Here is a 72,089-nt window from a genome sequence, read left to right as displayed (position 1 = left end):
TACGTTTGAAAGTTACAGAGCGTACCGACGCGCGCGTTGCCTCAAAAGAAAGCTTACGATTCCGGACCGGTCATAGGCGTATTTACGTTTCGGCCGCACAAAAATCCCGCCCGCGGTATCCCAAAAACGTTCAGCGTTCCGCTCATTAGCATCTCATTAGCGACCGTGTGACGTCGAGGTCCACCAATCGGACGGCGGGTTCCTTCCTACAGTTGAGTGTCGAGTGACTCGACGATTGACCAATCCTACGCTTCGGTGACCTGACCGGTCAACCAATCGGTGCGTGTGTGGGCGGGCCTTATCCTTCTGAACCGAGGTGAGTGGCCGCCATCTTGATTTTTCACAATTTTTTCCCCCACACTTTCTGTGTGTTAGGGAACTAAGGTAAATATTTTAATGATGTGTTAGGGAATTAAATAACAATTTAATAGGGGGGGGAGAGCCTCGGGAAATCGCGGGGGGGGGAGAGCCTCGGGAAATCACGGGGGGGGGAGCCTCGGCAAATCACGGGGGGGGAGAGCCTTGGGAAATCGCGGGGGGGAGAGCCTCGGTAAATCGCGGGGGGTGGCGAGCCTCGGGAAATCGCGGGGGGCTCGCGCCGCCCGCTCTGACCGCGCATGCGCCGCCCGCACTGACCGCGCATGCGCCGCCCGCACTGACCGCGCATGCGCCGCCCGCACTGACCGCGCATGCGCCGCCCGCACTGACCGCGCATGCGCCGCCCGCACTGACCGCGCATGCGCCGCCTGCCCGCCCACAGCGGCCGTCCATCAGCCGCGCGATACGCGGCGGACCTCAGCTCCGGACCTCAAGCGCTAGGCAGGGGGAGGGGCCGGAGAGAGGGACAGAGGGGAGTGGGGGAGCGGGGGAGTGGGTGGGCGAGGGGAGGGAGGGAGAGGAGGGGAGGGGAGGGGAGGGAGAGAGGGGAGAGGAGGGGAGGGAGAGAGAGGAGGGGAGGGAGAGAGGGGAGGGGAGGGAGAGGAGGGGAGGGAGAGAGGGGAGGGGAGGGAGGGATAGGACAGGGAGAGGACATGACAGGGAGAGGGGGGACACACAGGGGCAGGGAGACCAAGCGCCCCAAAATTGCCCTCGCAACGCGGGGCTCCCCAGCTAGTCTATATATATAAAGCGGCTCTTCTGTCTGTCCGGATGTCTGTCTGTCCGTCTGTTCTCTATACGTTTGAAAGTTAGAGAGCGTACCGACGTGCGCGTCGCCTCAAAAGAAAGCTTGCGATTCCGGACCAGTCATAGGCGTATTTACGTTTCGGCCGGACAAAAATCCCGCCCGCGGTATCCCAAAAACGTTCAGCGTTCCGCTCATTAGCATCTCATTAGCGACCGTGTGACGTCGAGGTCGACCAATCGGACGGGCGCGTGCCATCCTACAGTTGAGTGTCGAGTGACTCGACGATTGACCAATCCTACGCTTCGGTGACCCGACCGGTCGACCAATCGGTGCGTGTGTGGGCGGGCCTTATCCTTCTGAACCGAGGTGAGTGGCCGCCATCTTGATTTTTCACAATTTTTCCCCCCACACTTTCTGTGTGTTAGGGAACTAAGGTAAATATTTTAATGATGTGTTAGGGAATTAAATAACAATTTAATAGGGGGGGGGGAGAGCCTCGGGAAATCGCGGGGGAGGGAGAGCCTCGGGAAATCGCGGGGGGGGGAGAGCCTCGGGAAATCGCGGGGGGGGAGAGCCTCGGGAAATCGCGGGGGGGGAGAGCCTCGGGAAATCGCGGGGTGGGGAGAGCCTCGGGAAATCGCGGGGGGGGGAGAGCCTCGGGAAATTGCGGGGGGGGCGAGCCTCGGGAAATCGCGGTGGGCTCGCGCCGCCCGCACTGACCGCGCATGCGCCGCCCGCACTGACCGCGCATGTGCCGCCCGCACTGACCGCGCATGCGCCGCCCGCCTGCCCACAGCGGCCGTCCATCAGCCACGCGATACGCGGGGGACCTCAGCTCCGGACCTCAGGCGCTAGGCAGGGGGAGGGGCCGGAGAGAGGGACAGAGGGGAGTGGGGGAGGGGAGGGGTGGGGGTGGGCGAGGGGAGGAGGGGAGGGAGGGAGAGGAGGGGAGGGGAGGGAGAGGAGGGGAGGGGAGGGAGAGGAGGGGAGGGGAGGGAGAGGAGGGGAGGGGAGGGAGGGATAGGACAGGGAGAGGACATGACAGGGAGAGGGGGGACACACAGGGGCAGGGAGACCAAGCGCCCCAAAATTGCCCTCGCAACGCGGGGCTCCCCAGCTAGTTATGGTATAAAAGGCCCCTGAAGTAGTCAGCAGTATCAATTTTTAAAAGATCAGGTTTGAAAATGAGACCATTCAAAGAAAGGACTTCTTGTAGTGTATATTTTGGTAGCATAGGGATAAAAAATATTACCCCCTAATTCTGAACCAGATGATGTGGCACCCTGAGCACAGACAGTGCATCTTCTGCTGTTGCAATTTTTTTAACATTGCAAGATTTTGCCCGTTTTCGGGTCCATAATCGACAGCAAGCACAGTACATGCACCGCAACCAGGAAGGCTAAAACCAGCCCCAAATTGGGCCTTGAGCCTCATTTCAGTAATTTAGGTGAGCCACCGACACCTGTCGCGCCTCCAGAGGCAGCTCACTTATTTCGGGCCATGTGTCTAGCCAGCAGCAGCCCTCAGGCAATCCCCAGAGGAAAGGGGGAAAGGTCAATGCGAGGTGAGCTGGTCACAGATCAGCAGCTGCCCTTGCGACTCCTGCTACTCCAGGCTCCACATCAACCTTAACCTTTAAAAAAGTTACCTCCCTTTTTGCTGATGGGCCATAACCAATTTTCACCCCCAGCTTGCGAGGTCACAGCCACACCCGGGAAACCTGAGCTGAGCAGGCCCTTCACCTGCTCTGCTCACGGCAGCCCAATTTATCAGAGGGGACCTAAAATAGTCATTACTCCCTCATTAGCACATGCAAGGGGCTTAACGCATGTTTTAGGTGTCCTCCTCGGAATTCTGAAAACTGTCCGAGTCCAATATGTGTGAATGTTGATAGTATCAGCAAGTTTCTCCATCACAGAGAACACCACAACCAAGCTTGTTCCTGTCCTCAACACACATCTACACTTCCATCAAGGTCTCTGGATAAAAATCAGGAGAAGGAACATCGGTTGACTTTTTAATTCCCTAACCGAGGGATGGCAATTGTAGCATCCCTAAAACTGCCCCTATTGAGCTCAGCCGAGCACAGACTGGGGATCAAACCTGGGATCTCGCTTGTCTGTGTGGCTGAGCTACTGACTGGCTAAAACCAAAGGTGTTCCTTATGTTACCCTGTAAATACAGGGCAGAAGGCAGAAACTAAAGTATCATGAGCATGCCAGATGAATTTTCTGTGTGGTTCTGGTTGGATGGGGCACAGAGTTAGAACATTATCCTTTCACTTTGGGATCTACCATCAAGTGCAACCCAAGCTGATAACATGAAATTCTACTCTATCTCTGTAAGGTTCTGTGTGAAATATCTTTGGACAGTCTCAACCCAATTCCTAGTAGGTGTGGACCCATAGCGCAAAGCTGTCCATGCTTTCAGACATAAGTGCCAATGTTGACAATCATACTGAGAGGTGCTACAATTGCTGACATAGGAAATCATGCCAAGATGTGCCACGTTAAGATATCAATAAAGAGATCTTGCACTGACATTAATCATCCAAAGGCAGGTATGGATAAAGAAGCTTCACCCATTAGATGTGATTTTAAGCTGGCCTGGTGCAAGCACTAACTCACACACACAATCTGGCAGAGTTGAGATCGATAATGCATTGTGTAGGATGTCACAGTTGGGAACCTGAATCTTCCCACTCTGTAGCAACAGATAGCTATTTCAAAACTGATGGCAAGTGAGTGGCCTAGAAATTGGATAAGGCCCGAAAATAGGTGTGGGCAGCGCAAAGGACGATGTGCCCGCGCCTGTTCAAATTGGTGCAGGCAGCACAGAAAATTCGTGCTGGCTGCTCATTATAATAATTGCAGCGCTGAGCTCAACGCTAAATGCTCTGCTGATTGACTTAGTGCTGAACAGGGTGCAGTCTACTGACCAATAAAGTTTGGCCTCGGCTCTCTGCATTACTTAAAGGGGAGGTGATTTGTTGCAGAACCACCTCATTGTCATTGTGGAGAAAGCCAAGGCCCATCAGCCAAGACAGAGAGAGAGGAGATTTTCTGATGTGGCACTGGAGGCCTTGGTCCTGGGGGTTCAAAGATGCTATCAGGTCCTCCACCCACAGGGGGGCAGGAGGCCTTCAATGCAGAACAGCAGAAGGCTGCGGGAGGAGATTGCTGAAGCCATCAGTGTGACGAGTGTTGTTCCCAGGACCTAGATCCAGTGCTGCAAAAAGTTTAATGATCTCACACGAATGGTCAAGGTGAGTGAATGCATCTTCAAATGCCATATCCCACCATCTGCACCACTAGCCTGACACAATGCTCAATGCACCACACCCCCATCACTCACCTACCAACAATCTATAGCAATCACCACTCATAGCTCACAATCATAGCTTTACTTCACCCTCACAGAATTACCACTGCTGAAAGACTCACACCCACATCTCACACATTGTACACACTGCCAGCTATTCAACCATGGCAGGCAGATCACCAAACACATTGCACCACACTCACTAACACACTTCACCCAAACACATTGCACCACACTCACTGACACACTTCACCCAAACACATTGCACCACACTCACTGACACACTTCACCCAAACACAATGCACCACACTCACTGACACACTTCACCCAAACTCTTCTCTCTTAGGCAGTCCCTCAGAACCGAGGATGACTTGCTTCCACATTAAAAATGAGTTCGCAGGTGACTGATGAGTCCAATGCGGGATCTACAGTCTCTGTCACAGATGGGGCAGACGGTGGTTGAAGGGGCGTGTGGGTGGGGTGCTTGGGTTGACGTGCACTCCTTGCGCTGCCTGCGCTTGGCTTCCGCTTGCTCCTGGCGAAGAGACTCAAGGTGTTCGGCGCCTTCCCGGATGCTTCTCCTCCACTTTGTGTGGTCTTGGGCCAGAGATTCCCAGGTGTCGGTGAGGATGTTACACTTTTGCAAGGAGGCTTTGAGGGTGTCCTTGAAGCGTTTCCTCTGCCCACCTGGGGCTCGCTTGCCATGCCGGAGCTCCGAGTAGAGCACTTGTTTTGGGAGGCTCGTATCGGGCATGCGGACAATGTGACCTGTCCATCGGAGATGATTGAGCATGGTCAAAGCTTCGATGCTGGGGATGTTGGCCTGAGCAAGAACACTGACGTTGGTGCGCCTATCCTGCCAATGGATTTGCAAGATCTTGTGGAGGCAGCGTTGGTGGTACCTCTCCAGTGCTTTGAGGTGCCTGCTGTACATCGTCCATGTCTCTGAGGCATACAGCAGGGCGGGTATCACTGCTGCTCTGTAGACCATGAGCTTAGTGCTGGGTTTGAGGTCCTGGTCTTCAAACACTCTCTTCCTCAGGCGACCGAAGGCTGCACTGGCAAACTGAAGGCGATGTTAGACTTCATCGTCGATGTCTGCCCTTGTTGACAGTATACTCCCGAGGTACATTGCACCACACTCATTGACACACTTCACCCAAACACATTACACAACACTCACTGACACACATCACCCAAACACATTGCACCACACTCACTGACACACTTCACCCAAACACATTGCACCACACTCACTGACACACACATCACCCAAACACATTGCACCACACTCACTGACACAAATCACCCAAACACATTGCATCACACTCACTGACACACTTCCCTTTCTCTTGCAGACAAAGGTGGCTCATAACAGCAGGAAGCAGCAGCAGATGGGTGGAGGGGAAGCCCGTCTGCCGAACCTGACAGAGCTGGTGGAAGCAGTGCTGGAGATCATTGGAGAAGCCATCACAGAGTCCGTGGCGAGCGGTGAAGTTGAAAGCATTTCTGATGATGACAATATGCGTATACCTAATCCTTCTTCTCACATCCCCCTCATCCCATAATCTCTTCTCACTTACAATCTGCTGATGGTGTATGCATGGATATCTTGCTTTTCCGCCCTCCCTCACCACAACCCGACCCTTGTGCCTTTCTTCTTTCAGATGCCCAAGAAGTTCCACCAGTACAGTCAGTCCCCGAAGTACTGGAAGATGAGAGTGAAGGAAAAGGAGACACACCATCTCACTGCATCTGACACTCACAGGCACTAGCTCAGAAAATGGCATTGCGCAGACTTTAGAGGGCAGTATAGAGGCGGGATTTCCACATGGTGAGTCACCAGGCACAAGCGGGCTGCAGCCAAGCCGGGGGAACGTATAGCTCGGGTCCTAGCTCCCCAGAGGGCGAGTTCGCACACAAGTTCTGCTGCACTGGACTCAGATGATGACCTCGATGGGGCGATGTTCAGAAGAAGGGTGATGGGCACACAGAAATGCTTGGTGCAATAGCAAGCCTGTCAGAGAGGCTCTGGTCACTCTGCCTGGTGGTCACCCATTCTCTTCCTGCCTGTGCAGCCTTTACCTGCGGTGTGACCAACTCCCTAAACGTGCTATCCATGGTGTCCTCAGCATCGCGAATGCTCCAGTATGTATCCACTCGCAGCTCCAGCGCCGCAATATGGTCTGTCAGTAGCTGCAGCTGGATACACTTCCCGCACACATGATCGTCAGGGACACAGGAAGTGTCCCTGATTTCCCACATAGTGCAGGAGGAGCATACCACGGCACAGAGCTCTCCTGCCAGGACTTACCCTTTAATTAATTCAAATTAAATTAAATCAAATCAATCCCACCAATTACACAACAATTAAATGATATACTGAAGGGCCCTTGTTTACCAGCAGTCCCCGCTACACCACAGACACCCTATAAACTATAAACCACAAAATGTAAGTTTGGAAAAAAGCAGAAAAAGAGAAATACTCACCAACCAATCACTTACCTGCTTTCTGGTGACGTCACACTTTGATTACTTTTTACTTCTCTCTCCCTCTCTCGGAGCTCTGAGATTGGTAAGCTTACCTGCTCCGCCGCCTCGCTTTAAATCACCGCCGCCGCCTCGCTGCTCCTCACAGATCCGCCACCGCCGCTCTCAAACAGATATACCCCTTTGGATATTGTTGGGGAGGATGGCTTATCAGGGGAAGGCAGCAGCAGCCAACTTCCTGGCACCGTGGGTGGTTCTGCTGCACAGGACGCGAGGAAAAAGAGTGGGAGAGCTATAGTGATAGGGGATTCTATTGTAAGGGGAATAGATAGGCGTTTCTGCGGCCGCAAACGTGACTCCAGGATGGTATGTTGCCTCCCTGGTGCAAGGGTCAAGGATGTCTCAGAGCGGCTGCAGAACATTTTGGAAGGGGAGGGTGAACAGCCAGTTGTCGTGGTGCATATAGATACCAACGATATAGGTAAAAAACAGGATGAGGTCCTAAAAGCTGAATATAGGGAGTTAGGAGGTAAATTAAAAAATAGGACCTCAAAGGTTGTAATCTCAGGATTGCTATCAGTGCCACGTGCTAGTCAGAGTAGAAATAGAAGGATATTTCAGATGAATACGTGGCTAGAGGAATGGTGCAAGGGGGAGGGATTCAAATTCCTGGGACATTGGAACCGGTTCTGGGGGAGGTGGGACCAGTACAAACTGGACGGTTTGCACCTGGGGCCAATGTCCTAGGGGGAGCGTTTGCTAGTGCTCTGGGGGAGGGTTTAAACTAAAGTGGCAGGGGGTTGGGAACCTGAGCAGGGAGTCAGAGGAAAGGGAAACAAGAATAGAAGCAAAAGACAGGAAGGAGAAAAACAAAGGTGGCAATCAGAGAAATCAAGGGTTTAAATCAAACATGGCCACAGTAAATAATAATTCTAAAAGGTGTAAGAGTGTTAAAAAAACAAGCCTGAAGGCCTTGTGTCTTAATGCGAGGAGCATTCGTCATAAGGTGGATGAATTAGCAGCGCAAACAGAGTTAAACGGATATGATATGATTAGAATTATGGAAACATGGCTCCAGGGTGACCAAGGCTGGGAACTCAACATCCAGGGGTATTCAATATTCAGGAAAGATAGGAAGAGGAGGTCGGGTAGCATTGCTGGTTAAAGAGGGGATTAACACAATAGTAAGGAAGGATATTCGCTCTGATGATGTGGAATCTGTATGGGTAGAACTGAGAAATACCAAGGGGCAGAAAACATTAGTGGGAGTGGTATACAGACCTCCAAACAGTAATGCGGAGGTTGGGGATGGCATTAAATGGGAAATTAGAGATGCGTGCAATAAGGGCACAGCAGTTATCATGGGTGACTTTAATCTACATATAGATTGGGCCAACCAAATTAGTAACAATACTATGGAGGAGGAATTCCTGGAGTGGATACAGGATGGTTTCCTGGACCAATATGTCGAGGAACCAACTAGAGATCAGGCCATCTTAGACTGGGTATTATGTAATGAGAAAGGATTAATTAGCAATCTTGTTGTGCGAGGCCCCTTGGGTCGGAGCGATCATAATATGATAGAATTCTTCATTAAGATGGAGAGTGAAGTAGTTGACTCAGAGACTAGGGTCCTGAATTTAAATAAAGGAAACTACAATGGTATGAGGCGCGAATTGGGTAGGATTGATTGGGGAATGTTACTCAAAAGGTTGATGGTGGATAGGCAATGGCAAACATTCAAAGATCACATGGATGAACTACAGAATTTGTTCATCCCAGTTTGGCATAAAAATAAAACAAAAAAGGTGACTCAACCATGGCTAACAAGGGAAATTAGGGATAGCATAAGATCCAAGGAGAGGACATATAAATTGGCCAGAAAAAGCAGTAAACCTGAGTATTGGGAGCAGTTTAGGATTCAGCAAAGGAGGACAAAGGGATTAATTAAGAAGGGGAAAATAGAGTATGAGAGTAAGCTTTCAGGGAACATAAATACTGACTGTAAAAGCTTTTATAGATATGTGAAGAGAAAAAGATTGGTGAAGTCAAGCGTAGGTCCCTTGCAGTCAGAATCAGGGGAATTTATAATGGGGACCAAAGAAATGGCAGAACAATTAAATACATACTTTGGTTCTGTCTTCAAAAAGGAGGACACAAATAACCTCCCAGAGATGTCGGGGAACATAGGGTCTAATGAGAGGGAGGAACTGAAAGAAATCAGTATTTGTAGGGAAATGGTGTTAGGGAAATTGACGGGATTGAAGGCCAATAAATCCCCAGGGCCTGATAATCTACATCCTAGGGTACTTAAGGAAGTGGCCCTAGAAATAGTAGATGCATTGCTGGTCATCTTCCAAAATTCGATAGACTCTGGAACAGTTCCCATGGATTGGCGGGTAGCTAATGTTACCCCACTATTCAAAAAAGGTGGTAGTGTGGCAGAACTACTGAATGACTCTGGATAACTGTATATAATTCCCTTTAACGATGTTCTAACACCAGCCTAAACCTGTACCATTGTGTTAGGCATTACTGTGTTTTGTATATAGAGTTTGCATGTACGGGGTGTGGCCCTTTTAAGAGCACGGGAAAACGCGGGCAAACGCGATGACGTCACGTCGCAAACCACGGGGCTGCCCAGGCAGTCCCTGTGGCATCTCCTTTGAGTGAAGACCTGTTTAATTGCTCTCCTGTGTTGATCTCAGTTATTCGTAGGAATTCATTAATTCCTACATTGGTGACCCTGTTTTTGTGAACGTTTTCACAGAAGAAGAGCACAGCATGGAAGCAAACACTGTTTCACTAAAACTACCGCAGTTCTGGGAGCAGCAAGCGCCCTCGTGGTTTATTCAGGTTGAGGCCCAATTCGCCCTGAGGAACATCGATGCGGATCAGACCAAATATCTTTATGTGGTCTCCGCACTCGACAGCTCTGCCGCCTCTCGGATCGTCAGCCTCCTCGACAAACCCCCAACGGAGCGCAAGTATGAAACCCTCAAAGCGCAGTTACTGCAGGTTTTCGGGCTCACAAAATCGGAGGACACCCGTCGATTACTCACTATGCCCGGGCTCGGGGACTCCAAGCCTTCAGAATTGATGAGCCAAATGCTCACACTCCTGGGCTCAGAATGGGAATGTTTCCTCTTCTGCGAGATTTTCCTCAGCCAACTGCCTGAACAGGTACAAGCTGCCCTGGCCAGATCTGAAATAGAAGACTGCGCAACACTCGCTGCGGATGCTGACAAAATTTTTGCTGTAACTCGGCAGTACTACGCCGCCACAAGGCACCCATTCCCCGCAGATGCCACCCCAGCTCGTCAGCCTGCTGGGCTGTGTTTCTACCATGCGCAGTTCAGTGTGAAGGCGAAGCATTGCCGCCCTCCCTGCAGTTTTCCCCCAAAAAACCAACAACTTACACAGCGACCACCGAGGAACGGGTCTAACGGGCACACCGCGGCCGCGATGGCAGTCGGCAACGCGGGAAAATTGCTGTTCATCACTGATACTCTCTCCGGTCGTCGTTTTCTGTGCGACACTGGAGCGCAGTGCAGCAGTTTACCCGCGTCCGCCCTCGATGTGCAGACGGGGTATCACGGCCCCGCTCTTGAAGCAGCCAATGGCGGAACTATTTGGACCTTCGGCAGACGGCGAGTGGAGTTGTGCCTCGGGGGGCAACGTTTTCACTGGGAGTTTGTTACGGCCAAAGTTTCCCAGCCCCTCCTCGGCACGGATTTCCTGTGCGCCAACAGCCTCCTGGTCGACATTAGGAACCGACGGCTGATCAACGCAGCAACTTTTAATTCTCTTCCGTGTTGCCGCAGTAACACTACGTCACGCACCATCTCCTGTGCGTTCCCGACTCCTGATGAGTTCACTCGCCTGCTCAGCGAATTCCCCGACCTGACAAGATCCACGTTCTCCTCCACAGCCACGAAACATGGTGTGGAGCACCACATCACCACCAACGGCCCCCCGGTCTACGCGCGGGCCCGGCGCCTGGAACTTGGCAATCTGGCGGTCGCAAAGGTGGAGTTCGCAACCATGGAAAGGTTAGGGATTATTTGCCGGTCGAATAGTCCCTGGTCTTCGCCCCTCCATATCGTCCCGAAGCCTGGCGGCGGATGGCGGCCATGCGGCGACTATCGACGGCTAAACGACGCCACCACTCCTGATCGGTACCCGATCCCCCATATCCAGGATTTGTCTGCCCATTTGGCAGGGAACACCATGTTCTCAAAAGTCGACCTCGTCCGGGGCTACCACCAGGTCCCAGTTCATCCACAAGACGTCCAGAAGACCGCAGTCATCACCCCATTCGGCCTCTTCGAGTTTTTACGGATGCCGTTTGGGTTAAAGAACGCAGCCCAGGCTTTCCAACGCCTGATGGACTCCGTGCTGCGGGACCTCAAGTTCCTCTTCGTCTACCTGGACGATATTCTAATTGCCAGTCCTACCAAGGAAGAACATACCTGTCACCTACGCACCCTTTTTCGACGCCTCAGCCAACACGGCCTGATTATCAACCCGGCCAAGTGTCAGTTTGGCCTGCACCAAATTGATTTCCTGGGGCATCGCATTACCTCAGAGGGAGCGGTTCCTTTACCTTCGAAGGTAGAGGCGGTGACATCTTTTCCACGCCCGCAGAACATAAAGGCCCTGCAGGAATTCCTAGGCATGGGAAACTTTTACCACCGTTTCGTGCCTAAGGCGGCACTACTCATGCAGCCCCTGTACGAGGCCCTCAAGGGCAAGACTGGCAAGAACCCGGTAGACTGGACGGAGGACATGGCCCGAGCGTTTGCCGACACCAAAAGCGCCTTAGCCAACGCGACAATGCTGGCGCACCCGCTGCCAGGAGCCACCATCGCCCTCACCACCGACGCGTCGGACTACGCAGTCGGTGCCGTGCAACAGCAGTGGGTGAACGGGACGTGGCAGCCGTTGGCATTCTTCAGCCGTCAACTACGGCAGAACGAGAGAGCATACAGCACGTTCGACCGGGAGTTGCTCGCCCTTTTTCTGGCCATCCGCCATTTTCAGTTCCTTCTGGAAGGACGTCCTTTCACCGCCTTTGTGGACCATAAGCCGCTGACCTTTGCCACGTCCAAGACCGCCGAACCGTGGTCAGCCCGACAGCAGCGTCAACTGACCTACATATCCGAATTCACCACGGATATATGGCACGTGGCCGGTAAGGACAACCTGGTGGCAGACTGCCTCTCCCACGCGATCGTCAATACGGTTCATTTGGGCATCGACTACGCCCTCATGGCAATGGATCAAGCCTCAGACCCGGAAGTCCAGGCTTACAAAACGGCCATCACTGGCTTCCAGTTGGCCGACGTCAAGTTCCATTCGGCAGGTACCATGCTGTTGTGTGACGTCTCCGTACAGGATCCTCGCCCTGTCGTGCCGGTCGTCTGGCGCCGCAAAGTGTTCGATGCCATACATGGTTGTCACACCCTGGAATGAAGGCCTCTCAGAAACTGATGTCAGCGAAATTCGTATGGCATGGCATGCACAAAGATGTCCATGACTGGGCCAACACCTGCGTGGTCTGCCAGAAGGCTAAGGTACAGCGCCATGTCAAAGCTCCGTTGGCCGCCTTCACAGTTCCGGAGCGACGTTTTGACCATGTCAACGTGGACCTGGTAGGACCACTCCCACCCTCCCATGGTTTTTCACACATCCTGACCATGGTTCACCGCACCACCAGATGGTCAGATGCGGTCCCCCTGTCATCCACTACTTCGGCGGACGTGGCCAGGGCGTTCATTTCCTCCTGGATCGCCCGTTTCGGAGTGCCCGCAGATATTTCGTCGGACAGGGGACCGCAGTTCTCCTCCGAACTCTGGAATGCAGTGGCCCAAGGACTCGGTGTCAAATTGCGCCGCACCACAGCCTACCACCCACAGGCGAATGGCCTCTGCAAATGCTTCCACCGTTCAATGAAAGCCGCCCTGAAGGCCAGCCTCCAGGACGCTGGATGGGCAGACAAGCTACCGTGAGTCCTGTTGGGCCTTCGCACGGCCCCCAAAGAAGACCTTCACTCTTCATCAGCGGAGCTTGTCTATGGTCAGCCGCTACGAGTCCCAGGGGACTTCCTACCAACATCGACAGAGCCATGGTCCGCCCCTGCCCAGCTTGCTAGTCACCAAGAGGCGGCCAGATGTTTCCCACCGGTGCCCACTTCGCAGCACGGGCCGCAGAGGTCACACGTTCCCACGGAGCTTCACAAGGCGGAATACGTTTTTATTCACCATGATGCACATAGAGATCCGCTCAAGGCCTCATATACCGGTCCCTTCCTCGTGTTGGAAGCAGGGGACAAAACCTTCACGGTAGATGTCAGTGGTAAACCAGACCACATTTCGGTCGACCGCTTAAAGCCAGCGCATTTAGACCTCGACCGCCCCGTCGAGACAGCACAACCGCCGAGACAGGATCGACCACCCATCATCGCTACGGCAGATCAAGTGCGACCACCCGCCAAACTGCCAGCCGCCCAGCAGCCTCTGCCTTGAGAGTACAGGAGTCGTTCTGACAGGCTTGTCAGACCTCCTCACTGTTTGACTTTGTCCGTTAAAGCGAATTCTGGGGGGGCGCATGTGGCAGAACCACTGAATGACTCTGGATAACTGTATATAATTCTCTTTAATGATGTTCTAACACCAGCCTAAACCTGTACCATTGTGTTAGGCATTACTGTGTTTTGTATATAGAGTTTGCATGTATGGGGCGTGGCCCCTTTAAGAGCGCGGGAAAACGCGGGCAAACGCGATGATGTCAGGCAGTCCCTGTGGCATCTCCTTTGAGTAAAGACCTGTTTAATTGCTCTCCTGTGTCGATCTCAGTTATTCGTAGGAATTCGTTAATTCCTACAGTAGAGAGAAAACGGGGAATTATAGACCGGTAAGCCTGACATCGGTAGTGGGGAAAATGCTAGAGTCCATTATAAAAGATGTAATAGCAGAGCACTTGGAAAACAGTGACAGGATTGGACAAAGTCAACATGGATTTACAAAAGGTAAATCGTGCTTGACTAATCTACTGGAATTTTTTGAGGATGTAACTAGTAGAATAGATAAGGGAGAACCAGTGGATGTAGTGTATTTGGACTTTCAGAAGGCTTTCGATAAGGTCCCGCATAAGAGATTAGCGTGTAAAGTTAAGGCACATGGGATTGGGGGCAAGGTACTGACTTGGATAGAGAACTGGTTGGCAGACAGGAAGCAAAGAGTTGGAATAAACGGCTCTTTTTCCGAGTGACAGGCAGTGACTAGTGGGGTACCACAGGGATCGGTCCTAGGACCCCAGCTATTCACAATATATATAAATGATCTAGACGAGGGAACTAGGTGTAATATCTCCAAGTTTGCAGACGACACAAAGCTGGGTGGGCATGTGTGCTGTGAGGAGGATGCTGAGAAACTCCAGTATGATTTGGACAGGTTGGGTGATTGGGCAGAAGCATGGCAGATGCAGTATAATGTGGATAAATATGAGGTTATCCACTTTGGTGGCAAAAGAGCCCCCATGACTGGGAGCAAGTGATGTGAGCAGAAGCCTTTAAATGAGAAGCAAGACGACTCCACTTGCAGCCACGTTCCCTGTCACCTCAGCAACTTTAAATAATGGTAGAAAGCTCCAAACTGTTGCACAAACTTACACAGAGCCAGTAGAAATTAAAAATCAAGTCAGCTGCAAATTGTTGATGATCCCTTTAAATAGCGCTGGTGGCAGGGGGTCCTTCCTGCTGCTGATGGGCTCGTCGTGATTTGGAGAGGCCGTTAAAAGGAGCGTCGATGTCCAAAATGACAGATTGTACATCAAATCAGTGTTGCACACTCATTGATGTCACGATCTGCCTAGTGGCATAGTGGTTAGCACTGTTGCCTCACAGCGCCAGGGACCCGGGTTCAAATCTGGCCTCGGGCGACTGTCTGTGTGGAGTTTGCACATTCTCCCTGTGTCTGTGTGGGTTTCCTCCGGGTGCTCCGGTTTCCTCCCACAGTCCAAAGATGTGCAGGTTAGGTTGATTTGCTGTGATAAATTGACCCTTAGTGTTAGGGGATTAAATACGTGGGGTTATGGGAATAGGGTGGGATATGTGTCGGTGCAGGCTCGATGGACTGAAATGGCCTCTATCTGCACTGTGGGGATTCTGTGTGTGTGTGTGATTTCCATATCTGCAATGAGCACAGGCAATGGCAGCTCTGCCGACTCACCCAAAATGACAGTCCGAAAAACAACCGTTCACCAATGCTGTTTCCTGTCACTTAGCCAATTTCATATCCATGCTGCCACTGTCTCCTTTATTCCATGGGCTTCAACTTTGTTGGCAAGCCTATTATGTGGCACTTTATCAAACGCCTTTTAGAAGACCATGTACACCACATCAACTTTGTCGAACGCCTTTTGGAAATCCATGTACACCACGTCAACCCTCTCTGTTACCTCATCAAAAAACTCGATCAAGTTAGTTAAACATAATTTGCCTTTAACATATCCATACTGGCTTTCCTTAATTAATCCAAACTTGTCCAAGTGACTGTTAATTTTGTCCCTGATTATTGTTTCTAAAAGCCTCCCCACTACCGAGGTTAAACTGACTGGCCTATAGTTGCCGGGTTTATCTTTACACCCTTTTTTGAACAAGGGTGTAACATTTGCAATTCTCCAGTCCTCGTTTCTAAGGAGGATTCGAATATTATGGCCAGTACCTCCACGGTTTCTTCCTTCACTTCCCTCAGCATCCTAGGATGCATCCCTTCCGGTCCTGGTGACTTATCTACTTTAAGTACAGCCAGCCTTTCTAGTATCTTGTCTTTATCAATTCTTATCCCATCCAGTATCTCCTCTACCTGCTCCTTTACTATATCTATGGCAGCATCCTCTTCCTTGGTGAAGACAGATGCAAAGTACTCATTCAGTACCTCAGCCATGCCCTCTGCCTCCATGTGTAGGTCACCTTTTTGGTCCCTAATCGCACCCCCCACCCCCCGCACCTTACTACCCATTTACTATTTCTATGCTTATAGAAGACTTTTGTATTACCTTTTATGTTGGCCGCCATTCTATTCTCATACTCTCTCTTTGCCCTTCTTATTTTCTTTTTCACTTCTCTGAACTTTCTATATTTAGCCTGATTCTCAGATGTATTCTCGACCTGACATCTGTCATACGCGCTCTTTTTCTGCTTCATCTTACTCTCTATCTCTTTCATCATCCAGGGAGCTCTGACTTTAGTTGCCCTGCCTTTCCCCCTAGTGGGAATGTACCTCGATTGCACCCGAACTGTCTCCTCTTTAAAGGCAGCCCATTGTTCCCCTACAGTTTTGCCTGCCAATCTTTGATTCCAATTTACCCGGGCCAGACCTGTTCTCATACCACTGAAATTTGCCTTCTTCCAATTAAGTATTTTTACTCTAGATTGCTCCCTGTCCTTTTCCATTGCTAATCTAAACCTTTTGGTACTATGATCACTGTTCCCTAAATGTTCACCTACTGACACTTGCTCCACTTGACCTACTTCATTCCTCAGAAACAGATCCAGCAATGCAACCTTCCTCATTGGGCCAGAAACATACTTACTCACCAATAACCTGCTAACCGACGCTCAGTTTGGTTTCAGCCAGGACCACTCGGCTCTAGACCTAAATTAGTAACAATACTGTGGAGGAGGAATTCCTGGAGTGTTTACGGGATGGTTTCCTGTGTCAAGGAGCCAACTAGAGATCAGGCCATCTTAGACTGGGTATTATGTAATGAGAAAGGATTAATTAGCAATCTTGTTGTACAAGGCCCCTTGGGTCAGAGCGATCATAATATGATAGAATTCTTCATTAAGATGGAGAGTGAAGTAGTTGACTCAGAGACTAGGGTCCTGAATTTAAATAAAGGAAACTATGATGGTATGAGGCACGAGTTGGGTAGGATTGATTGGGGAATGTCACTCAAAGGGTTGACGGTGGATAGGCAATGGCAAACATTCAAAGACCGCATGGATGAACTACAGAATTTGTTCATCCCAGTTTGGCATAAAAATAAAACAAAAAAGGTGGCTCAACCGTGGCTAACAAGGGAAATTAAGGATAGCATAAGATCCAAGGAGAGGACATATAAATTGGCCAGAAAAAGCAGTAAACCTGAGGATTGGGAGCAGTTTAGGATTCAACAAAGGAGGACAAAGGGATTAATTAAAAAGGGGAAAATAGAGTATGAGAGTAAGCTTTCAGGGAACATAAAAACTGACTGTAAAAGCTTTTATAGATATGTGAAGAGAAAAAGATTGGTGAAGTCAAGCGTAGGTCCCTTGCAGTCAGAATCAGGGGAATTTATAATGGGGACCAAAGAAATGGCAGACCAATTAAATACATATTTTGGTTCTGTCTTCAAAAAGGAGGACACAAATAACCTCCCAGAGATGTCGGGGAACATAGGGTCTGATGAAAGGGAGGAACTGAAAGAAATCAGTATTTGTAGGGAAATGGTGTTAGGGAAATTGACGGGATTGAAGGCTGATAAATCCCCAGGGCCTGATAATCTACATCCTAGGGTACTTAAGGAAGTGGCCCTAGAAATAGTAGATGCATTGCTGATCATCTTCCAACATTCAATGGTATCTGGAACAGTACCCATGGATTGAAGGGTAGCTAATGTTACCCCACTATTCAAAAAAGGTGATAGAGCGAAAACGGGGAAGTATAGACCGGTAAGCCTGACATCGGTAGTGGGGAAAATGCTAGAGTCCATTATAAAAGATGGAATAGCAGAGCACTTGGAAAACAGTGACAGGATCGGACAAAGTCAACATGGATTTACAAAAGGTAAATCGTGCTTGACTAATCCACTGGAATTTTTTGAGGATGTAACTGGTAAAATAGATAAGGGAGAACCAGTGGATGTAGTGTATTTGGACTTTCAGAAGGCTTTCGATAAGGTCCCGCATAAGAGATTAGCGTGTAAAGTTAAGGCACATGGGATTGAGGGCAATGTATTGACTTGGATAGAGAACTGGTTGGCAGACAGAAAGCAAAGATTTGGAATAAACGGGTCTTTTTCCGAGTGGCAGGCAGTGACTAGTGGGGTACAGCAGGGATTGGACCTTGGACCCTAGCTATTCACAATATATATTAATGATGATCTAGACAAGGGAACTTGATATAATATCTCCAAGTTTGCAGATGACACAAAGCTGGGTGGGCGTGTGTGCTGTGAGGAAGATGCCAAGAAACTCCAGGATGATTTGGACAGGTTGGGTGATTGGGCAGAAGCATGGCAGATGCAATATAATGTGGATAAATGCGAGGTTATCCACTTTGGTGTCAAAAACAGGAAGGCAGATTATTATCTGAATGATAATAGATTGGGAGAAGGGGAAGCGCAAAGAGACCTGGGTGTCCTTGTGCACCAGTCGCTGAAGGTAAGTATGCAGGTGCAGCAGGCGGTTAAGAAGGCAAATGGTATGTTGGCCTTCGTATCGAGAGGGTTTGAGTACAGGAACAAGGATGTCTTGCTGCAGTTGAACAGGGCCTTGGTGACACCACATCTTGATTATTGTGTGCAGCTTTGGTTGCCTTATCTGAGGAAGGATGTTCTTGCCCATGGAGGGAGTTCAGCAAAGGTTCACCAGGCTGATACCTGGGATGGCAGGAATGACGTATGAGGAGAGATTGGGTCGATTGGGCTTATACTCGCTGGAGTTTAGAAGAATGAGAGGGGATCTCATTGAAACTTATAAAATTCTGACAGGACTGGACAGACTAGATGCAGGAAGGATGTTCCCGATGGTCGGGGAGTCCAGAACCAGGGGTCACAGTCTAAGGATAAGGGGTAAGCCATTTAGGACAGAAATGAGGAGGAATTTCTTCACCCAGAGAGTGGTGAACCTGTGGAATTCTCTACCACAGAAGGCAGTAGAGGCCAATTCATTAAATATATTCAAGAAGGAGTTGGATATATTTCTTAAGGCTAAAGGGATCAAGGGATATGGGGAGAAAGCAGGGACAGGGTACTGAATTTGGATGATCAGCCATGATCGCATTGAATGGCGGAGCAGGCTCAAGGGGCCGAATGGCCTACTCCTGCTCCTATCTTCTATGTTTCTATTACAGCCTTGGGCCTAGAAGTTCAGTTGGGCACGCCAGCCATTAGCGCATTAGGGGGAGTAGATCTCGAGCGCTAGGCACTTATCGCCCGGGCGCAGCGCGATCTGCGCCTCTCCCCAACTTCAGGACACATTTAGCGCCGGCGCAAAGTCTTAGCGCGCGCCCTGCTGCGCGCGCAGATCATGACGTCATTTAATAGTGCAACGCCCTTTGTGCGCCCCAAACCGGAACTTCACTCACACCGGCCCATTGTGCACCGGGCGTCCCGAGCGACTGTGAAGTGGAACGGTACACAGGCCAGCCGGGCCGGGGGGAGCGCTAATTAAAGGGCACTTACCCAGCAGTATAAAGGCCAGCCATTTTGCAGCATTCACTCTTGTGCAACGGTTTTTTGGACAGAGACCAAGGAGGAGAGTTTACTGCTTTGGACCAACACTTGGACAGGTATTTTTGGCTCAGGCCAGAGCTTACCAATTATCTTTGCCTTCATTCAGAGCTCAGTGTTTGCCAGCATATAATGGGGGCTGCATTGGGTGGCAACGCAGAATTTCAGCCTTATGCCAGAAGGGCTTACAGACGCCGTGAGAGAGTGGCAGCCCTGGCTAGACGCAGAGGGGGCAACAGGCATCGCCAACTGAGGCCTTACCCACGCAGGGTATACCGCCAGCAGACCTCCTATCTGACCATGTCTGCCGCAATGTGTGTTAGGAGGCTGCGATTCCGAAGGGAGGTGGTTGCAGACATCTGCCGGCTGCTTCAGAGAGATCTGCAGCCACAGCTGATGCGCAGGACGTCTCTGTCGGTGGCAGTGAAGGTGACGGTGGCTCTCAACTTCTATGCCTCTGGCTCCTTCCAATCCGCTACTGGGGACATCGCTAACATCTCCCAGTTCGCCGTGCATTGCTGCATCCGCCAGGTGACCGAAGCCCTTTTCAGAAGGAGACATCAATTCATCTCCTTCCCCATGACCCTGGACAAGCAGCAGCAGCGTGCAGTAGGGTTTGCAAGAATAGCGGGCTTCCTCATGGTGCAGGGCGCCATTGACTGCACGCATGTGGCTTTGCGGGCACCTCTTGAGCATGCCGAGGATTACCGCAACCGGAAGGGCTACCATTCCCTCAATGTACAGCTGGTGTGTGACCACAGGCAGCACATCCTAGCTGTCAATGCCCGCTTTCCAGGCAGCAGCCACGATGCCTTTATCCTGCGACAGACAACTGTGGCTGACATGTTCCAGGCACAGCCTCCCCCAAGAGGATGGCTTATCGGGGACAAAGGCTATCCTTTGTGTACCTGGCTCATGACCCCGCTCCGCGCGCCCATGACCCCTGCTGAAGAGGCATACAACGAGAGCCATCAAGCGACGAGGAACCTCATAGAACAAACAATCGGCGTGCTCAAGCAACGGTTCCGCTGTCTCGATCGCTCCGGGGGAGCCCTCCAGTATTCGCAGGATCGAGTCTCCCAATTCGTCGTCGTTTGCTGCATGCTGCACAACCTGGCTGTCCGCAGGACTCAGGCACTGCCACCTCACGTTGGACCACCACCTCAGGAGGAGGAGCAGGAGGAGCATGAGGACGACGAGGACGAGGAGTACCAGCCCAGGAGGGATGCACAAGGTCCAAGGGCCGCCCGTCGTCGGCTTATTGAACGTCACTTCTAGGCCCCCTGTCAGGGAATGGCTTGTGCCAATGATAGAACATGATTGCAGCCGCTCCGCAAGCCCTCAGCCGGTTAAGGCAACAAACACTTCAAAGATCAAACATGGACAATGTGAATAAATAAAATGCTTTATTGTACAAACTCTGGGCCCTTCCCACATGAAAACCAAAAACAGATGAAACCCCCAAAAAACACTCAAACACATTACTCGCTCCCACAACCTGGGGAGGATTAACAAAATAGGGCAACTAAAATGGCCGTCATTCTCGGCCTTCGTCCAAAACAAACATCACATCATCGGCCTTCAAAAAACAAACATCCAATTCTCAGCCTCAAGAAACAAACACAAATGGCCACACATTCGACTATTTGGCCCGCTATGGCGATGCCTTGGCCATCTTTGGGTGGCCCCTGCCCGCCCTGCTGCTCCGCCTCAAAGTAAGGCCATTGGCTGCTGCAAGGCTGGGGGCAGGCTCCTGAGGGGCACATGTCATGATGGCAGATGCCCTTGGGGGTCGGCCTAGTCGAGGTCTGGCCGTCGAGCGGCCGGCTGTTGATTGCTGCAGCTGTGGCTGGCCAGCATCAGTCGCTGCAGCAGCTCCTGGCAGCTCCACTGGGGGAGTGGCAGTGGCGGCTGGAGGAATGGCGGCAAGCTGGCGGATGGCAGGCGCTCGCTGGTCGCCTGAGACACTGGCACTCGCCCGGGCCAGCACTGCAGCATTCGCACCAATCTGCCGAGGGACAGACCGATGTGATGCTGCAGCGCGCCGGGTGCCCTGGCGATGCCTGGCTGACACTGCGAGTGTGGCAGCAGTGAGTGCCCGTGTTGACCTGTTCACTGACCGCAGCAGAGCAGCCAGTGACTGGACGGCACCACTAATCACCTGGCCAGTCGCTGACAGATCTGCCCGGTATTCCGCCCGACTGGTGGCCTCTAAGGGCCCAAACTCAGCCACACTCCGAGAGAGCGAACCGATGGACTCAGGCAACCATGCCACTGCTGCCATGAGCTCCGTGTGCCGGCGTTCCGAGTCCGCGGACAAGTCTTCGAGGCGTTCCATCTCCTCGGCGAAGAGCATCTCCTGACTGGAGGCCGGACTCTCCCTCTGGGGAGAAGGCCGCCGAGCTGGCCGACCCTTCCTCCGTTGCTGGAGGCCGCTGGGCCCAGCAATTGGACTCCCCTCCGACGCATCCCCCCTCTGGGGAGAAGGCCGCCGAGCTTCCACCCCCCTCCCGCCTTTCTGCAGCACGCAGGTCCCAGGAGCTCCCCTCCCCTTCGACACTTCCGCCACACTGCCCTCCAGAGAAGACGTGTCCCCTACATTGGCCTGGGTGGCCGCGGCTGAGGGTTCCCCTGATGGGCCGCCTTCCTCTTGCTCCTCCTCCTGCTCCTCCTCGGAGGGTCTGTCACTGGCAAGTTGAGGGACCTCCTCTTGACCATCTGAAAGCAGGAAGGCACAAGAGTAGCTTTAGAGTGAGGAGAGGGCGTCAGTGCAGAATGCATGAGTGGAGGCATTCAGCACATTGGTCGGACAGTGGCAAAGGATGTAGATCTGATGCGCAAGTGGGACGAGAGAGGTGCAAAAGGTGATGTCCTTACCATTGCTGCCCAGAACAGGGTCGGCATCTCCACATGCAACGGGCCCAATCACCCGGCCACCCATGAGGCGCTCCACGCGATGTTGCAGGTCGGTGAGTGGCTGGATATGGGGTCGGCCTCCCCCGGTCGCAGTCCGGCTCTTGCGATTATTCACCAGCTTGGCCTGCAAGAGAAAGGACGGCCTCTAAGTATAGTGTGTCGCCGTGATCTTGTGTGCACTGCCTCCCATGGTGGAATAGCCTGGCCAGTGTGTCGCCATGATCTGGTGTGCACTGCCTCCCATGGTGGAATAGCCTGGCCAGTGTGTCGCCATGATCTGGTGTGCACTGCCTCCCATGGTGGAATAGCCTGGCCAGTGTGTCGCCATGATCTGGTGTGCACTGCCTCCCATGGTGGAATAGCCTGGCCAGTGTGTCGCCATGATCTGGTGTGCAATGCCTCCCATGGTGGAATAGCTTGGCCAGTGTGTTCAGTGCAGAATGTGCAATTGATGCTCATGCCTGTGCCATAGCTGCTGGATGAAGGCTGGCCATTAAAGCTTTCAGGTCCCTTTGCCCATAATGTGAGGTGCACATGCAAGGATGAGGAGGTCATTGGAAAGGGTACTCACCCTGACAATGCGTGTGAGGTCATTTAACTTTTTGCGGCATTGGGCACCGGTCCTGGGGACGTCGCTGTTGGCTGACAGCTTGCTGGCGACATGCCTCCAGGCTCTTCTGTAGACGCGGACCGTCGCCTTCTTGCCATTGTCCGGGTACAAAACATGGCGCCTCTTCTCCACAGTAGCAAGCAGCACACTCAGATCACGCTCTGAGAAGCGCTGCGCATGTTCACGGGCCTTCTCCATGTCTTCAGGCGCTATTTGGGTCCAGCAGCAGTGTTCAGGCCTAGCTGGAGGGCTCCACTATCCAGGGCGTGGCAGCAGACACAGTTGACCCTTCCCCCTTAAGAGCTGGCCGGCGCCAGGGTGTCTGCTGTCAGTCACGAGATGGCCGCACCTGCGCTGCGCCCGGCCTCAGCGCTATCGATCACCACCTCCGGCTTAGCGCCCAAAGAGAGGCGTCCAGCAGCAGTTTTAGCGCTCGCCCGAACTAGTAGGGCGAAGCTAATGAATATCGGAGAAGTGGCCTAGATTTGGCGGCGGCCGCAAACTTTAGCGGATGCCCCACTTTAGCGCCCCAAAAGTGGCGTCAATGAATTTCTAGGCCTAGGTGTCCAAACGTGGACAAAAGAGCTGAATTCCAGAGGTGAGGTGAGAGTGACTGCCCTTTACATCAAAGCAGCATTTGACCGAGTGTGGCATCAAGGAGCCCTAGTAAAACTGAAGTCAATGGGAATCGGGGAAAACTCTCTACTGACTGGAGTCATACCTAGCAAAAAGGAAGATATTTGTGGTTGTTGGAGGCCAATTACCTCAGCCCCAGGACATCACTGCAAGAGTTCCTCAGGAAAGTGTCCTAGACCCAATTATCTTCAGCTGCTTCACCATCGACGTTCCCTTCATCATAAGGTCAGAAGTGGGGATGTTCGTTGATGGTTTCAGTGTTCCGTGCCATTCAGAATTCCTCAGATAATGAAGCAGTCCATGCCCGCTAGGGTTGATAAGTGGCAAGTAACATTTGTGCCACACAAGTGCCAGGCAATGACCATCTCCAACAAGAGAAAGTCTAACCACCTCCTTTTGACTTTCAACGGCATTACGATCACCAAATCCCTCACCACCAATATCCTAGGGGTCATCATTAACCAGAAACTTAACTGGACCAGCCACATAAATACTGTGGCTACAAGAGTAGGTTAGAGGTTGGGTATTCTGTGGCGAGTGTCTCACTTCCTGACTCCCCAAAGCTTTTCCCCCATCTACAAGGCACAAGTCAGAAGAGTGATGGAATACTCCCCACTTGCCTGGTTGAGAGCAGCTTCAACAACACTTAAGAAGCTCGACACCAAAGCAGCCTGCTTGATTGGCACCTAATCCACCCCCTTAAACATTCACTCCCTCCACCACCAGTGTATCGTGTCTGCAGTGTGTACCATCTACAAGGTACACTGCAGCAACTTGTCAAGGTGTCTTCGACACACCTCCCAACCCCGCAATGTCTACCACCTAGAAGCCGAAGGGCAGCAGAAGCATGGGAACACCACCACCTCCAAGTTCCCCTCCAAGTCACACACCATCCTGACTTGGAAATGTATTGCCGATCCTTCATCGTCACTGGATCAAAATCCTGGAACTCCCTACCTAACAGCACTGTGGAAGTACCTTCACCACACAGACTGCAGCAGTTCAAGAAAGCGGCTCAGCACCATCTTCTCAAGAGCAATTAGGGATGGGCAATAAATGCTGGCTTTGCCAGCGATGCCCACATCGCCTAAATGAATTTTTTAAAAAAGATTCACTACTTTGGGGGAAATTTTAACTCCCAAAAACGGGTGGCTTTGGGTTGGGTAGCATGTTAAAATGTTAAAAATCTTAAACCCTTAACCAACCCGCCTCAAACCTGTGCACTCCCAGTTCTAATGGAGCTAGGCGGGCAACCAACCAGCTCCCAGGAGGCGGCTAGCTCATTTAAATATTTTAATGAGGCTGTGTGCCTCACTTTATTTCTCCATTTAAGGTTTAACCCTGGCCGGTCAGGTTTCCCAAGCTAATGGGAGGCAAGGACTGCTGGATCTGGCAGGTAAGTGCCTATCCAGCACTGTTTGTGGGCCAGGAGGAGCAGGAGTGCTTCCTCCTGGCTGTAAATCACACTTGCAATTGGCCAACTGCCCCCTGCGATCAACCGACCGCACGATCGGACTCCGCATCTGTCTCACTGACCTGGTTTTTCCAATCTCTCCAACACTAATCCGCCCCCAGTCTTTCCGTTCCTTCCATCCCTCCTCTGCCCTCCCTGGCTGCAGCCTCCGATCTCCCCCCCGACCCTTTCGATCACCCCTCCCCGGACTTTCTGATCTCCCCCTGGCCTTTCCGATCTCCCCTCTCCCCCCCGGCCTTTCCCATCTCCCCCCAGCCTCGATCTCTCTTGTTCCAGCCTCTGATATCCACACCCCCACCGGCCTCCAATGTCCACCCCTCCAGCCTCTGTGCGCCCTCCTGCCAGCCTCTGATCTCCCCCCGCTCCAGCCTCTGATCTCCACCCCTCCGCCCCCCCATCACCAGCCTCCGACCTCCACCCTTGCCGATTTGCCCCCCCGCCCCTGGCCTCTGGTCTCTCCCCCTGCAGCCTCTGATTTAACTCCCCCCCACCCCACCGGCCTCCAATCTCCACCCCTCCAGCCTCTGAACTCCCCCCCCCACACCAGCCTCTGATTTCCCCCCCCATCCAGCCTTTGATCTGCCCCCGCCCCCGGCCTCCGATCTCCCTCCCCCCCAGCCTCTGATCTGCCCCCGCCCCCCCGGCCACCGATCTCCCCCCTCCCTGCCACCGATCTCAACCCCCCACCGTCTCCGAGCTCCCCCACAACTCCGGCCTCTGATATCCGCCCCTCCTCCCCCCGGCCTTTTGATCCCTCCCTCCTCTCCGCTCCCCGGCTGCGGCCTGGTGCCGAAGGCCTACCTACCCGACAGCCAGCCAGGCTCTCAATCTGGCTGGCTGCAGCTGGAAGATGGAGACAAAAAATGTTATTAGGTCCTGCCATTAAACTCGGCAGGACCTGAGGGAAACCTGTTCTTCCGTGTTTCCTGATCACAAAACAGCCCCCCTGCTGCCTCCCCGCCTTCCCGTAAATATTGGCGCATTTGTGTTTATTTTTGCAAGAACCTACTGAAAACAACTATTTAACTTACAGTGGGATTGACAATGTCTAGAGAGTGGCCACTACAGGGAATCACTTATTTTATGGCCTGAAAATTCGGCATATCATCCAAATGTGTGTCACAAGAGACCGGACTAAAGCTTTTACTTTGAGAGAAATTGCTCCCAGGACAGACAGCATCTACACTGAGTGCTGTAATACACACATATGAATCACATTCTCAAATGGCTTTCTCTGAGTGGCTTCTCAAAGAATAAGAAGCCAGTGTAAATGAGATTAATTCGCATTAATGCCATAAATTCAGCAATTTCATGACATGCAATTTATTTCAATGTTGAGGCTCATGGCGAAGTTGCAATTTTTTTGGTTTTGTCGAGGCTAACACAGAGAGGCGCAAATCATCCTTCAATTTGTGGAGAATCAGAACTTATGGGCATACCCATTCGCCACAAATTACTGAATTTTTTACAATCCAATAATGACGGGTATTGGCTCCTGCTCACTAGTCCTGGGTGCTTCACCAAGTGCAGACCCCTCTAACTCACTGATTAACTCATCCAGGGTGCCAATCTCTGTGCTGGTGCTTGGGAGGGACGGGATGCATAATGGTGCATCCTCAGGAGGATTTTCCTCCTCTGAGATGTCTTCTTCAGGGAGTTGCTGCTGATAATGACCTAAAGGAAAGAGAAAAGGGACATGAGTTGGCCTGGCTCTGACAGACTGGACTGGAGCAGATGACAGGCATCATAATACAGCTTGAAGTTGTCAAGCTGGCTGAACATACAATTCTTTGAGGTACAAGTAATAGCTAGAAACCCTGCTCAGATAAGCCCCCATCCTCGCCATCTCCAATGCGCATTGCTCTTGAAGGGCTTATTCCTCTCCTTTGTGTTGGGCGCCATTTTGTCCTGTAGAAAGAAACGGTGATAGTTAGTGAATGGCTACTGAAAAGGATAGTGCACATGCGTGGGGCTTCTGCATTTAGTGCAGCTGCTGAGAGGGAGAAGAAGCAAGATGAAAGCAGGATAGGGAAGTGTTGAATGGAAACTAAGTGGCTGGAGTGTGAAGCGACGAAGGTGTCATGAGAGGAGTCCCTGGTTCTGCAATTGCTACCATGTGAGAACAGAATGCTGTTAGTGGCTGCTGGGAAGGCAGCAAACAAGAGGTGAGTGTGTGTTTGGAATGAAAATGAGAGGTGGTGTAGTGTGCCCTTGTGATTGGGGGTGAAGGGGAGGGAATTGCTGCGGGGTGGGGGGTGGCAGTGGAAGGACTGATGCCAGGTGTTATTGAGAGATGAAGAAATAGCAAATTGCACTCATTCTTACTGCACTTGCCATGTCATTGAAGCGTTTCCTACATTGAATCCAGATCCTGGAGTGATGTTCCTATAACTGATCATTTCTGCAACCTCTCTCCAGGCCGAGTAGGTCTTTCCAATCTTCTTCCCACTTCTGGGAAACAGAAGGTCCCTTCTTACCCTCACCTCTTCCACTAAGACCTCCGGGGAGGCATCAGAGAACCTGGGGGCAGCCCTGTGACTTATTGCTGAGATGCTCCACTTTCCAGCTGTATCATAGACCAACCTGGCAGCAGTGAATGCAACTTCATTGTCTGGGAGTTAAAATAACCCGGGCCTCAAATTGATGGCATTGGGCACATTTAGCGATCACGCTGCCCCCATGCCTCCTGGAAACACACACTGAGTTAGCCCCCTACCCACCCCGTTCGCCGAAGGTTTTAGTATGATTTTAAACCACTGGATTGGAAGCTTTAATTCAACCATCTATTGGACATCATTTAATCTGATAAATTTAAAATATGCAGAGTGTCCACAGCATATGAAGTAATTGATTTTATAATTGAACAGAGCAACGAAGTTTTCTTGGTGTATCTCCTTGATTTTTATCTATGTTTCTGTAGAAGTGAGAACACACAGTTGAATATACCTGATAAGTCCACAAATACCACTTCCGTAATGTGGGAATTGCTAGTTTACTGGTGCTGGGTTAAATCTTAATAAACAATGCACATGGGGGTAATTTAATGGGCTGGATTTTCATTGAGGAGTCGGGTAGGAGGCGGGACTACAACTTTCAGGGTTGTAGTCCTGCCTCCATTGAATTCTAGCCAACCCACACGATTTTGACTTGATTGACCTTGTTGAGCCCGCCCAGCGGGCTCAGCAGGCCAATTAAGGGCCACCCAGCAACAGGTGATGTCACAGATTGATATTTCATCTGTCAAGACCTTTTGACAGATGAAATATCAGCATTTCACAGCTGTTTAAAGCTGTCAAACACTGACAATCTGTACTCCAAGTTAATTCCTTCCTGTCAGGATGATTTAGCGATCTCCCCGGAACAGAAAACTGAATGCTAGAACTTTTGACAGATCGCGGCCATTCTGCTTTCTGTGCCGGTGAGATGAGGGACTCCCGAGACCTGAGGGAAGGAAGGCTGTAAAGGTATGTAAATGTAAGTAAAACATCTTTAAACACACCAAACACACTTACCTCTGCACTCATGCACTCATCACTCACCTGAACACCGGACATCTCGACCCCTCCAAGCCCTTCATCCCGACGGCCCACCTCGCTAACTTGGCATGGTTTGGAGCCGTTGAGAATCCCACATTTCAACAATGAAAATAGGGATTAGGCTAAAAACTGCCTGTTAACTACCTGTTAACAGGCAGTTAATTGGCACTAATCCCCTTCCCGCCTCAGGAAGGCAGGTCCTAGAGTGGGTCGGGTACCCGCCTCCTTTGAAACTGGCATGGAGGCGGGTTGGGGGTGGGATGGGTTTGTGCCCCCCGATTTCGGGATTTTAACCCCCCACACGTCTCCAATTCTACCTCCACTGCCCAATGAAAATCCTGCCCAATGAGTCTGTGCTACCAGCAGGGAGTCTTACCAGCCAATAGTGCAAGCCAGATATTCGGGCACGCATTGCCCAACATTTTTCCGACCATTCATTTCAATGGTTGGAAAATCGCAGGAATCGTGAGCCTGAACTTCTTATTTGCTGGATAGCAAGACAGCGAGGACTCGTAAATTTGACCCTATAATCTACCAATTGTGTTTCCTACATCATGTCCATCATTTTATCTATTAATGGGCTATTGACAGGAACTACCTGACCTGATAATGTGCCCCACGCCAGTGCACAACTGAGTAGATCTGGCCAAATAAAGTGAGATCAGCTGATTTCAGTTTTCTAGCACTCCTGATGCACCGCTCACAATGTGCCGGAAACACCAGGCTTGCACTTTTAGGGCTCGATTTTCCAAGCCCCGAGGAGGCGAGCATGGAGGCGGGACAGCACGTAAAATCGGATAAATTGGGGACGGGTGACAAATCCGCCCCATCCCGCCTCCGTGTCCTTTTGCCAGGAGGTGGGAAGATGTGCCGCTTCGGGTCCCATGTCCTGGAGGCAGGAAAGGCTTTTCATCCTTTTAACTGCCTGTTAACAGGTAGTTAACAGGCAGAGAAAGGGATTAGTGCCATTTTACCTTCACAGGTGAAGGCTTCCCGACCTCGGAGAACCCCGCCGGGTTGGAGGAGACATGGAGGAGGTCTGCAGTGGTCGGAGGCACCTGGAAGTAAGGTGTAGAGGTGAGTGATGGGTGCAAGTGTGGAGTGGTAAGTATGCAAAGTGAGTGATAAGTTTAAAAAAGTGTTCACTTACCTTTTTTTACTTCTGTAGCTTTTAGCCATGCTGTATCGGGAGAGCGGACATCCACCTTGTCAATTTCAGGTAATGGCTGATGGATCCTCCGATCCATCAGACATCTGAAATTTACTTTTTTACAATGTTTTTTCAGTCCTCACCACAAAAATGAATCAAACTCAAGAGAATGTCAGTGTTTCACAGCTGTCATTTCTTCTTTCAAGAAGTCTTGACAGATAGCACGTCTGACGTTGACGTGATCTGTCAGTGACTTCTTCCCCAATTGGCTTGCTGAGTCCGCTGGGCAGGCTTAACAAGCTCAATCAGGGGAAAATCTCTCTGGATGGAGGTGGGACATTGACACGACAAGCAGCAGTTCCACCTCCAAGTCGCCTCCATTGACAACATCCAGCCCCAACAGTCAGTGAAGGGCCACAGGCAGTGCTGAAGCCAGTGTGGCGTTGGGGCTGGTCATGACCCCCCCTACCCAATAACATTGAGGTCAGACAATTTTACATGTCAGGTCTCGAACAAAGCTGACTGCAAATAATTTACTCACTTAACTTTTACATTTCCTGATCACAAGGGTGCTGCTGTTTTGAATCTGTCATGAACAGCAACGCGCCGTTGGAGGACGCAATTGTGGCTGTGCTGTGCTAAATTTGAACTTCGATGCCCCCAATCCTTCAATCTTAGCTCTGCCCTTGGCTGCTCACCGCCACTTATGCACCAGACAGTTGTTTGAGTGTGGGATGGAGCAGCACTGTGCTCATGCCAAATGGGCAAAGGCTAGAGAGGTCACGGGATATCAGGCAAGGGGGCTAGGGATGCTGGGGGTTGTGCCAGGCAGTGGTAGCTGGAGTAAAAATGTTAATATAATACAGCCTCCCTTCAGTGAAGGGCATATTGTATATACATCCTGGCCAGCTCATTATGGGCCAACTGCATAATTTAAATTGAGGTTTGGGGCCTAATGAGCTTAAAGCACAAGTTATGTGCAAGCTCCCAGCTCCCTATGTATTCACCAGCCACACAAGGACATATTCATCACATTGTAGGCCTCAGGCCTCTGCACCTGTGAAACCTGAGGGAAAGGTCCCCAGCATAAGGTAAGTGCTGGGGAGTGTAATGATCAATAACATGTCATTCTATAGTGGACACTAGGTGGAGCCGTAGAGCTGTGTAGAGCTGTATATAGCTGTATGTGTATAAGACTACACTACCCAGCTGTATGTATATTAAGACTACATTACCCATGAGGCATTGGCTACCCACAAGGCAGCAGTCAAGATGGATGCCTCTACAGATACTGTACCTAGTCCACATGTGCTCAATAAAAGTGCCAATAAGAATGTCTATTTATTAATGAACATAAGATGGTACCAGGATGGTGAAGATCTGCTGAAAATTGTGAAGCCACCAGAGCGTTTGAAACTCACAGGAAATATCGACTACAATTGGCAGACCTTTAAACAACAATTCGAACTCTACATTGCAGCCATCGGATTCGGTACGAAGCCAGACGCAAGGAAGATAGCGTTGCTGCTTATGGTTGCAGGCCCACAGGCGATAGAGGTATTTAATACATTTGTATTTAATACAGAGGAGAACAGAGAAAAATTAGAAGATGTGCTAAAAAAATTTGATGCACATTGCTCTCCCAAAAAGAATGAGACCTATGAAAGATACATCTTCTGTTCTCGGACACAGCAGCAAAATGAGACTTTTGATAGCTTTATAACTGATCTGAAACTGAAAGCACAGACATGTAATTTCTCTGAGCTCAAAGCATCCATGATTTGTGACCAGATTGTGTTTGGTATTCATGATAAAAAAGTCAGGGAACGTCTGTTGAGAGAAACCGAACTAAATTTGGAAAATGCGGTGAAAATATGCCAAGCCAGCGAGCTAGCTCGAAAGCACGCGAAGACTTTCAGTGAAATCAATAATGATGCGATTGTAATGAGTGATAATGCTGCTGTCGGTGCTGTGTCCTACAAGGGGAAGAAACGTGGGCAGAACAGAAATGAAAAGCAATCGGAGGATGAAATTTTTAATTGTAAACGCTGTGATTACAAACACCAGTTAAGACAATGCCCAGCATTTGGAAAAATGTGCACAAAGTGTAATGGAAAGAATCACTTTGCCAAACAATGCTTTTCAAAAGTAAAAACTAAGAAAGGGCAACGAGTTAATGTAATTGAGGACACTGATTTAAGTGAGACATTTTTTGTAGGAATGGTGTCATGTGACAATATCAAAAAGGATACAGAAAATGTGCAGCCCTCAGAAATGGACAATGCTGAACATAAAGTTAATGCAGTAAAAGAGGACAAATGGATGATCCCACTGCAGGTAAATGGAGCATTAGTTACCTTGAAACTAGACACTGGGGCAAAAGCAAACTTAATCAGTATGAGTGACATTAACAATATGAAAGAAAAGCCCAAAATACAGAAAAGGTCAGTACTACTGAAGGACTATAATGGACAGAAAATAGATAGCTTAGGTGTATGCAGACTTAAAGTGACAGTCAAAGACAAAGTGCATCATCTCATGTTTCCTGTTGTGGCTGAAAGACTCGATTCACTACTGGGTGACAAAGCTTGTGAGGACTTAGAACTGGTCAAGAGAGTCTACCGTATAAACTGTGCCATAAGCAGACCAGATGACTCGGTGGATTCTGTAGTGAATAATTTCCAGGATGTGTTCAAAGGATTTGGAGTTCTACCATTCACTTACAAGATCCAGCTAAAGGAGGATGCTCAGCCAGTGGTACATGCTCCACGAAGAGTTCCAGCACCCCTGCGTGACCGGCTCAAGAATGAACTGGACAGAATGACCACACTAGGAGTCATCAGGAAAGTCGAAGAGCCAACAGACTGGGTTAACTCCATGGTATGTGTAAAGAAAAAGAACAATGATCTAAGAATATGCATGGATCCAAAGGACTTAAATGCAAACATAAAACGTGAACACTACCAGATTCCCAAGCGAGAAGAAATCACCAGTGAAATGTCAGGTGCCAGATACTTTACAAAGCTCGATGCCTCACAAGGATTTTGGCAACTAAAACTGGATGAAGAGAGCACCAAATACTGTACCTTCAACACACCATTTGGCAGGTATTGTTTCCTCAGAATGCCTTTTGGGATAATATCTGCATCTGAAATCTTTCATAGAGCGATGGAACACATAATTGAAGGTCTGGAAGGAGTTCGGGTCTATGTTGATGACATCATCATCTGGGGCTCCACACTGAAAGAACACAATGAGAGACTGACTAAAGTGCTACAGAGCATATGCCGGAATAGACTGAAGCTCAACAAAGCCAAGTGTCAGTTTGGCATCCAGGAAGTCACTTTCCTAGGAGATAATCTATCTGGTAAAGGAATAGAGCCAGATATGGAAAAAGTAAACGCTATACTCAAAATGCCCTGACCCACTGACAAAAAAGGAGTGCTACGCATCATGGGGATGATAAACTTCATTGGAAAGTTCATTCCTAACTTGTCAGCCAAGACAGCCTGTCTGCGAGACCTGCTACATAAAACAAATGAGTTCGCATGGACAGAAAGACATGAACAAGAGTGGATAAACCTCAAAACAGTGCTGACAACCACACCTGTACTCACCTTCTTTGACCCAACAAAAAGAATCAAAGTGTCAACGGATGCATCAAAAGATAGCCTACGTGCGGTCTTGCTACAAGCAGAGGGTGAAGATTGGAAGCCTGTTGCCTATGCCTCCAGGTCTATGACTGATACTGAGTGTCAATATGCCCAGATTGAAAAGGAATGTCTAGGCTTGGTAGTTGGACTAGAAAAGTTTCATGGCTACATATATGGACTTCCCACCTTCACAGTTGAGACAGACCACAGCCCTCTGGTTGCCATCATTAAAAAAAACCTGAATGAGATGTCTCCAAGGATTCAACGACTCATGATGAAGCTGCAAAGATATGACTTTGAACTGATCTACACACCAGGCAAATACATAGTGTTAGCAGATGCACTAACCCGAGCACCCACAATGAGTCATGTGAGCTCCACTGAAGAAGACGTGGATGTTCATGTGAGTATGGTCACTGCTGCGCTGCCCGTGTCAGACACAAAATCAAAGCAAATAGCAGAAGAAACAGTAAAAGATACAGTATTACAAACAGTAATAGAGAACATTCATCATGGTTGGCCAAACGGTTCCTGTCCAAAATATTTTCACAAGGTCAGAATTGAGTGTCGCAAGTGGACTATTACTAAAACAGAACAGAATAGTCATTCCACAGGCTCTACATCAAGACATGCTCAAAAGGATTCATGAGGGACACCTCGGAATTGAAAAATGCAAAAGGAGGGCAAGAGACACTGTTTATTGGCCTGGCATAAATAAGGACATTGAGAACATGATAGGCAAATGTGAGACATGTCAGAAACGCCAAAACAAACAAGCAAAGGAACCAATGATAGTAGCTGACATACCAACAGCACCATGGCAAAAGGTTGGTATGGACCTTTTTCATTTAAATGGTAAAGACTATCTAATAGTGATTGACTACTATTCTAACTATCCTGAGATGGCGCTGCTCTCAAGCACCACAGCAAGCAGTGTCATAATGCATGTGAAATCCATCTTCGCCAGACATGGAATTCCCAGGATTGCCATTAGCGACAATGGTCCGTGCTTCAACTGTAAGGAGTGGCAACAGTTTGCAGCACATTATGACTTTCAGCACATCACATCCAGTCCTTTGTATGCTCAGTCAAATGGTAAGGTAGAGAAAGGTGTTCGTTCTCAAGCAGCTACTGAAGAAAGCGACAGAAAGCAAGTCTGATCCTTATCTCGCCCTGCTGAGCTACCGAGCCTCACCTTTAGACTGTGGTTCTTCACCTGCTGAACTACTAATGGGTCGCAAGTTGCGCACCACGCTACCCTGCTGTGCAAAAGAACAGCAAAGTGAGGAACTGAGACAGAGACTTCAACTGTTAAAGCTGAAACAGAAATCATACTATGACAAGTCATCCAAAACTCTAAAACCATTGACAAGGGATGATGTTGTCAGGATTGAGGGTCCAGATGCATGGAACAGGAAAGCTACAGTTCTTGAGGAAGTAGGACCAAGGTCATACACTGTTAGAACTGAGGAAGGACAGATTCTCAGGAGGAACTGCCGTTCCCTCCTAAAAACACAAGAAACTATTCAAGACCAGATTGATGACAATGCCGCAACTGCATCTTGTCATTCACCGCCAGAACAATCTCATGAAGACACATCAGACTTATCCGTGTTGAGAAGATCCACACGTGAAGTAAAAAAGCCTGATAGACTTAATCTTTGAGTACAATGTAAAGCTTTGAAAATGTGTTGACTGTTTTGAAAATGTTTATGTTTATAGAGCACTAACAAAAGTGTTACTGATATTATCTTTATTGTTTTCTTGAAAGTTGATTGATATTGATTTTGTTAAACCTCAAAGAAAGGGGGATGTAATGATCAATAACATGTCATTCTATAGTGGACACTAGGTGGAGCCGTAGAGCTGTGTAGAGCTGTATATAGCTGTATGTATATAAGACTACACTACCCAGCTGTATGTATATTAAGACTACATTACCCATGAGGCACTAGGCTACCCACAAGGCAGCAGTCAAGATGGATGCCTCTACAGATACTGTACCTAGTCCACATGTGCTCAATAAAAGTGTCTAGCAAAAGCTAGCTGTGTTCATAATAAGAATGTCTATTAATGAACATAAGAGGGAGGTTGTGGGGTCTGGAGGTGATTGCATTCAGGGGAGGGGGCAGGAAGCCAGGGGTAGGAGAGACCCAAGGTTTGACTGTGGGGCCCGTATATTTGTATGTTTGTACTTTCGGCTCCACCTTCTGACTCTGTAGGTTATTAGCTTTCATTATCTGCTGTTCTCGTTGTGCACAAGTCATCTTTCCTATAAAATACAGTCAATCCTAGAGCTAGGGGAATGCTGAATTACATTGGGTGTCCTCAAATCCTGTCCTCAAAGTCCAAGCAACTTGGCCCTATTAGATCTTGTATTTCTTATTGGCTGGTTTGTCCTGTTTGAATTCTGTGGTCCTGAAGGTATTGACAGGGTTGTTTTTAGTACTGGTTGCCTTATTGGCGTATAAACCCTTAGTCAGAACACCAAGACCTGTTGCAGTAGCAACTTGCGATATCTGCAAATTCATGGGAACATGAGCATCCGATTTTAACTCGGGGCACGAATTGGGTGGGAGGGAAGCCTGCATGATGTCGTCAGCATGAGGCCCGGGCAATTTTAACTCCTGGGCCTCATTCCCATGCTCGAAATTGGAGTCGCGACTCCCAACCTGCCAGGATTCACTGCCTGACTGTGGACGGAAGCGCAATTTCGGGCGGCAGGAGGCAGCCACCGGGGACCTGGGGGAATGGTCCCCAACATAAGGTAAGTGGTGGTGGGGGGAGGGGGTCTGGAGGCGATTGCATTCGGGAGTGAGGAAGGGAAGCCAGGGGTAGGGGAGACTCAAGGTTTGATTGTGGGGCTGGGAGGAGCACACCTGCTCCTTCTGACCTAAAAGGAGATCAAAAATAAAGACATTTAATTTACTTTTCTCGGTCTCTTCTTGCCCAGATCCTGCTTGCTGTCAAGTTTCACTGGCATGTCTGGCACTGTGACGACTGCCACTATCGACAGTTAAAATTGCGTTGGAGTCCTAATTGTATCATAGGACCCCAACATCTAAATATTAATGAGGCCCCCGGCAGTTAAAATGGCGGTGGGCGGGAGCGCAGCAGGAATGGATAGGGAAGTATAATCGCCAATTTAACCACCCACCCACTTTGTTTCCCTCAGGTGGGCAGGGTTAAAATTGGCCCTATGTGTTTAAGCTTCACATGTGACCTCGAGGCTCCATGGTATGCACCTACATGGCCCATTCGGACAAAAAGCTTAAACATTCCTGAATTACAGCATCACACTGCAACTGAAATTCAAATATTAACACTTTTCCAAACTTTTTTATTTTTGCCCTGACATTTTAATAGCCGATGGCCATTGTTGCGAGCCAAATAAAGACTGAGAAGATTTGTTGTGAGATGGCCCACGAACCGTGCAGCTGCAGCACTGGACTTAGTTACGAGACTGGGTTTTGAGCGACCCATTTAGTTATGAGAAACCTATTGCTTTTCAAATGTTACATTTTTCAAGTGAATTGTTCCTAAATATAACATGAAGCCAGCAACAAAAAAACCAATGGAGCAATCTACGTACTCCATTATTAACACAATTCTTCACATGCAAACAAACGGCAGGTTTCTTCTATAAAATATTTACTATGGTTTATAGCGCTGTAGTTTAATTTGGATGCATTTTGTCATGTCGTTAAGTTGCTTAGTGGATGAAAAATTTAATTATCAACTGTCTGGAGTTGCGATTTTTTTTTGTTGCTCAAATCAAATAATCTCTCGAAAAAATACACGGCATTCTCTGAAAAGCCTGTCATTTATTTACCTTCTACATGTACGAGAAAGCTGCAGAAATCCCTCTGTAGCTTTTGAGAGTTTTACACTCATCACTTATTTGAGGCCAGCATGAGTAGCAGTTTCTACAAGGAGTAAAGGTAGAGAGCGATAAAAATCATTAAGAGTTAACATCATGGCTCTCGTGGTTAAGAACAGTTTTTTTGGTGTTTGTAAAAACAGCGGGCTAGAAATTCGTCTCGGGCGGTGGCGCAAGATGGGTGGTATCGGATTGGCTGCCCGTTAATCGCAGCGCCTGAGATTCAGTTCCAGTGCCTGTTAATCGCAGCGCCTGAGATTCAGTTCCAGTGCCCGTTAATCGCAGTGCCTGAGATTCAGTTCCAGTGCCCGTTAATCGCAGTGCCTGAGATTCAGTTCCAGTGCCCGTTAATCGCAGCGCCTGAGATTCAGTTCCAGTGCCCGTTAATCGCAGTGCCTGAGATTCAGTTCCAGTGCCCGCTAATCGCAGCGCCTGAGATTCAGTTCCAGTGCCCGTTAATCGCAGCGCCTGAGATTCAGTTCCAGTGCCCGTTAATCGCAGTGCCTGAGATTCAGTTCCAGTGCCCGTTAATCGCAGCGCCTGAGATTCAGTTCCAGTGCCCGTTAATCGCAGCGCCTGAGATTCAGTTCCAGTGTCCGTTAATCGCAGTGCCTGAGATTCAGTTCCAGTGCCCGTTAATCGCAGCGCCTGAGATTCAGTTCCAGTGCCCGTTAATCGCAGTGCCTGAGATTCAGTTCCAGTGCCCGTTAATCGCAGCGCCTGAGATTCAGTTCCAGTGCCCGTTAATCACAGTGCCTGAGATTCAGTTCCAGTGCCCGCTAATCGCAGCGCCTGAGATTCAGTTCCAGTGCCCGTTAATCGCAGTGCCTGAGATTCAGTTCCAGTGCCCGTTAATCGCAGCGCCTGAGATTCAGTTCCAGTGCCCGTTAATCGCAGCGCCTGAGATTCAGTTCCAGTGTCCGTTAATCGCAGTGCCTGAGATTCAGTTCCAGTGCCCGTTAATCGCAGCGCCTGAGATTCAGTTCCAGTGCCCGTTAATCGCAGTGCCTGAGATTCAGTTCCAGTGCCCGTTAATCGCAGTGCCTGAGATTCAGTTCCAGTGCCTGTTAATCGCAGTGCCTGAGATTCAGTTCCAGTGCCCGTTAATCGCAGCGCCTGAGATTCAGTTCCAGTGCCCGTTAATCGCGGTGCCTGAGATTCAGTTCCAGTGCCCGTTAATCGCGGCGCCTGAGATTCAGTTCCAGTGCCCGTTAATCGCGGTGCCTGAGATTCAGTTCCAGTGCCCGTTAATCGCGGCACCTGAGATTCAGTTCCAGTGCCCGTTAATCGCAGCGCCTGAGATTCAGTTCCAGTGCCCGTTAATCGCAGCGCCTGAGATTCAGTTCCAGTGCCCGTTAATCGCAGCGCCTGAGATTCAGTTCCAGTGCCCGTTAATCGCAGCGCCTGAGATTCAGTTCCAGTGCCCGTTAATCGCAGTGCCTGAGATTCAGTTCCAGTGCCCGTTAATCGCAGCGCCTGAGATTCAGTTCCAGTGCCCGTTAATTGCTGCACCTGAGATTCAGTTCCAGTGCAGTCAATGGAACTGAATCTCAGTCTCTGCATACAATGGGCGGCCAATCCGATACCACCTGTTTTGTGCCACCGCGCGAGACAAATTTCTAACCCAACATCTTTCCGTAGCCTGGTAGCTCAATCAATGTCTGTCCTTGACTCCAGTCTGTGGTCAGGTATAATTTGGGCCACTAAATAACGTAAGACAAAGGGGGTGAAATTCGAATGGCCTGAAATCGGACACGGCGATGTGAGATATGCCCATGCCCATTCAGAAAGTGTAGGCAGCATGTCAATTTGTTGCTGCCCGCTAATTAACATGATAGGAGTGCACCACCTACCGACTAACGCGCTGCTACCAGACTGTGTGCTCAGCAGGGGGCCCAAGTTTGCATCGCTGGAGCAAGGCTGGCTCTACGTAAAGCTCGCCTGCTCCTCTTCAAGGCAGTCTGCAGCTCTGAAAGCTGAACTGCCTTCTGCACATAAAAAATGCTAAAAGTGCTTCAGCACTAACACATATGGCTCAACGGGCCAGGGGAAGGGCACCCAGGGCCTCGGACCCAGCACTCCAGCTTTGTGCAGGGGCTGAACACTGGAAGAGAGGCCCTCTACCCACAGGAGGCCCTCCAGACAGAAGGATGTGGGACCAGATGCCAAGGCCGTCACTGCCAGCAGTGTCGCCCCCAGGATCTGGCTTCAGTGCCCAAAGAAGTTTCATGACCTCCGACAAGTGGTCAAGATCAGTGAATGCATCTTCAAAGGCCGTCCCCTACCAACTACACCACTAGCTTCACACACTGCTCAATGCTTGACCCCGCCCCCCATCACTCACCTACCAACAATCTCTACCAAACACATTCCTAGCTTCACTTCACCCTCTTCGAGGAAATGGTGCTGGTCATTCTTGACAGGGGAATGGCTGAGTCCTTGGCCAGCGGCTGGGCTGAAAGAATACACGATGCCGGTATCCTCATATGTTATCCTTCTTCTCACATCCCACTTCCCACTCATCCCACAATCTCTTCTGATTTACAAGCTGCACATAGTGTAAGCATGCACCACTTGCTTTCCCTCCCTCCCCTCACCACAACACTTCCTCATTTCAGACACCCAAGAACTCCAACCTGCCCAGCCAGTGGTTAACCACGAAGAGGGAAAGGAGAGTGAAGAACACTGTCATTCAATTTCACACTCCCAGCCACCAGCTCCATGAGGTCATCCTGAAGGCCACCTGCAGTGTTCCCCACTGAAAGTCAGCAGCCATGCTGCAGCCACTGGGGTAGCACTGTGTAACATCACTAGGATAGACAAAAGCACACACAAGGCAATCACTAAGGGTATGCACAAGGGTAATTAGTTGATTTTTTGATGTAATATTGCATGCATATATGGATTGAGTTGGATTGGAAATTATGTTTTGTGGTGGCTTTTATTTCAGCATTGTGGCCAAGAGGACACTGTGATGGTCAGTAACAGAGGGAAGGTAAGGTGTGAGACTAATGTTGAAAGGGGAATTGGGGATGTGTTTACTGGTACCGCAGGCGGCTGATTCAATCCTGGATATCCCAGCCAGAAAGGAGCAGTCTGGGTTTCCTCATTCCTTCCGCTTCCTCCTCTTCTGCTTCCTCCACTTCTGCTATTTGCTGCCTCTATTCCATCTCCATGTGATATTGCAGCCCAAGGGGGACAAGAGCCCCCTAGAGCCCCCAGGACTAGGAGCAAGTGGTGTTCTCTGAGGTCTTCCTTTAACAGCCAAAGCCTTGCAAACATCCAGCAGCACTCCCTGAACTCCCTGCACATGTTAAGAACTCTTTAAATATATTGCACCAAGCCACTACTCCAATAAAATGTAAAAAGCAGTCCAAATATAAATTTACCTGAAAGATGTGTGTGTCCCTTTAAGAAGCAGTGGCAGCTATGTTCCCTCTAAGATGCGTGGCACTGCACACTGACCTGTAAGCTCCCACACACTTAAATTCACAGAGTGAGCTGGACAGCAGAAGCGGCCCAATATTCAATGAGCGGGAAAAAGTCTGAGAGAGTGGCCTGGGAACCTCACAGAGTCGATCCGAATTGGAACGACGTTCAGTAAGAGCCCTGGGACCCGCCCAGTGTTGTCGCAGACAGCCGCTGAATAATGGCGGCCGCAGGACCCACAATTCTCTGCGCCCCAGCAACCACTCTATCCACTGCACTGATTTCTCTGGTTAGAGTGCACATGCCCCCCAGGGCCGCGGTGCAGTCTCGAAAGAGTCAGACTCGGTGGAAGAAACCGGGAAGCAGCGGGTAGGATGGAAGAAGCGCTGGAGCAGTGATATAATGGTGCCGGAGCCCTCGCTGCACGTCTGCCGGGCCCAGCGGCTCTGATTCGGGGCCTGAGACATGCACTCGGTGTTGCTGAGGCCTGCGCTCGCCCCTGCTCAGTTCCCCAGAGCCGCACCGCGCATGCTCCGCACAGACAAGCAATCCCTGGCCGCACTTTGGAACATACTGCGGGAGTTGATCGGAGAAAGTTGAGGACCTCAATGTGCGCGGCAGGTAGGAAACTGAATAGTTATATTTTTATTATCTTATATTTGGAATATATTTATTTTTTAGTTAACTTTAAAAAAAAAATTATTCCAATCGCTGGACAGTATGGCCGCGATTTCACCGGCCGAGGCAGGTTCAGGGCGGTAGTGGTCATTGTCGGGATACGGTCCCGCTGCCTACTGAAGCCTGCCAAAGAAAAGGATTTTACATTAATGGGCCTTGTTAAACCCACCCATCACATTCCCCAACCCTATTAGAAAGTGCGGGTCAGGTGGCGTCAGTGCTGACACTTCTCTTGCCGGTTTATTTAAAGGGCCCATGGCCCCACTTCATTCCACTTCCTTAATTTGAAATGACCATTGCTGAGATAGCTTGTTCAACGCCAAAAATGAGCTCACAAAGGCAGAGGGCTGCACCTCGATTCAGTGATGACTCCCTCCATGTTCTTGTGACGGGTGTCAGAGCACACAGGGAGGTTCTCTTCCCTGCCAGTGGTCGGAAGAGATCTCCCCAGGAAACCAAGGCAGCCTGGCTGCAAATAGCTGAGGAGGACACAAACAGGGATGTCGTTAGGAGGACCAGGCTGCAGTGACGCAAACCTTTCAATGATCTCAGTAGATCATGAAATATTACTGCAAAGCCACACTCAACCTCATCCTGTTGTGTCACTCATCATATCCCCGTCACTCTGCCTTTCCTGCACATCCTTATTCACACCAACTTACCTTGCACCTCCACCCATTAATCTTTATCTACATTATCTACATCTCACTAGCCACCCCTCACACTCCTCCTCATCCTAGTCCAATCATACCAACTAACAAAACACAAGGGTAGGCACTTGGGTGTTTTAGCCAATGTTCACGTGAAGTTTTTGTTAATGTGCTGTCAAGCTCCAGCTTTAGTTTCTCACCACCTCCCAACAAATGTTGGAAACGAAGTTATTGCTAATGTCTGGTGTAATAATAAGAAAACTTAACAGAACAAGTCATTTGGTTCAGGAAGACAGGAAGACCTGTCAAATCTATGAATAGAGATTGGCCCCAAAACCTAAGTAACACTTCAAATAATTTTTTTTTTAATCACATTTTTAAAAAAACTATAAAATTTTGAAAAAGTTAATTAAAGTTTTTAACAGGTCTAAAAATAAACTTACATTTCTTTAAAATATTTTAAAATGATAAACCTGTGGAAAAATGTTTTAATTTTACTTAATTCACCACTTACCTTGTTAAAAGCAGGCCTTGCGACTGCTTTTTAAACGCGCAGCTGCTAGGGACTTACCCTCCCGGAGAAACCTGTAAAAAAATCGGAAGTTCCAGGCGTACACACTGCCTCTCTGGCGCACGCGTTTGACCTGTGAACACCTTCCTTCAAGGGAATGGAAGTTCCGGTTTCCAGCGCATGCGCAATGCATGCACGAAACCAGAGCTTTTGTTGGCCCTACGCGTGAGTACACAGCACGTACTCACCCGTGGGGACCCGAATTTCTGGCCCAATGTGACTTTGCTAATAGTTGCTAATGTGTTAGTTTCGGTGCCTCTATTATTCTGGCCAATCTGCCATTAACACCTCACATGTGATGAGTCCTGACCCGTCTGTTTTCATCCTATTCCACCAATAATAATCTCCTATATTAGCATATCCTAATCGGACAATGACTCCGAGATGTTATGATTAACTTTGATGGGACACCTGACAGAGCAAATTCTAACACAAGACACGTACAATATAGTTTTTGTAAGAGCTGTGACCTGTTAGAGATTAAATCTAGCCACTAATGTCATTTATAAACCAATAAAAACCCCAACCTGTTTGATCCATGTGTTAAGGGAGACACGGAATGCAGGAGTTGATTTAACAAGTGTTTACTGAACAAAGTCTGGAGGTGAACTAACAACACAAGACGCTACACAGGCTTATATACCCGAGTGGTCACTACTGGTACTACAGTATACAGGGGCTTCAAAAACATAGTTCCTCTTAAAGGTACATACACTACAATTCCTCCCCTTTTAGATAAATAGTACATAACACTTTAAGTAATCATTAAATAACATTTTTACAAGAACAATAATATACACATTTGCTGAAGTTAATCAATTACAAATTCAGTCTCTCTGGAGGCTTCCTGACTCGGTCCGGATAACGCCTCGGTGGTGTAGTAGGTTCTTTTGGCAACGTCGATTCGGCTTCAATGCTAGTGTCGGGTTCATCTGGTTCCAGTATCACCGGATCGGAGGTAGATACTATGGGTATCTCTGCTTCATCGCTAGGCGTATAGAGTTGTGGTGTAGGTTGTCCTTTTTCAGATGACTCTATGATCTGGTCAGCATGGCGCCTTATTATGCTTTCTCCAATGTCCACGGTATACATCAGCGGTCCTAGTTGTGTGCAAATAGTTCCAGGCTGCCATTTCTCGGTACGGTAGTCCCGGGCCAAAACTGGTTGACCTATCTGGAAGGTTCTAGTTGGCCTTTCATTCATGCTTTGAAATTGCCGGTTCTCTATGTCCCTTCTGACATTTGGCTTGACCAAATCCAGCCGGCATCTTAGTCTTCTATTGAAAAACATCATGGCGGGGGTTTGGTTTGTAACCACATGTGTTGCATTCCTGTACGCAAACAAGAAGTTATCTACCTTATGTTGTAGATTTATGTCTTCATTACCCATGGCCTTTTATGGCCTTCTTGAAGGTCTGGACAAACCTTTCAGCCAATCCATTGGTGGCGGGATGGTATGGGGCGGACGTGTAGTGCTTAACCCCATTGTTTTTTAGGAACTTCCTGAATTCTTCGGACACAAATTGCGGTCCATTATCAGAACAGATCTGTTCAGGCAGCCCATTCCTGGCGAATATGGTCCTTAATACTGTGATGGTTTTTTCCGTGGTGGTGGAGGACATCTTTATTGCCTCCGGCCACTTGGAGTGTGCATCCACCGTGATTAAGAACATTGAGTCCATAAATGGACCAGCAAAGTCGATATGTACCCTTTGCCATGGAGATGAGGGCCACTCCCATGGATGTAGAGGGGCTTGTGGTGGGGCGTTTTGGACCTTCTGGCATCCTAGACAGCTCTTGGTAATTTCTTCAATGTCTCCATCGATACCTGGCCACCACACAAACGCTCTGGCTAAGTTCTTCATTTTCACTCCACCCAGATGCCCCTCATGAAGCTCCTTTAGCACTCTATCCTTGAGTTTGGGTGGAATCACCACTCTGGATCCACACATCAAGGTTCCTCGGCACACTGACAGCTGTTCTCTTCTTTACGAGAATGCTGGCAACAGTGGTTCGCCATGTGCTGGCCATCCTTTCACCATTAAATTGTAGACTCGTGAGAGAGTCAGGTCATTTCGCGTTTCCTTTTCAATGGTAGAATTTGTCACCGGTAGACATTCCACTATGATTGAGTGGAATATCTCCACTGGGTCCACTGTAGGCGCCTCTTCCACCGTTGGTAATGGTAGGCGCGATAACCCGTCAGCATTCCCATGCTGTTTTGTTCCTTTGTACTCTATGTCATATTGGTGTGCCCCTAGGAAAAGGGACCACCTCTGTAGCCTTTGCGCTGTCATAATGGGAATGCCCTTTTTAGGGTTGAATATGGAGACGAGGGGTTGATGGTCAGTCAACAAGGTAAACTTTTGTCCGTGTAGGTAATGGTTGAATTTCTTCACCCCCCACACCAGGCTGAGTGCCTCCCTGTCGATCTGGGCATAGTTACGCTCAGCTGAGTTCAATGAGCGTGACGCAAAATCTATCGGCCGCTCCAAGCCATCAGGGAATCTATGCGATAATACCGCTCCCACGCCGTAAGGGGATGCATCGCACGCCAGTCTGATTGGCAGTGATGGGTTGTAATGAGCCAACACTTCCCTGGACGTGATCAAGCCTTTGCATTTATGGAAGGCACGTTTACAGTCTTCGCTCCATTTCCAAACTACTCCTGTTTGTAGCAGTGCGTTAAGCGGGTGCAGAACCGTCGACAAGTTTGGTAAAAATTTATGATTGTAATTTACTAATCCCAGGAACGACCTTAATTGTGAGACATTTTCAGGCGCTGGGGCCTTTACGACCGCTTCAATTTTTTCAGGTGACTTATGCAACCCTTCTTCGTTAATGACATGGCCACAATATGATATTTGTTTCTGGAAAAATTCACATTTGGGGCGATTTGCTCGTAGGCCCCGTTCTCTCAGCCTCGTGAGCACCTGCTCCAAGTTGGCAAGGTGCTCGTTGTCGTTTTCTCCTGTTGCAAGGATGTCGTCTAGGTAGCATTGAGTCCCCGGAATCCCTTGCAGGACTTGCTCCATAGCTCTTTGCCAGATAGCCGGAGCTGATGCCACTCCGAAAACCAGTCGATTGTACTGGTACAGGCCTTTGTGTGTGTTTATCGTGAGATACTTTTTAGAGGCCTCCTCAACCTCCATCTGTACATATGCCTGTGCTAAGTCAATTTTGGTGAAACGTTTCCCTCCGGATAGTGAGGTGAAAATATCTTCTATCCTCGGAAGAGGATACTGTACCGTGTGAAGAACCTTGAAGTCCCCACAGATGCGAACTTTTCTCTGTTCTTCAGATTTATCATTATTCAACGTTTTCTTCATGACCGGGACGATGGGTGTTGCCCACTCGCTCCAATCTACCATGGATAACACGCCTGCTTTTTCCAAATTCTCCAGCTCTGCCTCGACGGCTGGACGAATTGCATATGGCACCGGCCTTGCCTTAAAAAACTTGGGAATTGCCGCATCTTCCACTTTTATTGAGGCGGTGGCGCCTTTCAGGGTTCCTAGTTCCTGTTGAAACACTTCTTTGGCGTTAGCCAAGATTTCTTTTAATCGTCCAGGTATGACATCATCATCGTTTTTTTTCTTACTGGTCACCGTCAGTGCCTGAATGGAGTGCCAGTCTAAACGTATCTTTCTGATCCATTCACGTCCCAACAACGGCGGACCACCATCTTGCAGAACGTATAAATACAACTTCTGTATTTCCTTGCCGTTGTATACAACAGGCACCCTTATTTTCCCTCTGGAGTATACTTTCTGCCCCGTATATGTCTTCAAGACAATGGATGTGTCTTTCAAAGGTATATGCGGAAATAGCTGCTCGTAATCCCGTCGACTCATGACGGTCAGAGCTGATCCTGTATCTAGCTCCATTTTGACTGGGGACCCCGCTATCGTGAGGGTAACCCAAATGGTCTGGTAATCTTCTTTGGCAATTACATTATGTAATTTGAGACAGCTTAGTCTCTTGTTTCCGGAGTCGCTATCGCTCTTCTGGTCTTCGGAGCTACTGTCCGTCATCATTTGCACCTTTCTGTACTTTTCCTTATTGACCTTTTTACTGCCAGCGGATTTCTTTCCAGATCTGCATACACGTGCAATGTGTCCCATCTTTCCGCATTGCCTGCATGCTTTGTCCTTGAACCAGCAGTCCTTCTGGTCATGGGTGGATCTGCCGCAGCGATAACATCTCTCGAAACCCCATGCCATTTCATGGATGCCGAAGTCCTGTGGCTTTTGCTGTATCTCTGCAGCTCCTCTTGCTGTTGCTTCGTATGATACAGCCATACTGAAAGCCTTGTCCAGTGTCAAATCTTTCTCAGAAAGTAGTCTTTTCTGTGTTCCTTTGCTTAGGAGACCGCAGACGAATTTGTCTCGTAGAGAATCTGCCAGTCCTGCCCCGAATTGGCAGTGCTTTGACAGCTTTCGTAATTCGGTGAGGTAATCAGCGTTACTTTCATTCTTGTGCTGATTCCTCCTGAAGAATTTGAATCGTTCCGCTATCAGCAGCGGTGTTGGGTTTAAGTGCTCCTGTAAGGTATCAACAATCTCCTTAAAATTCTTGTCCATCGGTTTGGCTGGAGTGATCAAGTTTCGTAACAGCCCGTATGTCCTTGCGCCCATCAGATTTAGAAGTACCGATGCCTTTTTATCATTCTCTACTTCATTCGCCTTGCAATATACCTCCACTCTTTCCACATATGTGGTCCAATCTTCTATATCACTATCGAAAGCAGTAATATTGCCAGTCTTCAGCATCTTGAAAATCTAAAATGGCGCTTCCCGCGCTTTTCTTTCTTCCCCGTCGAGTTAAGATGGCACCTCCCGCGCTTTTCCGCCGCTGCCGCTGCTGCCAACACTGTTCTCCACGGTTCCCGTTGCAACCTGCAGCTTTTCGCGGTATTTCTATTTTTTTTTACTATATCGCTTCAATAGTTTCTCCGTTACTTGGAGAACCGCTCCCGTCGTGGAGCGGACTCTCTGGGACTTTCCCCTCCCTCTGTTCGGTCCGAACGCCACCTGCTTTGCAGCACCGGCCGCGCCCTGAGTGCTCCACCCTCTCTCTCTCTTTGCTTCTGCTTCCCGACTCGCTGCCCGGCCCCGTTGCAGAGCCACCCGATCGAGCTCTAGCCCGCCGCAGCCCAGGAAGGATCAGTGCACTACCTGCCACCAGCCCGTTTAGCTGGGGAAACCACAGACTGGAGACCAAGCCTGGCCCTCTTTTTCGAGTTTCTTCGAGTTATTTATTTATTTATTTATTTATTTTTTCTTCTGGCTTCGACCTTCGTCTGAGGAATTGATCCCCTTGAGGTGCTGCCGAATTGCAGGTAAGTTCGTTTCTAACTCGTCGCCACTGTTAGATCCGTGTGTTAAGGGAGACACGGAATGCAGGAGTTGATTTAACAAGTGTTTACTGAACAAAGTCTGGAGGTGAACTAACAACACAAGACGCTACACAGGCTTATATACCCGAGTGGTCACTACTGGTACTACAGTATACAGGGGCTTCAAAAACATAGTTCCTCTTAAAGGTACATACACTACACAACCGAGATCATGCTTTTGAAGAGTTTGTCTGATTGCCTCATGATTTGAGATGGTAGGGTGACAATATGGCATTACTGCATATATGCTTTTACGTGGTTGCTGTCGTTGTTGTTGTAAAATTTGTCCACGGACAAAAAAGGTCACGCTCAAAGGAGTTTGTGGCCCGCTCAGTATAAAAAAAATTAGTGTCTCTGTTGTACTGCTGCAAGTGTGTTCTTCTGTGTGTTTGTTTGGAGCATGCGGTATCAAGAGCGGCGATGTTGAGAATCACAGATCTTGCATCAATTCAGGCATTGTAGGCAACGGCAGCACTGCTGACCTGCCCAAATTGGCGGCTGCCATTTTTTCAACATCCGTGGAGTTTACATCTCAGTTCGAGATGCTACCTGACCAACTGAGTGTTTCCAGCATTTTATGCTGCCATTTCACATTTACAGTGTCTGCTTGCAGAGGGAAGAGGAAGACGCAGAAGAGGAAGACGCAGAAGAGAAAGATGCAGAAGAGGAGGAATCAGACGGAAGGATGCATCCCAGACAGCCCCTTCGTGGCCGGGATATCCGGGATGGAATCATCTGTTTCCGTCCCACTGGCTGGGCAGGCTGCATTTCTTGGGTGTGTGAAATGAGGAAGGCACAAGGGTGGAGTTGTGCTGACGGGAGGGCGGGAAGTCTAGAGGTGCATGCCAGAATCACAGAATCACAGAAATCACAGAAACCCCACAGTGCAGATAGAGGCCATTTCAGCCCATCGAGCCTGCACTGACACATATCCCACCCGATCCCCGTAACCCCTACACCAACACCAACACATATCCCACCCTATCCCCGTAACCCCACGTATTTAATTCCCCTAACACTAAGGGTCAATTTATCATAGCCAATCAACCTAACCCGCACATCTTTGGACTGTGGGAGGAAACCGGAGCACCCGGAGGAAACCCACGCAAACACGGGGAGAATGTGCAAACTCCACACAGACAGTCGCCCGAGGCCGGACTCGAACCCGGGTCCCTGGCGCTGTGAGGCAACAGTGCTAACCACTATGCCACCGTGAGGATAACGTACGAGGATACCAGCATCTTGTATCCTTTCAGACCCGCCGCTGGCCAAGGGCTCAGCCATGCCCCTGCCAAGAATGGCCAGCACTGTCTCCTCCAAGGGGGTGAAGTGAGGCTAGGAATACGAGATGTGCCTCATCATTGGTGCAGATTGTTGGTAGGTGAGTGATGGGGGTCCTGCATTGAGCAGTGTGTGAAGCTAGTGGTTCAGTTGGTAGGTGAGGTCTTTTGGAGATGCATTCACTGACTTTGACCAGTGGTCTGAAGCCATGAAGCTTCTTTGGGCACTGGAGCCAGGTGGTGGGGGTGACACTGCTGGCAGTGACGGCCTTGGTAATGTACTCCCACATGGCCCCTGTGGGTAGAGGGCCAGTCTTGCAGTGCTGACCCCCTGCACAAAGCTGAAGTGCTGTGTGTGAGACCCTGGGTGGCCCTTCCCAGGCTTGTTGAGCCATTTGTGGTAGTGCTGAGGCAGTTTTCCAATTTGTTGAGTTTAGGAAGGTAATTCAGCTTTAAGTGCTGAACATTGACATTTGGAACTTTTAAATATTGATTATTTGTTAAAAGACAGAAAGGGCTGAAAAATCTATTGAATCGGTGCATTTTATTTTGCAATTGCTGCAATGTGCATGGCCCTTTAAATTTCAGAGCTCCTCATTGCCCACAATGCATTGCGAGCTCCACAGCCTCGCACACAGATGTTCGGGGAAGCAGCAACGCCGCACCAGGACTACAAATTAGTCTCGGATCCCTCGTACAATGCCACCAGGACAACGTTGCACCACCTAGCACCATGCCCCCAATGACAATTTACCTCATTTAGCGCAACGGCCATTTCGGGTGGTCGTTAATAGCAGTTGGCGAGGGCACCGGCTGCTTTTTGGGTGAGAATGAGTTTTCCCACCCTAATAGGTTTCAATGAGATCCCCGCTCATTCTTCTAAACTCTAAGGAATCTAGGCCTAGTCCACTCAATCTCTCCTCAAAGGACAATCTTCCCATCCCAGGAACCAGTCCAGTGAACCTCCGTTGCACTCCCTCTAAGGCAAGTATATCCTTCCTTAGGTAAGGAGACCAAAACAGTACACAGTACTCCAGGTGTGGTCACATCAAGGCCCTATTTAGAATCATAGAATGATTACAGCACAGGAGGCCATTCAGCCCATCATGCCGGCTCTCTGCAAGAGCACTTCAGCTAGTCCCACTCCCCCGCCTTTTCTCTGTAGCCCTGCAAAAAAAATTTCTTCAGGTACTTATCCAATTCCCTTTTGAAAGCCATGATTGAATCTGCCTCCACCACCCTTTCAGGCAGTGCATTCCATTCCAGATCATCACCACTCCCTGCATAAAAAAGTTTTCCCTCATGTCACCTTTGGTTCTTCTGCCAATCACCTTAAATCTGTGTCCTCTGGTTCTCGACCCTTCTGCTATGGGAACAGTTTCTCTCTATCTACTGTGTCTAGACCCCTCATGATTTTGAACACCTCTATCAAATCTCCTCTTAACCTTCTCTGCTGTAAGGAGAACAAGCCCAGCTTCTCCGGTCTATCTACGTAACTGAAGTCCCCCATCCCTGGAACCATTCTTGTAAATCTTTTCTGCACCCTCTCTAAGGCCTTCACATCCTTCCTAAAGTGCGATGCCCAGAATTGGACACAATACTCTAGTTGAGGCCGAACCAGTGTTTTATAAAGATTCATCATAACTTCCTTGCATTTGTATACCTCTATTTATGAAGCCCAGGATCCCATATGCTTTTTTAACTGCTTTCTCAACCTGCCCTGCCACCTTCAATGATTTGTGCACATATACCCATGGTCTCTCTGTTCATGCAGCCTCCTTGTTCTTCCTACCAAAATGTATCACTTCGCAATTTTCTGTGTTAAATTTCACCTGCCAAGTGTCCGCCCATTCCACCAGCCTGTCTATGTCCTCTTGAAGTCTATCACTATCCTCCTCATTGTTCACTATACTTCCAAGTTTTGTATCATCTGCAAATTTTGAAATTGTGCCCTGTACACCCAAGTCCAGGTCATTAATATATATCAAGAAAAGCAGTGGTCCTAATACCGACCCCTGGGGAACACCACTGTATACCTTCCTCCAGTCCAAAAAACAACCGTTCACCACTACTCTCTGTTTCCTGTCACTTAGCCAATTTCGTATCCATGCTGCCACTGTCCCTTTTATTCCACGGGCTTCAACTTTGCTGGCAGGTCTATTATCTGGCACTTTATCAAACGCCTTTTAGAAGTCCATGTGCACCACCTCAACCACATAGCCCTCATCAACCCTCTCTGTTACCTCATCAAAAAACTCTATCAAGTTAGTTAAACACGATTTGCCTTTAACAAATCCATGCTGGCTTTCCTTAATTAATCCACACTTGCCCAAGTGACTGTTAATTTTGTCCCAGATTATTGTTTCTAAAAGCTTCCCCAAATCCGAGGTTAAACTGACTGGCCTGTAGTTGCTGGGTTTATTCTTACACCCTTTTTTGAACAATGGTGTAATATTTGCAATTCTCCAGTCCTCTGGCACCACCCCCGTATCCAAGGAGGATTGGAATATTATGGCCAGTACCTCTGCAATTTCCACCTTTACTTCCCTCAGCATCCTAGGATGCATCCCATCTGGTCCTGGTGACTTATCTACTTTAAATACAACCAGCCTTTCTAGTACCACCCCTTTATAAATTTTTATCCCATCCAGTATCTCAACTACCTCCTCTTTCACTATGACTTTGGCAGCATCTTCTTCCTTGGTAAAGACAGATGCAAAGTATTCATTTAGTACTTCAGCCGTGCCCTCTGCCTCCATGTGTAGGTCTCCATTTTGGTTCCCATTCGGCCCCACCCCTCCTCTTACTACACATTTAATATTTATATGCCTACAGTAGACTTTTGGATTCCCTTTTATGTTAGCTGCCAATCTATTCTCATAATCTCTCTTTGGCCCTCTTATTTCCTTTTTCACTTCCCCTTTCTATATTCAGCCTGGTTCTCACTTGTATTCTCAATCTGACATACACCCTCTTATTCTGCTTCATCTTACTCTATGGCCTAAAAATTTGGTTGCTTTACGCCTCCTGTTAGCGCCCTAAGAGGGCCACTAATGGGGCGCAAAGCAACTAGCACCTGGGCGCGGTGCCACCAATGCCTCCCACGAAATTCAGCGGGAGGTTAGCGGCGGCAGTAACCGTTAGCGCCCTGCGGCGCTGCACCACCAGCAATGATGTCATCGCCGTGTGCAGCGCCCCACTCGTGCCTCGGCTGCGATCTTCAGTAGCGCCCCCAGGCTTACCGCCGGACGCTACGTCCGACGGGGTCAGGGGAGCCTACCTGCGGATGAGGCGGCGCTAATTAAAGGGAAGGGGAGGAAGGCCTGCAGTACCGTGGCACATAGCGCCGCAATATTCACTCACAGCACCCCAAGAGGGAGACGGGGCACTTCCAGTAGCACCCCGCTTCCCTCTTGGGGTGCTACTGATGAATTTCGGCCGCGGGGGTGCTATCTACTATTAGCGCCCCGGCGAAGTTAGCACCCCAAAGGGAGCGCGACTCAATTTTTCCCCCTATATCTCTTAAGTCATCCAGGGAGCTCTGACTTTGGTTGCCCTGCCTTTCCTCCTTGTGGGAATGTACCTCAACTGTACCCGAACTATCTCCTCTTTAAAGGCAGCCTATTGTTTGATTTCAGTTTTGCCTGCCAATCTTTGATTCCAATTTATCTGGGCCAGATCCATTCTCAACCCACTGAAATTGGCCTCCTTCCAATTAAGTAATTGTACCCTAGATTGCTTACTGTCCTTTTCCATAGCTAATCTAAACCTTATGATACTATGCTCACTGTTCCCTAAATGTTCCCCTACTGACACTTGGCCCACCTCATTCCCCAGAACCAGATCCAGCAATGCTTCCTTCCTCGCTGGGCCGGAAAGGTACCAATCAAGAAAGTTCTCCTGAACACACTTCAGAAATTCTTCCCCTTTGCCCTTTAAACTATTACTATTCCAGTCTATATTAGGATAATTGAAGTCCCCCATTATCACTACTCTTTAGTTCTTGCACCTCTCTGTAATTTCCCTGCAAATTTGCTCCTCTATATCCCTCCCACTATTTGGTGACCTATAGAATACACCTGGTAGTGTAATGGCACCTCTATTGTTTCTTAACTCTAACCAAATGGATTCTGTCCTTGACCCCTCCAGGATATCCTCTCTCTCCAGCACTGTAACATTCTCCTTAACCAATACTGCCACCCCAACTCCTTTCTTTCCTTCCCTATCTTTCCTGAACACCTTATATCCAGGAATATTTAGTACCCAATCCTGTCCTTTTTTGAGCCAGGTCTCCGTTATTGCCACGACATCATATTCCCATGTGGCTATATTTGCGCCTGCAGCTCACCAACCTTATTTAACATGCTTCATGCATTCACACACATGCACTGTAAATCTATGTTCAACCTTCTTGTATTCTCTTTTAGTCTGACCCCACCTAATACCATACTATTTCTTACTCTAGTGCTATCTGTCTCTTCCAATCCTTTGTGCACCTTGTTTCTCCTTTCTAATGTTACATCCTGGTGCCCATCTCCCTGCCAAGTTAATTAAAACCCTCCCCAACAGCACTAGCAAACCCCTCTGTGAGGACGTTGGTCCCGGCTCTGTTGAGGTGCAACCCGTCTGGCATGTACTGGTCCCACCTCCCCAGAACCGGTCCCAGTGTCGCAGGAATCTAAAGCCCTCCCTTCTGCACCATCTCTCCAGCCACGCATTCATCTGCTCTATTCTCCTATTTCTATACTGACTAGCTCGTGGCACCGGGAGCAAATTCCTCCACTCTGCTTGCGATCCACTCCGATTGCGTTCTCCCAGCTCTGTCTCCAAGCTCTGTGCTCAAGCTCTGCAATATAATTGCAGTAAGACTACTTGGGCTAGAAAGTCCGCTCTGTAGCACCCTATTTCTCGGCGCCATCGGTACCATTTTGTGCTGAAAAAGGCATCCACACCGCACGCACACACTTCTGGTGTGGGCCACGCCGGACGCCATCTTGGTGAGGGCAGTAGAGCGGGTGTTAGGAGCGTGCACCATATGTTGAGTGGGCAGACCGTCACTTCAATCAGCGTGCGGTGACAGGGAGTGGTGCTGTAAGTGACTTCAAGGGCTAGAAATTCATTATAGCCCAGGAATGGGCGGTATCATTAGAAAAGTTTGAGAATTAGCGCCAGGCACTAATGCTTTAGACTGCTCGCAAAATTCATTCTCAATGCTCAAAGAAATGATTGGAACGCTAATTCAAGCCTTAAAGGCCTAGCTCATTGGCGTTACACTTAAAAGGTGGACCAATATCGGGTGCAGTCTAATCGCAATTCATTATTGCCACTGGCTTTTCTCAGTGCTTAAAGGGGAGGTTCATTGATACTGCAGCACTTCATTCTCAGCATTGCTGGCTGTGCAGCTGCCTCAGCAAGGAGAAGCACAACAAGGAGAAGGAGCGGAGGACAGAAGCAGGTGTGCTCATGGCAGATCCACCTCAGTCGGGTGGTCAGGGTGATTATTATTTTAATTCATTTTTATGGGATGTGGGTGTCGCTGGCAAGGCCAGCATTTATTGCCCATCCCTAATTGTCCTTGAGAAGGTGGTGGTGAGCCGCCTTCTTGAACCGCTGCAGTCCGTGTGGTGAAGGTACTCCCACAGTGCTGTTAGGGAGGGAGTTCCAGGATTTTGACCCAGCGACGATGAAGGATCGGTGATATACTTCTAAGTCAGGATGGTGTGTGACTTGGGGGGGAGCTTGGAGGTGGTGGTGTTCCCATGCGCCTGCTGCCCTTGTCCTTCTAGGTGGAAGAGGTCGCGGGTTTGAGAGGTGCTGCCGAAGAAGCCTTGGCGAGTTGCTGCAGTGCATCTTGTAGATGGTACACACTGCAGCCACGGTACGCCGGTGGTGGAGGGAGTGAATGTTTAAGGTGGTGGATGGGGTGCCAGTCAAGCGGGCTGCTTTGTCCTGGATGGTGTCGAGCTTCTTGAGTGTTGTTGGAGCTGCACTTATCCAGGCAAGTGGAGAGTATTCCATCACTTGAATGCTTCAATAAATGCTACATACCACCATCTGTACCACAAGCTTCACACACTGCCCAAAGCATGACACCCCCAGCACTCACCCACCAACAATCTCTACCTACCAACACTCACACCCACATCTCACGCCTTGCACACAATGACAGCTATTCAACTATGGCAGGCACAAGGGTCATTAGAATGAATGTCATATGTGTGATATGCTTATGCATAAATTTATTAATGGAGTTTGCAATATTTTGTGGTCTCTCCCATTTCACCTTTGTGCCAGGAGGATGCTGTGATATGGCATGACACAGGGATGATATGATGGGGATGTGGTCAGCAAAAGGGTTCTGGGGTTTAAGTCAACCTGGTGTGTAGCTGGAGGTCTGTTTCGAGGAGTTGGCAGAGTTCTGTGACCACCACCTTGGTGATGCGGAGCCATCTAATACACTGCTCATCGCTTAATTAAAGGTAGGAGGAGTGCTGTCAGAATACCCTCGGAGGGTAAGGCTTCCTGGTGTGAGCCCTGATGTCCCTCCTCATCCCTCTATGCATATGTTCCCATATTTCTCACTGCCTAAGCTCCCTCCGCCTTAGATTCTGGAGGGCGAGGTGGCATGTCAGTACAGCACCCATTAATGTTGCCAAGTGTAGCAGTTCGAATCTTTGAACAATAAATATAGCTACTTTGTAGTTGCCAGAAGACTGCTGATACAAAGGAAGCTTCAAATTACTCATAGGGCCTGTTCTACTGGGTGAAACTCACAACAAACCATTGAAACTAACCTGCCCTGACAGCTGGGAGTGATTAATATTGATGCCTTTAAATAACTTCCTGGAACTGTATGACAGTTTCTCTGTCGCTGTCTGGTCGAGGCGCTAAGGTAAGTGGTGACAATTAATTTTCTGGATTGGGTGGCCAGTCATGTCATGACCTTCCTGGCATTTAAGTCCCTGGAGGTACCTTGTACTGGCGGCGCAACAGGGGGGCCAGCTTTGCCGTGCGGCACTGGATTCGCTACGGTATCAGCGCCCCATTACCGCCATCTGCTGGCACTAACGGGAGGTGCTAAGGTATTGAATTTCCCCCCCCAAGGGTTCTGGTCAGACCACTTGCTCCCAGGCATAGGTGCTCTAGTTGTCATCCCCCTTGGCTTGCAGCATGACAGGGAGATGGAGCAGAGGCAGCAAAGATGAGGACAAGCTGCTCACAGAGGGAGGAGGAGAAGGACTCTCAGCAGGAGGCCTTACCCAGCTAGGGTCTTCTGAGAGCAATTCTCTTACCTCCGCCTGAGTCAGGAGCAATGTGTGAGATGTCTGCACTTTATGAAGAAGGTGCTCTCAGAATTCTGCCACCTCTTGTAACCAGACCTGCAGCCTCACACCAGGGCAAGGACAGAGTTACCAGTGGCTGTAAAGACAATCATAGTCCTGAATTTCCTCGTGTCGGGATCCTTCCACTTTAGAGCAGGCGACATCTGTAACATCTCCCAGTTCGCCATCCATTGCTGCTTATGAGACGTTCTTTACGCCAGGAGAGGGCAGGTCATTGGCCTAGAAATTCAGTTGTTTGCGCCAGCCGCTAGCGCCTTAGGAGGAGGAGATGTGGGGCGCTAGGCGGCTAGCGGCCGGGCGCTGCGCGATCTGCGCCTCTCCCCAACTTCAGTAAAGATTTAGCGGCGGCGCAAAGCCTTTGCGCGCGCTCAGCAGCGCGCGCAGATCCTGACGTCATTTCATCGTGCAACGCCCTTTGTGCGCCCCAAACCGGAAATTCAGTGGCACTGGCCTATTGCGCGCCTGGCACCCCTAGCGACTGGTAGAGGGGAATGGTTCCCAGTCGCTGCGGGGCGCGGGGGGCGCTAATTAAAGGGCACTCCTCCTGCAGTAGAAATGGCAGCCATTTTGCAACACTCCTTCTTTGTGAGAGACGGATCTTTGCAGAGAGACAAAGGTAGAGAGCTTTCTGGTTTGGCTCAACACTCGCACAGGTACTTGTGGCTTCAGGCCACAGCTTGGCACTTGTCTTTAACTTCAGAGCCATAGCATTGATTGGAAACATATAATGGGGGCTGCAATGGGTGCAAACGTTGGCCTTCTCCATTGCATTCAAAGGGCTCAGAGACGCCGTGAGAGAGTGGCAGTCATGGCCAGAGGGAGAAGGGGCAACAGGCGTCAGCTAAGGAGGCCTTACCCACCCTGGGTATACCGCCAGCAGTTCTCATATCTGAACATGTCTGACGAGCAGTGTGTTCGGAGGCTGCGATTCCGAAGGGCGGTGGTCACTGAGATCTGCCACCTGCTTCGCGGAGATCTGCAGCCACAGCTGAGGAGCAGGACGTCTCTGTCGGTGGCAGTGAAGGTGACGGTGTCTCTCAACTTCTATGCCACCGGCTCCTTCCAATCCGCTGCTGGGGACATTTCCAACATCTCCCAGTTTGCCGTACATTGCTGCATCTGCCAGGTGACCAATGCCCTTTTCAGAAGGAGACGTCAGTTCATCTCCTTCTCCATGGCCCTTGTCAAGCAGCAACAGCGTGCAATGGGCTTTGCAGCATTAGCGGGCTTCCCCATGGTGCAGGGCGCCATTGACTGCACGCATGTGGCTTTGCGGGCACCTCTAGAGCATGCCGAGGATTACCGCAACCGGAAGGGCTACCATTCGCTCAACGTGCAGTTGGTGTGTGACCACAGGCAGATCATCCTAGCTGTCAATGCCCGCTTTCCAGGCAGCAGCCACGATGCCTTCATCCTGCGCCAGACTTCTGTGGCAGACATGTTCCAGGCCCAGCCTCACCCACGAGGATGGCTTCTCGGGGACAAAGCCTATCCTTTGTGCACCTGGCTGATGACCCCGCTCCGTGCGCCCAGCACCCCTGCTGAAGAGGGATACAATGACAGCCATCAAGCAACCAGGAACCTCATTGAGCAAACAATCGGCGTCCTGAAGCAACGGTTCCGCTGTCTGGATCGTTCCGGAGGAGCCCTACAGTACTCGCCTGAGCGAGTCTCCCATTTCGTGGTTGTGTGCTGCATGCTGCACAACCTGGCTATCCGCAGGACTCAACCACTGCCACCAGACATTGGAGGACCACCAGAGGAGGAGGAGGAGGAGGAGGAGGAGGACCAGCACAGGAGGGAGGCAGAAAGTGCAAGGGCCGCCCGTCGGCAGCTTATTGAATGTTGGTTCTAGGCCCCCTCTCAGGGAATGGCTTGTGCCAATGGCACAAGATGAATGTAGCTGCTCCACAAGCCCTCAGCCGAGCAGGGCAACCAGGACTTCCAAAAGAAAGCATGGACAGTGCGATTTAAGAACATTTATTACTTTGATAACTCTGTGCCCTTCCCACATAACAAACTAATGGAGAGAAGCCCCCCCCAAAAACACAAATCGAGCAGTCTCGGCCTTTCAAAAAACACAAATACACCAGTCTCCACCCTCCCCCTTTAAGAGTGTCTGCCGTCAATCAGCAACTCGCCGCACCTGCGCTGCGCCCGCCCTCGGGGGTTTCGCCCAGGGCCCGGCTTAGCACCTAATGATAGTCGTGCATCGCCTGTTTTAGCGCAGCAGCAACCTCTTGGGGCGATGCCACTGAATATCGGCGAAGGTGGCGCGAAGTTGCGCCGGGCGCAAACTTTAGCGGCCGCCCGGCTGTAGCGCCCCAAACGTGGCTATACTGAATTTCTAGGCCATTGTCTTCTATCTGACCAGAGAGAAGCAGGCGAGGTGTGCACGTGGCTTTGCCAGGATAGTGGGCTACCCATGTTGCAGGCCGCCAATGCCGGTTCCAAATGCTGAGATGTACCGCAACCACAAAGGTTACCACTCACTGAATGTGCAGTTGCTGTGCGACCATGCTCAACACATCATGATGGTGAATGCCCGGTATCCTGACAGCAGTCACAATGCTTTTGTTCTGAGCCAGTCCACTGCTCCCTCAGTTTTTGAGCCACCACAACAAAACAGAGGGTGGCTATTGGGTGACAAAGGCAATCCTCTGACCACCTGGCTCATGACTCCACTGCGCATCCCACGCACGCGTGGGCAGTGAGCATATAACAAAAGCCATGCTGTCACATGGAATCTGATAGGGCAGACCATTGGCCTCCTTAAAAAATGCTTCTGCTGCCTGAACCGCTCTGGAGGAGCCCTGCAGTATTCACCAGAGCGCTACTCAAGATTTGTCATGGTCTAAGAACATAAGAAATAGGAGCAGGAATAGGCCAGTTAGCCCCTCGAGCCCGCTCCACCATTCAATAAGATAATGGCTGATCTTGGGCTCAAAGCCACTTCCCTGCCCGCTCCCCATAACCCTTCAATCCCTTATCTTGTAAAAATCTGTCTCTCTCCAGTCGCTGAAGGTAAGCATGCAGGTGCAGCAGGCAGTTAAGAAGGCAAATGGTATGTTGGCCTTCGTAGTGAGAGGGTTCGAGTACAGGAACAAGGATGTCTTGATGCAGTTGTACAGGGCCTTGGTGTGACCACACCTGGAGTATTGTGTGCAGTTTTGGTCACCTTATCTGAGGAAGGATGTTCTTGCCATGGAGGGAGTTCAGCAAAGATTCACCAGGCTGATACCTGGGATGGCAGGAATGACTTATGAGGAGAGATTGAGTCAATTGGGCTTATACTCGCTGGAGTTTAGAAGAATGAGAGGGGGTCTCATTGAAACTTATAAAATACTAACAGAACTAGATCGACTGGATGCAGGAAGGATGTTCCCGATGACCGGGGAGTCCAGAACCAGGGGTCACAGTCTAAGGAGAAGGGGTAAGCCATTTGGACTGAGATGAGGAGGAATTTCTTCACCCAGAGAGTGGTGAACCTGTGGAATTCTCTACCACAGAAGGCAGTAGAGGCCAATTCATTAAATATATTCAAGAAGGAGTTAGATATATTTCTTAAGGCTAAAGGGATCAAGGGATATGGGGAGAAGGCAGGGACAGGGTACTGAATTTGGATGATCAGCCATGATCGCATTGAATGGCGGAGCAGGCTCGAGGGGCCGAATGGCCTACTCCTGCTCCTATCTTCTATGTTTCTATGTTTCCACCTTAAATGTATTTAATGACCCAGCCTCCACGGCTCTCTGGGGCAGAGAATTCCACAGATTTATGACCCTCTGAGAGAAGAAATTCCTCCTCATCTCAGTTCTAAAAGGGTGACCCTTTATTCTGAAACTATGCCCCCGAGTTCTAAATTTCCCCACGAGGGGAAACATCCTCTCTGCATCTACTTTTTAAAGCCCCCTCAGTATCTTATATGTTTCAATAAGATCACCTCTCATTCTTCTAAATCCCAATGAGTATAGGCCCAACCTGCTCGACCTTTCTTCATAAGTCAATCCCCTCATCTCAGGAATCAACCTAGTGAATCGTCTCTGAACTGCCTCCAATGCAAGTATATCCTTCCTTAAATAAGGAGACCAAAACTGTACGCAGTACTCAAGGTGTGTTCTCACCAATACCCTGTACAGTTGTAGCAGGACTTCCCTGCTTTTATACTCCAACCCCTTTGCAATAAAGGACAACTTTCCATTTGCCTTTTTGATTTCTTGCTGTACCTGCATGCTAACGTTTTGTGTTTCATGCACAAGGACCCCCAGGTCCCTCTGAACTGTAGCATTTTGTAAACTCTCTCCTGTTAAATAATAATTTGCTTTTTTATTTTTCCTGCTAAAGTTGATAACCCCATACTTTCCCACATTATACTCCATCTGCCAAATGTTTGCCCACTCACTGATCCTGTCTATATCCCTTTGCAGATTCTTTGAGTCCTCTGCACAACTTGCTTTCCCACCCATCTTTGTATGTTCCGCAAACTTGCCTACATTACACTCAGTCCCTTCATCCAAGTCATTAATGTAGATAGTAAATAGTTGAGGCCCCAGCACCGATCCCTGTGGCACCACACTAGTTACCGTTTGCCAACTGGAAAATGACCCATTTATCCCGACTCTCTGCTTTCTGTTAGTTAGCCAATTCTCTATCCATGCTAATATATTACCCCCAAATCTGTGAATTCTTATCTTATGCAGTATCCTTTTATGTGGCACCTTATCGAGTGCCCTCTGGAAATCCAAATACACCACATCCACTGGCTCACCCTTATCCACCCTGCTCGTTACATCCTCAAAGAACTCCAGCAAATTTGTTAAACATGACTTCCCTTTCATAAAACCATGCTGACTCTGCTTGACTGCATAACGATTTTCCAAATGCCCTGCTACTGCTTCCTTAATAAAGGACTCCAGCATTTTCCCAATGACAGATGTTAGGGTAACTGGTCTATAGTTTCCTGCTTTCTGTCTCCCTCCTTTCTTAAATAGGGGTGTTATATTTGTGGTTTTCCAAACTGCTGGGACTTCTCCAGAGTCTGGGGAATTTTGGTATATTGCAACCAATGCATCCACTATCTCTGCAGCCACTTCTTTTAAGACCCTGGGATCCAGGCCATCTGGTCCAAGGGACTTGTCGTCATTTAGTCCCATTGTTTTACCAAGTACTTTTTCCTTAGCGATAGTGATTGTCTTTAGTTCCCCCTCCCTGTGGCCCCTTGAGTGTCCATTATTGGGATGTTGTTAGTGTCTTCTACTGTGAAGACAGATACAAGATATTTGTTCATGCTACATGACCCACAACCTCGCCATCATGAGGGCACAGCCCTAGCCACCAAGCATATGACGACCAGCTCAGGAGGAGGAAGAGGAGGAGGAAGCGGAACTGGGGGAGGAGGAAGAGGAGGAGGCGGAAGGGAGGAGGCAAGCCCGAGAGCTCCTTTCTGCCTGGGCTGTCCATGACCAACTCATCTGACTACAGTACCAGTGAACGTGACCCCAATTCCCCATTCAACAATAGTCCAACACCTTACCTTCCCCCTGTTACTGACCATCACAGCGTCCTCTTGGCCACAATGCTGAAATAAAAGCCACCAGAAAAAAAAAATTCCAAATCAACTTTATGGATCAATCCATCCAATATTACATAATAAAGTCAAATAATCTCCCTTGTAAATTCCTTTAGTGCCTGTCTTCCGTGTGCCTTTGGCTGTCGTAGTGCTCCTACGAAGTGCTACCCCAGTGGCTACCGCATGGCTGGTGGAAGGCTGTAGCCACTTCATTTTTAACTGCCCTGGTCACACCCATTAGCACCCAATGTCACCCTTCTTCAGCTGGATGACTATGGGTACAGAGATCTCCATGGCTGCAGCCAATACTCCACAGTGACTGCTGTGCTTCTCTGGAGCGAGGCTGGTTCATCAGCTTTCCTCCCAGCTCCTGAAATAGATGCTATAAAAATGGTTAATCTAATGATCCAGCTGAGAGCTGAGAAAGCTCACCCATTGTGAGTAATCGACTCTGAATAGCATCTGGGTCTAGGATTCAAATCCAGGCTCACTGAATGGAAGTGCAGACCTCAACATCGCAATCAACCAAAATGATGAATGCTCTGAAAATTATATTTTAATTGGTTTATATAGCAAACATTTTAACTGTAGTCTTTATTAACATTTGCTGAAATAGATGCACAAACTGAAAGGGTTGCTGTGGGTCTAATAAACCCTGAAGTGATTATATAAACAGTACTAATTTTAGCCTTAAGTAATTAAAATGTTGGACTTTACTGCAGGTTATGGAATTGGTGCTTATAATTACAGCAGACGTGAAATAATCACTAAAAAAAAATCTTTGAAAGTACAGTACAAGTAGATTTATAGTGAATCCCAGGCTGCAAACATCTGTTTAATACATAGATCACTCACCCATTATCTAGTTTTCTATATACAGTACTAATTAATTTTAATTATTTCATCTATACAGTGAACACAAGTTTCAAAGTGTGTATTTTTCTCTTATTGAGATCAGCCAATCTCTGCTTTGGAGAAGTTGTTAGCAGCTGGCCCTTACCTGATTAAGATGTCACGCTAGTTTTGGTTGTTGGATAAAAAATACATCAGAAAAACATAACCGAACATGGGAGAGTTTCTTAAATCAGGAAATTGCATAAATACAGATCTTTAGTAGCAACTAAACAATGAGCTTTCTGCATATTAATGGTTATCCTATACAAGAAGAAACATCAAACTCACAGACATGTCCATACAATTACAGGCTGCAGCAGGCAGTGCAACAATGTGATGTGTAGATGGAAGGTGCTAATTGCATGTTTATTGCAATTGATGACTGCTCTCAGTGAATGGAAAACATTCATTTTGAAGTTGGTACTCCTAATCCTGCGTAGATAAAGTGGTCAGTGGTGCATTGAATTAATACATTAAACTAGATATTGGAGAAGTATTCATGTAACAGATGGAAGGTGCTTGGAGGCTGCAGTTCTGCTTTAAAAAGCATTGCACTGCGACATTCAGTTTCCTCCCTCATGGGTGCCCTCCCCCTCTATAATTTGATGTTGCAGTCGCAGACCTCTGCACTAAATAGTCTGTCGATCCCAATGGAAAGTCAAGCCTCATCTGTGGCCACCTGTTCAGGTCTCCTTGGCAAATGCTTCATGGTTCTCAGATGGACATTTGGACCTAGAATTTCCTTTAAATGAGTTGTCCCTTTTAAAAGCATCTACACCTGCCAATGGCCTGCAGAGGGAGTTACATACTGGCTTCCTGGTGCGACTCATTTGTATTCCCATTGGGGCAGTTGGTGTAAAAGCAGTGTAAAATGGGTGTAAGCAGTTGAACTACCTGGAAACTTCTGTGCAGCCTTTAAAAAGACAGTTCAGGCTGCACTGTTCAACAACAGACTGGGGGGACTAACGGGGAAGAGGGGAACATTGCTTGGCTCTTTCACTTCACTTTCTAATAACTTCACTGCATGTCTTTGCAATTTTTTAAAATTACATTTGTACAGAATTATTCTCAGTCAAGTACCATCTGTGCCCAAAGGGCAGCAGGGCAGGACCCAATCCAGGAGAAAAACTTGAAACTTTACTGATCCAAGCCCTCCTTGAGGAACTCAAAGGCAGGAGGCACAGACTCCTAGGTGTGGGTGCCACCAAGTCTGCCAGGAATGTAACTCATGCTGCCTGTGGGGTGGTGGCACTGGCATTGAGTGACATCTCCCTCACCCTCAGGACTAAAGACCAGCACCACAAAACGTTCAACGACCTCATCAGGACTAGCAAGGTAACATGCTGGGCACTATCTCCTTTTCTTCCTTGCACACCCAGTGCACCAGCACACTCTTCACCCTCTTAAAGCATCACTTCCAAAATGAACCCTTCACACTGCATTGTGGTTAAGGGAAGTTTAAGTCCATATCCTGCACTATGGCTACACAGCTCCCCTAATACACAGAGCTGCTCTGCACAACCCGAATACCTCTTCCCCCCACTTTAACAGCCTCATATACCCACATCTCTTACTTCACCTCTCCCACGCCACTTTCCACACACCCTTCAACTACTAGCCTTACCCTCATTTACTTTATTTTACGTGTAGTAGCTGGCAAATTTTCTCCTCACCAGACTGGCGAGCTGCAGTGGGGTGCCTATTTCAGGCCTGCAGCTTGCCGAGAAAATGTTAATGAGACATGAACCTGAAAGTGGTTCGGGTTTCCTGACTGTCACGTTGGATGGGTGCCCAACTCAAAAGTTTCCCTCTCAAAGAGGCTTCTGATTTCTAACGACTCTTACCTTCCACCCAAAGAGAATAAACTATTGTTCTAGGATTCTTTTCCCACCTTTTTTACCCAATGCTATGGGGAGCATTTGATTATTGGATCCATATTTATCAAATCTTTGTGAATTTATACAATGTTGTAGATTTGTGGAAACATTGGTTTGGGCTAGCAAAGTTCATGGTCTTCCATGACTATGCTGTCCATGAGGACACACCAGTATTTGTGGAATGCTACCCAGAGGAATGAATTGGTGGAAGTGGAGCTGAGCACATTCATGTTGACTTGGTACTCCCATTGCTATCAGTTTGTGAGGAGCTTGCTGCAGCGTGCTTTCCACTCTGGTGTTGAGAAGTTGCGTGAAGCCTGTTTCAAAACTGCCAACTGTACAACTTTGAAAGGAAGAGACAATGGAGTAAAATCCTTGTTAAATATCTCAGTGGCCTGTTTAAAGCCCTTAACTCAAGAAGGGCTGGTGAATGCTTGAAATTGATAGGACAGTCTCTTTTATGGAACAGGGGCATCTTCCAACCTTTCCACTGCGTTGGCCCCTTCAACAGAGAACAATGAAAAGATTCACGTAAGTGAGTGAGTCATACCTAATGAACTACATACCCATACCTAACAATGAAGGCCCACAGATGAATGTGTAGGCCAAGGCCATTCCGAGCCGCCTGAAGCTGGCATTTTGCAGCAAACCTGATTTCTAGCTACACTAAAGTATTTTTTATATAAGCTGTTTTGATATGAAGTCAGATTCATCATTTTATTCCTAAGGATCCTTTTGGTTATCTTAACAGAGGGAGATAGGCTGGAGCCTTGGGATAAAAAAAGAAAGTAGGCACAGTATATTAATTAGCTCCCCCAAAAGTTAAAGGATCAGCCATCAAAACTGTTATCCTTAATGATTTAGCTGGACTGTTATCACAGTCCAACCCCTTCCAGCAAGCATTCACACATGAGATGCCGGGAAGGGCTGCATGCATGTGTGCACATCATGAGCTTGGCCGGCTGAGACCTCCATCCAGGAGTGAGAACAAAAGAGAGAGAAACAAATGGTCAGGGGTCAGTTTGGCAACATCTGAGATGAGAGCTCAACCTAGCAAGAACAAGCTCTCTCATGTTTCAGGTTAAATTTAGAAAAATGGCTGGCATGACAAAGTTAAGTTAAAACACCAACAGGGATAGTGTGGCGTGTTTTGTTATTCCTTCCATATCACAAGGATTAACTAAATTGATATACCAGTTATTCTGTACATTCACTTACGTCGATTTGTATATGGCCTTGTCTTAACTACAGTGTTAATTAGTTCACTTTACAGAAGATTGGAGAAGCATATGTGAACATGCATGTGAGTTTGTGATAACAAGGTGGTTCCATTGTTATGCCTCTGGGTCATATCATAGATATTGTGGAGTAAAGGTCATAAAGGTAAACTGATTGGGGGTAATTGTAATGCCCAAAAACGGGTGTGTTTGGGTTGGGTGGGAAGTTAAAATTAAAAACATTTCAAACCCAAACCCTTCCGGTTTTAATAGAGGCATGGCGGTGGGAGGGAGGTGGTAGGCAGGCGACCAACACACTCCCATGGGGTGAGGCCCTCATTTAAATATTTTAATGAGGCTGTATACCTAAGATTTTATCTGTGTTCCAGCTTTAACATTGGCCAGTGGGATTTCCCGGGCCTTTGGAAACCTGGCAGTTGAAGAAGGCAAAGACTGCTGCATGGAACAGGTAAGTGCCTTTCCAGCACCACTTGTGGGCCAAAAGGAACAGGAGTCCTTCCCCCTGGTCCACCAAGCTACCTTGTTAACCTACCCAGTGATTGGATCCCCCACCCCACTATGACCTGATGCCCTCCCGATGTCCTCCTGCCTAAGATCTCCTTACTGGCCTCCCCACCTCCCCCATGTCCTCCCCAGCCTGTGATCATCCCACTGCCCCCACTGCGATCTTCTCCACGGGCCCCCGCACAATCTTCTCCCATCTTCCCCCTCACCCACAATCTCTCCGGGCCCCACAGCGGGTGGTCTTGTAGGAATTTACGAATTCCTACGAATAACAGAGATCGACACAAGAGAACAATTAAACAGGTCTTTACTCAACGGCGATGCCACGAGGACTGCCTGGGCAGCCCCGTGGTTTGCGACGTGATGTCATCGCGTTCACCCGCGTTTTCCCACGCTCTTAAAGGGGCCACGCCCCGTACATGCAAATTCTATATACAAACACAGTAATGCCTAACACAATGGTACAGGTTTAGGCTGGTGTTAGAACATCGTTAAAGAGAATTATATACAGTTAGCCAGAGTCATTCAGTGGTTCTGCCACATGCGCCTCCCCAGAATTCTCTTTAACGGACAAAGTCAAACGGTGAGGGGGTCTGACGAGCCTGTCAGAACGACTCCTGTACTCTCAAGGCAGAGGCTGCTGGTCGGCTGGCGGTCTGGTGGGCGGTCGCACTTGGTCTGCCGTAACGACGATGGGTGGCCGACCCCGTCAACCCTGTCTCGGCGGTTGTGCTGTCTCGACGGGGCGGTTGAGGTCTAAATGTGCTGGCTTTAAGCGGTCGACCGAAATGTGGTCCAATTTACCACCGACATCTACCGTGTGTAACGAGACAGGATTAATTAAAAATGTCCTAGTAAAGGATCCCCTTGGAATGAGTGACCATAACATGGTTGAATTCCATATTCAATTAGAGGGTGAGAAGGTTGGATCTCAAACAAGCGTGCTAAGCTTGAATAAAGGAGACTATGAAGGTATGAGAACGGAATTGAGTAGAGTGGATTGGGAAAATAGATTAAAGGGTAAGACAATACATGATCAGTGGTGTACATTTAAGGAGTTATTTTACAACTTCCAAAAAAAATACATTCCACTGAGAAGAAAAGGGTGTAAAAGAAAAGACAGCCATCCATGGCTAAGTAAAGAAATTAAGGATAGTATTCGACTAAAAACAAGGGCATATAAGGTAGCCAAATCTAGTGGGAGGATAGAGGATTGGGAAAACTTTAAAAGACAGCAAAAAGTAACAAAAAGATTGATTAAGAAAGGGAAGATAGATTATGAAAGTAAATTAGCAAAAAATATAAAAACAGATAGTAAGAGTTTTTATAGTTATATAAAAAGAAAAAGGGTGGCTGAAGTAAATGTTGGTCCCTTAGAGGATGAGACCGGGAAATTAATGGTGGGAAATATGGAGATGGCAAAAACACTGAATGAATATTTTGTATCAGTCTTTACAGTAGAAGACACTAAGAATATCGCAACACTGGACAAACAGGGGGCTATGGGGGGGGGAGGAGCTAAACACGATCAAAATCACTAAGGAAGTGGTACTCGGTAAAATAATGGGACTCAAGGCAGATAAATCACCTGGACCTGATGGCTTACATCCTAGGGTCTTGAGTGAAGTGGCGGTAGGGATTGTGGATGCATTGGTAATAATTTTCCAAAACTCCCTGGAATCAGCAAAGGTCCCGGCAGACTGGAAAACTGCTAATGTAACGCCCTTATTTAAAAAGGGCAGTAGACAGAAGGCTGGAAACTATAGATCGGTTAGCCTAACATCTGTGGTAGGTAAAATATTGGAGTCCATTATTAAGGAGACAGTAACAGGACATTTGGATAATCATAATTTAATAGGACAAAGTCAGCATGGTTTTATGAAGGGGAAGTAATGTTTGACAAATTTGCTGGAGTTCTTTGAGGAAGTAACATATAGGGTGGATAAAGGGGAACCAGTGGACGTAATGTATTTAGACTTCCAAAAGGCATTTGACAAGGTGCCACACAAAAGATTATTGCTTAAGATAAAAAATCACGGGATTGGGGGTAATATTCTGGCATGGATAGAGGATTGGCTATCTAACAGAAAGCAGAGAGTTGGGATAAATGGTTCATTCTCGGACTGGCAATCAGTAACTAGTGGTGTTCCACAGGGGTCAGTGCTGGGTCCCCAACTCTTTACAATCTATATTAACGATTTGGAGGAGGGGACCGAGTGTAACATATCAAAGTTTGCAGATGATACTAAGATGGGAGGGAAAGTAGTGAGTGAGGAGGACATAAAAAACCTGCAAGGGGACATAGACAGGCTAAGTAAGTGGGCAGAGATTTGACAGATGGAATACAATACTGGAAAGTGTGAGGTTATTATCTTAATGGCAAGAAACTGAAAAGTGCTGAAGTACAAAGGGATCTGGGGGTCCTGGTGCACGAAACTCAAAAGGTTAGTATGCAGGTGCAGCAAGTGATTAAGAAGGCCAATGGAATGTTGGCTTTCATTGCTAGGGGAATAGAATATAAAAATAGGGAGGTATTGCTTCAGTTGTACAAGGTATTGGTGAGACTGCACCTGGAATACTGCACACAGTTTTGGCGTCCATACTTAAGAAAAGACATACTTGCTCTCGAGTCAGTACAAAGAAGGTTCACTCGGTTAATCCCGGGGATGAGGGGATGGACATATGAGGAGAGGTTGAGTAGATTGGGACTCTACTCATTGGAGTTCAGAAGAATGAGAGGCGATCTTATTGAAACATATAAGATTGTGAAGGGGTTGGATCGGGTGGATGCGGGGAGGATGTTCCCGATGATGGGTGAAACTAGAACTAGGGGGCATAGTCTTAGAATAAGGGGCTGCTCTTTCAAAACTGAGATGAGGAGGAACTACTTCACTCAGAGGGTGGTAGGTCCATGGAATATGCTGCCCCAAAAAGCTGTAGAAGCTACATCATTACATAAATTTAAAACAGAAATAGACAGTTTCCTAGAAGTAAAGGGAATAAAGGGTTATGGGGAACGGGCAGGAATTTGGACATGAGTCTAGGTTCGGATCGGTCATGGCCCTGTGGGTAGCGGAGCGGGCCCAGGGGCCATGTAGCCTGATCCTGCTCCTATTTCATGTGTCTAATTCTGTTAGATTCAGGAGATGGTTCAGTGATAGTAGATTGGCGATTAGGATCAGATCAGCCATGATGTTATTGAATGGCGGAGCAGGCTCGAGGGGCCGATTGGCCTACTCCTGCTCCTATGTCTTACGTTCTTATGTTCTTATGTTTTGTCTCCTGCTTCCAACATGCGGAAGGGACCGGTATATGGGGCCTTGAGCGGATCCCTATGTGCGTCATGGCGAATAAAAACGTACTCAGCCTTGTGATGCTCCGTGGGAACGTGTGACCTCTGCAGCCCGTGGTGCGAAGTGGGCACCGATGCGAAACATCTGTCCACCTCTTGGTGACTAGCAAGCTGGGCAGACGTGGACCATGGCTCCGTCGATGTTGGTAGGAAGTCCCCTGGGACTCGCAGCGGCTGACCATACACAAGCTCCGCTGATGAAGAGTGAAGGTCTTCTTTGGGGGCCGTGCGAAGGCCCAACAGGACCCACGGTAGCTTGTCTGCCCATCCAGCGTCCTGGAGGCTGGCCCTCAGGGCGGCTTTCATTGACCGGTGGAAGCGTTCGCAGAGGCCATTCGCCTGTGGGTGGTAGGCTGTGGTGCGGTGCAATTTGACACCGAGTCCTTGGGCCACTGCATTCCAGAGTTCAGAGGAAAACTGCGGTCCCCTGTCTGACGAAATATCTGCGGGCACTCCGAAACAGGCGACCCAGGAGGAAATGAACGCCCTGGCCATGTCCGCCGAAGTAGTGGATGACAGGGGGACCACCTCCGGCCATCTGGTGGTGCGGTGAACCATGGTCAGGATGTGTGAAAAACCATGGGAGGGTGGGAGTGGTCCTACCAGGTCCACGTTGACATGGTCAAAATGTCGCTCCGGAACTGTGAAGGTGGCCAACGGAGCTTTGATGTGGCGCTGTACCTTGGCCTTTTCGCAGACCATGCAGGTGTTGGCCCAGTCGTGGACATCTTTATGCATGCCATGCCATACAAATTTCGCTGACATCAGTTTCTGAGAGGCCTTCATTCCTGGGTGTGACAACCCATGTATGGCATCGAACACTTTGCGGCGCCAGACGACCGGCACGACAGGGCGAGGATCCTGTACGGAGACGTCACACAACAGCGTGGTACCTGCCGAATGGAACTTGACGTCGGCCAACTGGAGGCCAGTGATGGCCGTTCAGTAAGCTTGGACTTCCGGGTCTGAGGCTTGGTCCGCTGCCATGAGGGCGTAGTCGGTGCCCAAATGAACCGTATTGACGATCGCGCGGGAGAGGCAGTCTGCCACCAGGTTGTCCTTACCGGCCACGTGCCGTATATCCGTGGTGAATTCGGATATGTAGGTCAGTTGACGCTGCTGTCGGGCTGACCACGGTTCGGCGGTCTTGGCCATTGCAAAGGTTAGCGGCTTATGGTCCACAAAGGTGGTGAAAGGACGTCCTTCCAGTAGGAACCGAAAATGGCAGATGGCCAGAAAAAGGGCGAGCAACTCCCGGTCGAACGTGCTTTATGCTCTCTCGTTCTGCCGTAGTTGATGGCTGAAGAATGCCAACAGCTGCCATGTCCCGTTCACCCACTGCTGTTGCACGGCACCGACTGCGTAGTCCGACGCGTCGGTGGTGAGGGCGATGGCGGCTCCTGGCAGCAGATGCGCCAGCATAGTCGCGTTGGCTAAGGCGCTTTTGGTGTCGGCGAACGCTCGGGCCATGTCACCCGTCCAGTCTACCGGGTTCTTGCCAGTCTTGCCCTTGAGGGCCTCGTACAGGGGCTGCATGAGTAGTGCCGCCTTAGGCACGGAACGGTGGTAAAAGTTTACCATGCCTAGGAATTCCTGCAGGACCTTTACGTTCTGCGGGCGTGGAAAGGATGTCACCATCTCTACTTTCGAAGGTAAAGGAACCGCTCCCTCTGAGGTGATGCGATGCCCCAGGAAGTCAATTTGGTGCAGGCCAAACTGACACTTGGCCGGGTTGATAATCAGGCCGTGTTGGCTGAGGCGTTGAAAAAGGGTGCGTAGGTGACAGGTATGTTCTTCCTTAGTAGGACTGGCAATTAGAATATCATCTAGGTAGACAAAGAGGAACTTGAGGTCCCGCAGCACGGAGTCCATCAGGCGTTGGAAAGCCTGGGCTGCGTTCTTTAACCCAAACGGCATTCGTAAAAACTCGAAGAGGCCGAATGGGGTGATGACTGCGGTTTTCTGGACGTCTTGTGGATGAACTGGGACCTGGTGGTAGCCCTGGACAAGGTCGACT

This window comes from Somniosus microcephalus, chromosome 5, assembly GCF_052327205.1.
Source record: "Somniosus microcephalus isolate GS21.2 chromosome 5, FLI_Smic_1.0, whole genome shotgun sequence".
Classification (NCBI taxonomy): Eukaryota; Metazoa; Chordata; class Chondrichthyes; order Squaliformes; family Somniosidae; genus Somniosus; species Somniosus microcephalus.
The sequence above is the reverse complement of the archived record's forward strand: the minus strand, read 5'-3'. Positions refer to the sequence as shown.